Source organism: Mesoplodon densirostris, chromosome 12 (genome assembly GCF_025265405.1).
Source record: "Mesoplodon densirostris isolate mMesDen1 chromosome 12, mMesDen1 primary haplotype, whole genome shotgun sequence".
NCBI lineage: Eukaryota > Metazoa > Chordata > Mammalia > Artiodactyla > Ziphiidae > Mesoplodon > Mesoplodon densirostris.
In genome coordinates, this window is record NC_082672.1 from 45,875,229 (window position 1) to 45,947,317 (window position 72,089).

Sequence of the window (72,089 nt, forward strand, 5' to 3'; positions counted from 1 at the left end):
AGTCACATGACAACAGTTATGATGAGGCAATATCATTTCAAGAAAGAAATACAACAAATGAAACTAAAAATTCAAGAGAAGCGATCGGGGCATATAAAGATCATTTGACCTCCTAGAGAAATGGAAATAAAAACAAAGATAAACACATGGGACCTAATGAAACTTCAAAGCTTTTGCACAGCAAAGGAAACCATAAACAAGACCAAAAGACAACCCTCAGAATGGGAGAAAATATTTGCAAATGAAGCAACTGACAAAGGATTAATCTCCAAAATTTATAAACAGCTCATGCAGCTCAATAGCAAAAAAACAAACAACCCAATCCAAAAATGGGCAGAAGACTTAAATAGGCATTTCTCCAAAGAAGATATACAGACTGCCAACAAACACATGAAAGAATGCTCAACATCATTAATCATTAGAGAAATGCAAATCAAAACTACAATGAGATATCATCTCACACCAGTCAGAATGGCCATCATCAAGAAATCTAGAAACAATAAATGCTGGAGAGGGTGTGGAAAAAAAGGAACACTCTTGCACTACTGGTGGGAATGTGAATTGGTACAGCCACTATGGAGAACAGTATGGAGGTTCCTTAAAAAACTACAAATAGAACTACCATACCATATGGCCCAGCAATCCCACTACTGGGCATATACCCTGAGAAAACCATAATTCAAAAAGAGACATGTACCAAAATGTTCATTGCAGCTCTATTCACAATAGCCCGGAGCTGGAAACAACCTAAGTGTCCATCATCGGATGAATGGATAAAGAAGATGTGGCACATATATACAATGGAATATTACTCAGCCATAAAAAGAAACGAAACTGAGCTATTTGTAATGAGGTGGATAGACCTAGAGTCTGTCATACAGAGTGAAGTAAGTCAGAAAGAGAAAGACAAATACCGTATGCTAACACATATATACGGAATTTAAAAAAAAATGTCATGGAGAACCTAGGGGTAAAACGGGAATAAAGACACAGACCTACTTGAGAATGGACTTGAGGATATGGGGAGGGGGAAGGGTAAGCTGTGACAAAGCGAAAGAGAGGCATGGACATATATACACTACCAAACGTAGGGTAGATAGATAGTGGGAAGCAGCCGCAGAGCACAGGGAGATCAGCTCGGTGCTTTGTGACTGCCTGGAGGGGTGGGATGGGGAGGGTGGGAGGGAGGGAGATGCATGAGGGAAGGGATGTGGGAACAGATGTATATGTATGACTGATTCACTTTGTTATAAAGCAGAAACTAATAAAAAAAAAAATAAATAAAAATAAAATGGATAAAAAAAATTATTAATGTGAATTAAAATTAGCACCCAAAAATATTTTGCTTATGATTATTAAATTATGTCAGCTTTTTTCAAAATTCTCTGGACATTTAGAGGTTTTGTCCTCTCATCAAAAACAAACAAACAAACAAAAACAGCAAAAAATAAGGGGAAAAAACCCTCTACCGTATAACCAGCATGAATGGAACACAAAATTATTCCAAAATTGGCAAAAAATGTTAATATACTTTTTGGTAAATAGTTACTTCTTTAAATTATAGGAAGGGAGAAGTAAAGCCATCTGGGGAGGAAAAATATTGTGTCATCCTTCTGGAATCCCTCTGATGCATTTCGATCAGGTTCTGATTTCAAATCATCTATAAGAACCCGCAGCCTTGAGAAAAGAGCTCTACTTAGAACTCTATTTCTGTGTAGTGTGAGCCTTCATTTTTTTCCTTCCTCATACTCTTTGCACAAAGTCCCTGTAAGGGCTCCCACCTGTCGGTCTACTTAAATCGCTTCCCTTCAACAGAACTGACAATTGCTGATTCCCTAATGCCCTCAATAAGTCATGATCAGGTAATTTTTCTTTTACATTTTCCAGAATAGCAAATAAAATCCTCTCTCCTAGCTGTCTCTTATGATCTATTTACTGACCCCCATAGATTACTCTGGCTTTTCTTATTGACCTGCTGCTGAGGCACAGCTGACTCCTCACGTGTGGTTTCTTCTTCCCGAGGAAGGTAAAATTCCCTCTTAATATGACTGGGTTCTTTACCCTGGTACTGAAGTAAAAATGTCTGTAAGATAGGAAAGGAAGTTTTATGCCATAAAAAATTCAGAACTGATGGAACATTGTGCACCCTGCAGGGTTTTTTCCAGATTTGCCAGAAATTTCAGGATTTTCTGATTTTCTCAGACTATTCCAGTTTCTTTTAGCAGCATCAAGAAGAAGGGTATAGTCAATGAAGGTGTTAAGGGCCCAGAAGATCATGAAAGCCTTAAACACCTCTTTCATGTCGTCATACCATGAAACTGTACAGGACCATCACCATGTCCTATACTCCGATCCTTCTAGCCCCAGGATCTTTATACAGGTAATTCTGGAGCAGTTTTCATGGAAAACAACAGGCAGTATTGTGGTTTCCCTGGATCCACCCCAGTTTTAGTAAAGCCATCTGGGGTGGGAGATGTGGGGCTGCATGTCCCACATTCTAGGAAACCCTTCAGTCCTTGGCACACTAGGGCAGCTGGTCACCCCATATAGAGTCACTAGAAATATGGACCCTGGAGACAAGAAGACCAAGGAGCAATTCCTGTCTCAACTTATTTCTAGTTGTATCACCCTGGACAAGTAATTCAACCCCAATCAGACCTTAATTCCCTCAACTGTACTTAAGAGCAGAAATACCTTTTTAAATAGATTTGTCCCAAAGAGAAAATGGTATAATGAATTTAAATTATTTCACATGGCTTCAGGGACATTAATATTAGCTATTGTGAGTGTTGGTGATGTTACTTGATATTGAGTACCTCTTAGGTTCATTCCTATAGCTTTTGAAGATGTTGGTAGAATAGGAACATTGTAAGTTTACTCTTGAGAATAGTAGGTATGTGGTCCCAGAATCAAGAGCTTCTGGATTCCTAAGCAATTTCTCCACTGAGATATTAAAACCCTGCAACATTTTATGCAGGTGAATTCTGTAACATACTTCATGAGAAATGACACCCGAAATAGGAGTTAGCAAGACCATGGTTAGCGTGTGGCTCTGGAATTAAAAAGATCTGGCCTTAACTTCTGGCTTCATCTTACAGATTGTGCAGCCTAATCTCTTTAAGCCTGAGCTTCTTCATCAGCAAAGTGGAGATAATAATACTGCTCTCACAGGAACTGGGGGGATTCTTAAGTGAGATAATGCTTGAAAATTGTTTAGCACACTACCTGGCCATTTGAAAGTGCTCAATAAATATTATAAAACAATAGCTAACATTTAAGGCTAACTATGTGCCTTGCACAGTTCTAAGGTTTTTCATGAATTGACCAAATTAATATTCAAAATAACTGTGTGAGATAGATATCATTACTTTTTTGCAAGTGATAGATGTGAAAACCAAGGCAGAGAGATTAAGTAGCATGCCCAAGTTACACAACAGAGGATGTGTGATTAAGATTTAATCAAAGCCATCAGGCATCAGAGCCCAAACTTTTAACCATTAAACTATTATTAGAGTGTCTCAATGGTAGAGCATGGAAATGTGAGAAAATGAGAGAGATACTCTTAAATATCGACCTCTGAGAAACAGGAGGTAGGGGAATGGATAGTGGAGTTATCAGCAGATTGGATGTTCAGGGACCTTGAAGGGTGGAACTACACTCATTATCACACTAGACTTCCTAACCAAAGGACAAGTTTCTACTCACCCAAAAAAGTACACTCGGGGAAATCACTTTTAAATATGGACAGGGAGTGATAGCTTCATGTTCATCTCTGAAGGACACAGCTAAACTGGGCTACAGACACACAGCCAGATAGGAAAAAAGCATCTTAGCCTTTCTCTTATTCAGTCCTGGGACATATAAACCAAGGTTTCCCTGACTAAAGTTGAAAGTTCATGTTAGGTTGCCAAAGAATTACTCTTTTCACATTTAGAATGATCTTAATATCACCATTAATCAGTGACAGATAAATCAAAAACAGGACAGCATAAGATCAAAGAAGTTTCTTTCAGCTGTAGGAACAACTTCATGTCACTAAAGAACTCAATGCTTTTCTGTATCTATTATTTGCAACACCAGTGAATTAAAAGCAACATGCCTATTTTGGACTCCTGCTTCCAGTTAAAAAGACTTGCTCCCATACTAATAATGAGAACAAGTCAGATAAGCCTCACTATTATATTTTTATCTTTTTAAACCCACCAGAAAGCCAAGGTCACAAAGAACATGAATGAGTTAAATTCCAGAAACTCATGAACTCTTCTAAGAGAGAAGGCACCTGCCGTTGCTTTCATCAAAACTACCTGAACAGGGCTTTCCTGGTGGCGCAGTGGTTGAGAGTCCGCCTGCTGATGCAGGGGACACGGGTTCGTGCCCCAGTCCGGGAAGATCCCACATGCCGCAGAGCGGCTGGGCCCGTGAGCCATGGCCGCTGATGTGCGTCCAGAGCCTGTGCTCCGCAACGAGAGAGGCCACAACAGTGAGAGGTCTGTGTACCGCAAAAAAAAAAAAAAAAAAAAAAAAAAACTACCTGAACAGCAGTAAGGAGAAGCCAGTTAAAATTTGATGAACTTTTAATGGCCACATGGAGGCTGTAGTGATGGACTGAAATCCTAAGGAGCCCAGCCACCTGGAAGCTACACTCACTCATTAACCTTTCTTCATGAGTCTTCAGTGAGCATATGAGTAATTGTAATGCAAGAAAGTCTGGGAAAGCTGATAGAGTGCCCCATTCCCTAGAAATGGGCCTTTCCCACAAGTAAGACTAGGACTTGCTGGAGACTGGTGACAGGGCAGGATGTTGAGAGAAATTCATCTTATGCACTCCAGGCTGTTACGGAATGCACTGTAGAGGCTCTCAGAAAGCTGTGGAAATGTCAATAGAATGGAAAAACATTTCATTGTTTAGAAAGCCAGAGATGGGATTAGAAAACAAGAACACCTCAGTGACTGAAATCTGACTGCCAGAACTTAAAGCAGAGAGAGAGAGAGAGAGAAAGAGAGAAGAAAGAGATCCTACCATTCAGAAAGTTGTCACCTAAGTTGTAAAGCATAAAGAGATTTTTAAAGACTTGGCATGCTGAGATCTCAGTCCTTGATAAAGGAAAAGTCCTGACTCTAAAAATTTGAAACCTGTTGTAAACTAAAACTAACTAGAGCTGCATCAAAGTCCAAACTCAAATCAAATTTCTATTAGATCAATTCAGCTCCCCACACTAACAGCCTGACCAAAGAAGGAACATAGCTTTTACTAGCTATAAATATTTATTTCAGTCTCTATTTTACACACAATGTCCAGCATATAATGAAAAAGTACATGACTCACAAATAAGTATAAAAATGTGATTTACAGTAAATAGAGGAAACACTCAACTGAAATAGACATTGAGATGGTCCCAGGTGCAACAGTTATCATATAGAGATTTTATTTGTTTTGTCATTTATTTTTCTTTTTCCTCTGATATGAATTATTTGTGGATTATAATATACATTAAGTGAAAAGTAGAATAAAAATCAGAAAATATCAAATATCTAGAAGCAAATATAACCAAAGATGTGTGTTTAAAATTTTTTAATATTGAAAATAATAATTAATGAAAATATAAATATTACATGCTCATAGGTTGTAAGACTCAATAATGTTAACAAGTACATTTTCCCAAAATTGATCTTCAGATTCAATGCAATACCAGCAGAATTCTAGAGATCTTTTGTTTGAAATGGACAAATACACTCTAAAATTTGTATAGAAATTCAAAGTGCCTAGAATTGTCAAAACAATTTTGAAAAAGATGAACAAATTTGGAGGACTTTCATATGTGATTACAAGGCTTACTGTAAACCTATAGTATTTAAGACAATGTGGTAATAGCATATGGAAAAATAGAGATCAGTGGAATACAACAGAGTTTATAATAGTTGCACATCTATACAGACAATTGATTTTTGACCAGTTTACCAAATCATTTTAATGGGGAAAGAAAAGCTTTTTAAAGAAATGGTGCTGAAACAATTGAATGTACTCATGGAGGAAAACAAAAAATGAAGATCAACTTCTACTCTACTCGATACCTATGAATTCATTAGAAATAAATCATAGACTTAAATGTAAAAGCTAGATTCCTAAACTTCTACAAGAAAACATAGGAGAATGCCTTCATGACTTAGAATAGGTATATTAGTCAGGGTTTTTCAGAAAAACAGAACAAATATGTATGTATGTATGTGTGTGTGTATGTGTGTGTGTATATATATATATATATATATCTGGTGTGCGTGAGTGAAAATATTTTTTATAAAGAATTGGCTCACACAACTAGGGAGGCTGGCAAATCCCAAGGACTGCAGGGTGGGTTGACAAGCTATAGATCTAGGAGAGTCAGTGGCTTAGTTCCAGTCCTAAGGCCAGCAGGCTCAAGATCCAGGAAAAGCCCATGATTCATTTTGAATCTAAAAGCAGGAAGAAAGCCAGCGTCCCAGTTTGAAGGCAATCAGGCAAGAAGAATTCTCTTATTGAGGGGAAAGTCAGACTTTAGGTTCTATTCAGGTCTTCATCTGATTGGGTGAGGCCCACCCACATTAGAGAGGACCATCTTCAGTATTCAGTTTACTGATTTAAGTGTTAATCTGATCCAAAAACACCCTCACAGAAACCCTCAGAATAATGCCAGAAAAAAGACCATGTCTCACAACCTCTAAACTATTTTTATAAATCTATAAGGAAAAAATATCTTGCTCTCACTAGGTGTACTAGAGGTACTTAATAGCAGCACATTATACTTTTAATATCTCTTAGTGAGCACAGCCATTGACAATAAATGAGTATCTTCAGAAGAGCAACAGATAAATTCCTTCTCTTTGATCTGAATTCATTTAAAGTGTGTGCTAAAAATAATGGGTATCAAAGTAAGATATTTGCTTTTAGTTATCCATTTGATTTTGGTAATAACTTGGGGTCTCTATGAGCCAAAAAGGAGCGCTTTTAATGGAAGTTCAGGTAATATGTGGCTAAGTGCCCATTAGGGTGGATATCGTATAGTTTACGTAGGGACGAGGAAGCCATAGAGGTAAAAGCTAGGGGGGTACATTGTCTCTTGAACTGAAAATTCTATAATGGTCTGTTGTAGTATGATCTGCTCCAATCGTACAAGAGCTTATGAACTTTTAACATAATGTACAGTAATGTAGATTTCATCTTTGGAAAAAAGATTGATTAAAAGAACTTGGGTTACGAGGATTTTTTAAAAGACCATATCTTTACATGAAAATCCTTGAGAATATATAACTTTATTTTTTTCTTATACCTGATTGGCCATATTCTTTTTTAAAAAATTTTTATTAGAGTATAGTTGATTTACAATGTTGTGTTAGTTTCTACTGCACAGCAAAGTGAATCATATACATATGATTATACATATACATATACATATATCCACTCTTTTTTAGTCTTTTCCCATATAGGTCATTACAGAGTACTGAGTAGAGTTCTCTGTGCTATCCAGTAGGTCCTTATTAGTTATCTATTTTATATATAGTAGTATGTATATGTCAATCCCAGTCTCCCAATTTATCCCTCACCCTCTCCCGGCTTCCCCTCCTGGTAACCACAAGTTTGTTTTCTATATCTGTGACTCTATTTGTTTTGTAAGTAAGTTCATTTGTACCATTTTTTAAGATTCCACATGTAAGCAATATCATATGATATTTGTCTTTCTCTGTCTGACTTACTTCACTCAGTATGACAATCTCTAGGTTCATCCATGTTGCTGCAAATGGCATTATTTTGTTCTTTTTTATGGCTGAGTAATATTCCATTGTATCTATATACCACATCTTCTTTATCCATTCCTCTGTCAATGGACATTTAGGTTGCTTCCATGTCCTGGCTATTGTAAATAGTGCTGCAGTGAACACTGGAGTGTATGTATCTTTTTGAATTATGGTTTTCTCTGGGTATATGCCAAGCAGTGGGATTGCTGGGTCATATGGTAATTCTATTTTTAGTTTTTTAAGGAATCTCCAGAAAGCTCTCCATAAGTGGCTGTACCAATTTACATTCCCACCAAGAGTGTAGGAGGATTCCCTTTTCTCCACACTCTCTCCAGCATTTATCGTTTATAGATCTTTTGATGATGCCCATCCTGACCGGTGTGAGATGATACCTTTAAATCCGCTTTGTTAACTGTTACAACACTTAGTTGGTAAAAAATAAACAGCAAAGTACATATTCCAATTTTATAAAACTACGATTTAAGATGTGCAAAATATTTAATAATAGTATTCTAAATGTGTAGGACTTGGAAATTTTATTCCCTATTATCAGCGTACATAAAATTTTGGAAGCTACTGTCATTAAAGTAATGTGCACTAAAACTGAAGTTACATGATCTTGTCCTGTTTTTAGCTTCATAGTTTATAAAATAATATTAAAAGCCTAAAATCACAATCTCTACAACTACTAATTATGAACTCTATTGAGCATATATTGAATTTTTTAGCATGTTTTATGAACTTTATAATTCTGACTATATTTAATGGATTCTCTGGTCCAGGAATGAAAAAAACTCAAGGGCTGTGAGAGGGCACATAACAAACAAAATTACTATAACCTTTTAGTTTGATTATTTTTAAAATCTGAAATCATTATGGTTATTAGTTCAATTCTAAAAGATGGACCAGAACGTTTTAAGAGGCTTTCTATCTCAAAAATGTAATTCAATAGTTCAATCATTTTAATTTTTTTTTTTTTTTTTTTTTTTTTTTTTTGCGGTACATGGGCCTCTCACTGTTGTGGCCTCTCACTGTTGTGGCCTCTCCCGTTGCAGAGCACAAGCTCTGGACGTGCAGGCTCAGCGGCCATGGCTCACAGGCCCAGCCGCTCCATGGCATGTGGGATCTTCCCAGACCGGGGCATGAACCCACATCCCCTGCATCGGCAGGCGGACTCTCAACCACTGCACCACCAGGGAAGCCCCTAAATTATTTTATTTTATAGGAAAGCAGGAATAGAAATCTCACAGTACAGCTCTTCATCTTACTGTCCTTTTTCTACACAGCAAAATAAGGGAAAGAGGCAATTATCTAGAGACAAGTAGTCCCCAGCCTAGGAACTGGTTGTGTTCCAAAAGGTCCTTCAATGGTCAGTTGAATGTATCAGACTCAGGGAAGTCCAGCAGCAAAACGTTAGGACCTAGCCAGTGACTCAATTAAAAGGGGGAAACTTCAGTTCTGAGGAAGAAGTCAAGTTCCCAAGAGAAAGTTGAATAATGTTAACAGGCAAAACACAGTTAAACAAACAAACATAAAACAGACACGGTATTAAAAGAAGCATAATGGGGCCTCCCTGGTGGCGCAAGTGGTTGAGAGTCCGCCTGCCGATGCAGGGGATACGGGTTCGTGCCCCGGTCTGGGAGGATCCCATATGCCGCGGAGCGGCTGGGCCCGTGAGCCATGGCCGCTGAGCCTGCGCGTCCGGAGCCTGTGCTCCGCAACGGGGGAGGCCACAACAGTGAGAGGCCCGCATACCGCAAAAAAAAAAAAAAAAAAAAAAAAGAAGCATAATGCCAATGTCAACCACCACTGCCCCCCACGTGTTTTTGCAGGAAACACAAAGGTCTGGCTCAGTCTCTTCCAGCAATGTGGCCATCTGTGAGCATGGCAAGAATGCAGGAGCAGCCCTTTCCTCAGTAACGGTGGTAGCTGGGACCTAACCAACCCTTGGAACATCCTGAAATAAACTATCCACCAACAGGATGTCACCACTCACTCCCTCCTAACTAGCTCACTCAAATTTAGGGCTTCTGCTCTGAACTGTCTTCCGCACTCAAGTTCCCAACCCAGATTATGCTTTTTGCTTTTACGTGTCCTATAAGGTGCTGCATTCTGCTAGGCACATGGAAGCAACAATGTAAATACTTGTGGATCTATTTATTAACTAAACAATCTGGCTAATTACATGGATCAATGATGATGATGATTGATAATTCCAGATTAAATACACCACATAGATCACCATCCATGCATAGTGTTAGGACTTTGGAAGGATTCAAAAACAATTCAAATATTTCATAACATTTTAGTTTCGGTAGAACTACATAGAAAAAAGATTATGGTACATCAAACACACTAGAAAAGGAGTATATTTCCCAAATTCAAAGTGATATTGTCACCAGCAAGGCCCATTATCAAGTGCCAGGAAATAAAAATAGAATCTGGGTAATAAAATAAGGTCTAACCTATTTTTCTTCTTTTACTTGGTGCTTTGTCTAGTTTCACTTCTTCACTGGGTGCCCCGTGCAGAGGCTTCACATCTGGCACTTCAGACCCGAGTTCCTAGTGTGAAAGGGCTGTGCTGACGCCTCAGCTGGCAGGCCATGTGTAGAACCACTCAGCACAACACTACAGTTCAAGATGGCAGCAGTGGGACTTGTGCAGAGACACTGCGCTGGGAGCTGTGGATCTGGAGCTGTGAGCAGCACAGCTGCACCTGCCCGGCAAGAGCTCACCGCCTCCAGCTGCTGACAAGACCCCGATAAAGCAGCCCTGCCCATGACGTGTCAGGGAGAGTACGTGCTCTAGACCACGAACTCGCATCTCTCCATTCTCCGACCAAAGCATAAAGCTTTCCTTTGCTTCTGTACCGAACTGAACTTAGTCTCGTTCTATTGGCTCAAACACTAAGCAGGAGGACCCTTGTTGGGACCCGCCTAAAACAAGAAGACAGCTTAGAGGGTTCCTGGGGATGGCTGGGTTTTGCTGCATCTGTATCCTTAACTATGGTCTAGTAGCTAGGCCTCTATATAAAAAGTTGAAAGAGTGATGATCCTTTTGAATGGAATTCAGAATGTACAAGGGCATTTCAAGAATTGGAAAAGCAATTACTTCAGGCCCCTGACCTGGCCTTCCCAGATTTAGCTAAACCCTTTGACCTTTACATTCAAGAGAGAAGGGGAATCACCCTTGGGGCATTAGCTCAAAAACTGGAACCCCTTATTCGGGTGGTTGCCTATTTCTTTAAACAATTAGCTCAAACCACTAAGGGTGGCCTCCTTGCCTACAGGCAGTAGCAGCTACTACAACCCTGCTGAAGAAGGCTGAAAAGTTAACATTTGGTCGGCCAATCACTATATGGACTCCACACCAGGTTCAAGCTTTAGTAAGTTCTAAGGGAACAGAATGGCTATCCCCTAAAGGTTGATTCAAGTTCATGCTATGCTTTTAAGACACCCCAGCGGTTACCATAAAATCCTATCACATGCTAGATCCTGCCACCCTGTTACCCACAGAAATGGGGCCCCTGGAGCATGATTGTATAGAAACCATAGACACTATCTGGAAAGTGATCAGTTGCCCTGACCTAGGAAGTGAGCCTCTTCCTGAAGAAGAAGAAAGGTCCACAGCAGTTTTATGAGAGAAGGGGAAAGGCTGGCAGGATACACAGTAACCTCCCTGACCCAAGTCATAGAAGCACGAAGCTTACCCCCAGGGACTTCATCCCAAAAGTCCAAGCTGATAGCCCTCACCTGAGCCTTAGAGCTCAGGACAGAGAAGATATTAACTGTGTACCTGGATTCCCAGTATGCATATGTCATCCTACACACATGGGGCTATTTGGAAGGAAATGATAGGGACAGAATAAAAAGTAGGTAATTAAATAGTTAATCCCACTAGGGGTATGTAAGTAAAGAAAAAAGTATGGGAGATCTCTTTAAGTTAATGATCACTCAAGAAAGCAGGTTTGCTTGACCACAAAACCAAGCAGGCCTGCTTAGCAACAAAACCATGCAACAGAAGCATGAGACATGCCCCAAAACAATAAAACAATGGTGGCATGAGACCCACATTCTGCCCAGTGAGTCAGTAAGTTAATGACCCCTAGGACATGCTCTCTGCGCACAAAAAAAATGATGAGTTATGGAAAGGTGACGTGTCAAAGTGAAAGACCCTCACTGTACTGAGACCTGAAATAATTTTTCCATAGTGCCGTGACAGTCCTAGTTTGACCACGTAGGGACAAGAAAACTCCCCTGCCCCACATGGAGGAGGAGCTGATGATGGAAGCTTGAGGTCTACTCAAGAATGAGGAAGAAGGGGTCCTTTCCCCCTCCCCACTTTTCCTTTGATTATAAAATTGCTGCCCACTAACTTCTCGGGTCACAGCACCCTCTCGTCCGCCCACTTGTAAGTCTCACAAGAGCCCGATTCTAATAAATCACTTTTGATCTATCACTTTGCCTCTCGCTGAATTCTTTCTGCGCTGAGACATAAAGAACTGGAGCTCCTCGGAGCCCACCGAGATGCCACTTAGCGGTTTCAGAAAGAGGTATGCTTATTGCAGAGAATAAACAGGTGAAACACGGCGTAAGCATGTTGAAGCTTTAAAAACAATAGAGCTACTAAAAAGGTGTCAGGGACTCATTGCACGGGTCACCAAAAGGGGGATGCAGAGGTAATAAAGGGAAACAACAGGCAGACACAACTGCCCAAAGGGTGGCCCTAGAACCAGTAACTTGGCAACTATCCCTCATGCCTCAAAGGCCAGATCCATCCAATTATTCCCCAATCTACACAAAGGAAGAATTAGATAAAGCCCTAAAACAGGGCTTCAGTAGAGATCTAGGAGGCCATGGGTGGTTAGTTAATGAACACGGGCAATACTTCTTTCCCCAAACTGCATCTTGTCAAGCCATCAAGGAGGCTCATCGAGGAACTCACTCACTACAGGAGGGAAGTCCTATATAATAGGTTAGTTGAGGTCATGGTAACTTCTGGCATGAAAAGTATAATCAGTCAGATAGTTGAGACATGTCCCATCTGTACAATGAACAACTCCAACACCAGACCCCCAAAAGGCCCCAGATAAGGCCCATTCAGACCAGAGGGACATATCCTGGGGAAGACTGGCAGATGGATTTCACTGTCATGCCGAGAGTACCAGGCAATTTCAGGTATCTCAGTGCTAGTAGACACATTTTCTAGGTGGATAGAAGCATTCCCTGCTAGAACAGAAACAGCAACTGAAGTGGTTAGGGCATTACTGGAAGAAATAATCCTCAGATTTGGGCTTCCAGGATCCTTACAAATTGATAATGGTCCAGGATTTGTGTCTCATGTGACAAAGGGGATAACGAGGGCCCTGGGCATAAAATGGACCTTGCACTCAACCTGTAGACCCCAGTCGTCAGGGAAAGTAGAGAGATTCAATCAGACCTTGAAAGGGGCCTTAGCCAACCTATGTCAGGAAACTCAAGAAAATTGGATTAAGTTGCTTCTGATTGCCCTGCTCTGCCTGATGTTAGTCCCAAGGGATAAAGTTAAGTGAATTTGAACTCATGTATGGTAGACCCATTCCCTAAACCAGAGAGAAGGGATACCTTAATACCTTTGAGATAGAACAACACAAGTGTGCCCTCCAGGTAGGAGAAATCATGAAAGCTCTCATGGCATGTGGTAACCAGGTGCTGCCCACACCCACTGACCTGGCCCCCCACCCCTTCTGGCCAGGAGACCTGGTGAACCTAAAACCCTGGAAAACCGGCAGCCCACAAAATTAGCTCACTCCTAAGGGGAACAGACCCCACTCGCACTTGGTGATCCTAACCACTCATTCTTCCCAAAGCTTCAGGGGATCACTCTGTGGGTACATCAGACTCAAGTGAAGAGGACCCCAAGCCCCCAACTCCAGAGAGACAACCTGGGGCAAAGAACCCCCTTGACTACTCATGTGAACCTCTCTCTGACCTGAAGCTTCTCTTCCAAAAAACAACAGAAGTGCAACCAGAAATATTCAGGCCAGCACAGTGAGCCTCAGCATCACAGCACACTTTTGCCTGCAGGCAAAAGACCTAGATACCTTCATTTCTAGGAAAATTTGACATGTGACCATTATTCTCTTGCTAATTTTGGGCCATGCATCTTAAATTGTCTGGTGTTCTTTTTCTCCAAAAGGTTAGACAAATGGTGATCACTCAGGGATATGAACAGTTAGGGCCAAGGCCAGGCAACAACCAAACGTATCTAAAAGCAGCTGGAGAGAAGTTCCACTCCTCTCCCTGGGGTTGTGACAACGCCCCATGTCAGCAGAAAGAAGTTACAGAAGCTGGACCATTGCCCCTCAGCGCCCCTCAAGGATGCGGAGCAGAACAAAAGACCAAGGAGGGATTTGCCACCAGCAAAGCCCATTAACAATTCCCAGGAAATAAAAACAGAATCTGGGTATCAAAATAAAGTCTAACCTGTTTTTTTCTTTTCCTTTGCACTTTGTCTAGTTTCACTTGCTCATAGGGTGCCGCGTGTAGAGGCCACACACCGGGCACTTAAGACCAGGGTTCCCAGTGCGAAACAGCTGCGCTGATGCCTCAGCTCGGCGGGCGGCCAGGTGCAGAGACACTGCACCTGGCACTGCGATCTGGAGCGTGAGCAGCGCCCCTTCGAGAACTCCGCCCCCTCCCCGCTGACGCCCAGGAGATCCCTATAAAGCAGCCCCACCCGCGGCCTGTAGGGGAGTGTGTGCTCTAGAGCAAGAGCTTGCACCTCTCCATTCCCTGATCAAAGAATAAAACTTCTCAGGGATGGAGCCCAGGCTCCCTGCCTTGGGAGCGCAGTCTTAAAAAAAATAAAAATAAAAAAAGAATAAAACTTTCCTTTGCTTCTGAACCAAACTCGATCTCCTTCTATTGACTCAAAACGAAACTAGGCAGGAGGATCCTTGCTGGAGCCCCACTCAGGAGGGTTAGTAACAATATCACTGTGTCAAGGTCTGTTTTCCACACTCTCTGGTATCTCTACGGCCGGGGGTGGGGGTGGGGTGGTCCTTGGACGTTTGGTGCTTCATTTGCCCTCCTGTGGCCTCCCTATATGAGCACCACAGTGTCTCTCCTCTGATCACCTCCTACACTTCTTCTGGCTTTGGAGAAGAGATTATACTGTAGGGTGGGTGTCAAGTGTCCATTTATCACATTATCTTAAGCACAAAACAATCTTTTCCTCTAAATTAGGGGATGGCAAAATAGAGTCCTCCAGCCCTGATACCTGTTTTTATAAATAAAGTTTTATTGGAACATAGACACACACATTTGTTTTAGTGTCACCTATGGCTGCTTTCATGCTACAGTAGCAGAGTTGAACAGTTGAATCAGAGAATTTATGGCCCACCAACATTAAAAACTTACCACCTTGCCTTTTATAGAGTTTGTCCACACTTGCCCTAAAGCAGCACAGCCACAGCACGTACTGTAACATTTTAGAGTTCTACATAAAGGTGTAGGGAATACAGCATGATATAGAAGCTACTTACAGCTGCTATTTGATGAGACCATCCTCATGGTACCCAGGTCAGATTTGCTCACAGTTTCCTTCTGAGAAGCTCTGCTTAGTTCCTGTCAATCCCTTTGGAGCTACTTATTCACATTAAAGTAGTATGCCTTGGGGTTCAGATCCAAACGCTGTGCTGCCTGTGTGAAAGAAGTGTTTTCTCCTGCCCTCCAGCATAAGTCCTGCATCCCCAGTCTCACATTTTTTTCTCAAGAGCTACCCCTTTACAGAATGATAAATTGGTAGTGGAAAAGTCCACATCCTAGAGGGGAAATTGTACCTCCTGCCCAGAGGATGAAGTGTTACCCTATAACCCCACAAAATGATGCCATTCATTTTACATTGTATCATTGTTCTCAATTATTTACTGTATTAACTTGCAGTGTCCTCCTATGCAGGTAAATTTTCCCACATGACTGACTTCAGGCTTGACCATACAACTTGCCTTGGCATAGCAAATCTCAAGTATTTGATATCCTAGCAGAAATTTGAGCCATCACATAGTTCAGCATTCACACTTTTCCTTCTGCTTTGAGGAGATCATGTTCCAAATCATGACTGGCAATATGGTATGCATCTTGGCATGAAGAAGACACATGACACACAAATAACTCACAGCTGCCTCGGCTAACACATAACATGAGTGAGAAATAAACTTACGTTGTTATAAGCAACATGACTTTTAAAATTTTTGTGCTGTTACTTAGGATAATGGTAAAAGACAGCCTTCCTAGGCAGCTCAGGCTGACATCATGAAATATCATAGACTGGATGGTTTAACAACAGAGATTTACTTGTTATAGTTCTGGAAGCTGGGAAGTCCACAATCAAGGTGCCAGCTGATTCAGTTCCTAATAAGAGCTCCCTTCTTGGCTTGCAGATGCCTACTTCTTTGCTATGTCCTCAAATTGCCTTTCCTCTGTATTCTTCTTCTTATAAAGGCCACTAATTTCATCCTGAGGTCCCCACCCCCATGACCTAATCTAAATCTAATTACTTCCCAAAGGTCTCATCTCCAAATACCATCATATTGGGGATTAGGGATTCAATGTATGAATTTTGGAGGGACATAAACATTCAATTCATAATAATAACTAATGTAGAAATTGGTAACAGAAATGAAGTACTGACATAATTAAAACTCTAAAACATGTAGCATTAGATTAAATGTCAGAGATGGTAAGACTGCCATCACCTGGGACAATTTAGAAGGCTCTGAAGGAATGGAATGGTGGTTTTAGACCAGTGGTTCTATGCCAGGGACAATTTTGCTCTCTAGGCAACATTTTTCAATGTCTGGGGACATATTCAGCTGTCACAACTGAGTGAGGGGGGTGCTACTGGCAACTGGTCGATAGAGACCATAAATACTGCTTAACATCTACAGCGTGTGGGATAGCCTCCCACAACAAAGAAATACTGATCCTAAAAATGTAAATGTTGTCAAGGTTGAAAAGTCCTGCTTTAGAAACAGAGATTACTAATAAAAACATTAGTGTATTTGGTCACCTTTGACAAGTTATTTCAAAAAAAGAGATAAACTCAAAAGAGTTGAGCAATTTGCAAGCAGGTATGATGCTGAGTATGACTAATCCAAAATCAAAACTTTCTGAGTTTTTTGTTATTAACATCACAACTATGGCATCTACAAAAATATCTAAGCTCAGGTACACAAAGAACAGTTCATTTCCTTTTTTTAAAGCCTCTCTTAATGACCAAGTCAAAAGCCTTCTGCAGTTATTTCACCTTAGCTCACCATCTCCTGTAAGCTACTGCTCAACTACGACGCAGCTCCACAAATACAAACTGTGTACTATTTTATAGGCCAAGAACAATTCAAATCCATCGACAGGGGAAAACAATCCCCCTCACATAAGAAGCAACATACTAGTTTTCAATGTACACAGCAGCTTAAATTATTAATGAGAATTCTTAGCTGCTCTATCTAAAAACAACCGTTCAGATTTCTACAGTTTTCCTCAAGACCAGTGAATGGGTGCTTCTTATATCTGTGAAACAAAAGGGACAATCTAGATGGTTTTTCCAAAATAGGCAAACAAAAACAGTCTGCTTCAAAGATGAATTCAAATATCTATCTTTTTATAAAAACATATATAGAGAAATAATTGGTTTTATTTTTTCCATCTTCTATGTATCAAGATTTCAGAAATCAATGGGCTGATGTTTGAAGCCTTATTCCCTAACTCCAGTCAAAATAGCAGGGCGGTGATATGAGTAGAAAAGATGGGAAGGGGGAGGCTCAAGGAATTTTCTATACCATGACTGATACTAAATAATTATATGCACATCCACTGTTACAGAAGCTACTCCCAAGACTGTGCTCTCTTCTGGGGAAGTAAAAGGACCTCTCATTGTTACAGTTTCCGTACTGAGACACTCAATTAAGTAAGACTTTACTAATGATCCTCTGAACTTCTCATGCATAAACTTCCTTTCCAATGAATTAGTTCAAAAATACAGCCACATTTCAGTGTGAGAAGTTGTTCGGAACTTCAAAACAGGGAAATGCTTCCAGAATGTTCTGCCAGTTTGAAAACTCCAACCTTGCCAAACTTAGAAAAGCAATGCCAGTGAGACTGAGGCACACGAAGCCAATGTGCTTAAGCTCTACCAGGATGGGAAATAGTCCACTCCCAGATAGCATCCCAAAATGAATAAAATGAAACAAAACAAAACTTTTCTTCCTGTTACTGCTACCTCTGAATATTAAAACTCTCCACTGAAGACAAATAACCCCAAGGAAGTCAAAGGATCACAACCGTATGAATGTAAAAGAAAAAACAAAGGACAGACTTAAATATCACTAAGTTCTACCAACTTCATATTTGTGTGAACATTAAAACTAAACAAGAACATAAAGTATTAAATCCAGTCAAAATGTTTCAGCCGAGTTTTAGCTATTCAATTCTACAAATAAAAATAACTCATTACATTTTTCTCTACAATGACAGCAATTACAAATTTTTTAATACAGTACAAGTAAATTTTTCAACAGGACTGACACAGGTAGGGGCTAACTAGCCAAGAACACTCATGCTTACAAAAATTCAAGTTTTCCCTCTTAGTTCTTGATCCCTGCTAGATCACATTTCGCAGCCCCCTTCCAGTTTAAGTGGATAGAAGTGATGTACACCACTTCTACGATTAGTTTCTACAAGCTCTCTGCTGGTCCTCCAGCAGGTTCTGTCTCTTTTCTGGAAAAGACCCTAGAAGATGAGAGAGCCACAAGATGGAAAGAGACTGAAACCTGAATCTCAGTGTGAGTGAACAGACGCCCACTAAACACTCAATTAAAGCAGGAGGTAACCAAGATCAAAGCCAGTGGGGTTTGAGGTCTTCTGCTGCAGCTGTTCACCTCCCTTTACTACTGATTTGATGAACCCAGGGCATGTTTGTGCACCCTGAGAATGGAGGAGACCTGCACTGTCCTTCCCACATATAGCTTGGGAAGATAGCAAGAGCCTGGAGAAGGAAGGGTTGCATGTGGGTCTAAGCAGACAGAGACAGGGACAGCTTCACAGAGATTCCCAGTGCCTGGTGGGGTCTCAGAGCAGACGATTTCAGGGCACAGTGGCAGAGCAAGGACAAATGGCACACACAGTTGACGAATGCAATGTGTTTTTGCCCTCACTCCACACTGCTGCAGCCACATCCCCCTTTGCAGTGCCTCCAGAAACTCACCTATGCTCCCTCTACACAGCCTTCGCTGTGGCCCAGTCCCAGCACAAAAGTATTGGAGACAGCTTCCAGACCAGAAGAGACCCAGAAGGAATCAAAATGTATAGCGACCATAATCTGGTTTGCCTTATATTTGTTCTCTTGGTGTAGTTATTTCCAGCACCCCCTTTTATTCTGGAAAGTATCTGATGTAGATGAAAAATAACATGGTTTCTATAGGAATAGGGATGTCTATATAAAGGTCTGTTCATGAATATACAATATTAAGGATGACATGTCCCTCCCTGGCCATATTCCAAGACAAGCCCCCTAAAACTTAGATTCAGCCTGAAGAAAAAGGTACAAAGTTGACTAAGATTATATTTCTGCCACTGGGTAGAATGTAGGCTCAAAAGAGAAATTGAATTTAATTATAAAAAATAAGTTATATTTCTTACATTCCTGAGTTGTAGTGAAATTTTTATATCTACCCATACATGTCTCACACACACACACACACATATTCATACACACATATACACACTATAGTATAGGATATATCAGGCTTCAAATCCAAGTTCTTTTATTCACTATTAGGATTTGGGTTTGTTTCTCAGCCTCCCTGAGCCTTGAGTTTCCCCAACATCATCTATAAAATTAGGATCATAATTCTTGATTTTTATTGTGAGAATTAACATGTTTAATATGTTTGCTTGAAAATATGATTCTTAAATGAAATTTATACTTAAACTGCCTGTACTTACATATAGCAAAAAAAATTCAGTAGAAAGAAGAGTTTACCCAGGTCTATCCATTTGGCTATGCTAGAAATAATGAGTATGAAGAGTCGTATGACGTCTGGTCCTTCGTTCCCTGACTGCTCACATTTCCCTGCTCACACTGTCACACGTGTTCAATTTTGATGATGTATCTAAAACAGCAACAGCCATGGCCCTGCCAGAGCAGATTTCCAAACATTCTTAGAGAAACAAAAGGCAAAGTAACCTGGAGATCATTGGTGTTGGCCAGGTCGGCCACATGATCACCCTACACTGATGCTGCTTGCACCAGCCTCTGGGCTTTCAAACACAACTGTTCATTCCACCCAGCACGTGTGTCCCTGTGGCAGCACCACAAGCATCATTCACAGACCTGCTCCTGAAAGTGAGGCTTTTTATCATGGCGGCAGACTTTCCCTGCCCGACTGGCCTAACCTAGCCCTCCCCATCTCGCTGCATCCCATCCTTAAAAAAGTAGCACAATCACATAGCAACAGCCTCACTGGTAGGTGTGTATAGACACCAGGGTAATCACGTCCAGGAGGGCAAAGTAGAAAACCAAGAGGATGACAACTGATAATGATAATACAGTCACTAAGCACTGGATTGATGCCAGCCATTGTACGAAGCACTTTCCATTAATTGTCTCCTATACGCCTCACAACAACGCTGTGAGGCAGGGGCTATTTTATCATCATGTCATAGGTGAGGAAGCTGACACTTAAAAGGGTAAGTACTAGGAGAGATATTTATTGAGGGCTTACCAAAAGCCAGACACTATTTGAAATTTTCTGCATATATTTCATTTAGCTGCTGTAGCAAGTCTATGAGGTAGTACTAATATTTTACCTGTTTTACAGATGAGGAAAATGAGTATACAAAGTGAACTGAATTTTCCCAAGGTCAACAGTAGCTAGTGGTGGGGATGGAGTCTGAACCCAAGTAACTTAGCTCCAAAGTGTACATTCTTAACCACTTTAATATAACTAAGAACGGGTTGGTTAAGTCTTCTGGATTCCAAGGCCCAAACCCTTAACCTCTCAATCACATCAGATGTCAAAGTGTTATTAACTGTCATGATGCCAAATGGATTCCTTTTATTTTGCATACAGGGAACTTGCGATCGATCAGAAGGGCTCATCGGTCTGTGAATCTTCAGCAAGCTCTTAGCAAGATTTCCTGTAGTGCTGTGCACTGTGAGGGAAGCTTCCAGTGAAGTGGCAGCCCCTTACACAGCTCTGGGGCTTATGTGAGCCCTCTGAAGCAACCTGACACTTTGGGCAGAGCTGTGACTCCCAGTACAGAATGTGCTAGATTTCTCTCACCGTGGATACATAAGAATGTATCCACATTCAGCCTGTTACTCTCCAAGTCCTTCTGCTTACACACAAAGTAAGAAGAAAATTAAATAGTTGAAGCAAATTCTCCAGTTGTCCAGGCTCACAGGCATATATTATTGGGAAAAAAATTATATAGAAAGGCAGTATGGCAAGTAATTCATATGGAAGACCATAGACCCTGGAACCACACTTCCTAGGTTTAAAGCTCAGCTCTGCCATTTACTAGCTGGGTGGTTTGGGGCAAGTAACTTAACGTCTATTTTGCCTTTCTGCATCTGAAAAAGGGGTGGTAATAAAATCTTCCTCATATATATATAATATATATATCACATAATAAGTTCTATTTAATTTTTTTTGTCCTTATAATTACTAGGTCCTTTATCTGTTAAGGAGCTGAAAATTCTGATAGAATATACCTTCAAAACATTTTCTCCTGTCTCTTCTAATCAATGTGCACTATCAACCTTCTCCAGTCTTTCATTTTTCTCTATCCTCCCACTCTCCCAGACTGTACTTTTGAAGTCAATAAAGGGGCAGGCTCTGAATACAGTGGTATATCAGGCTCATTAACACATTAACAGCTATCTTCTCACATCCAGGTCACTTAATTTTGATAAATTAAGAAGCTAAGTACAGGAGGTTTTAGAGTGAAAAATGTGAGAATTAGGAAGTAAATTTGTAGTTTCTTTCAGACTAGCAAATTGCATAGACTGGAAAGTTATAAAATTTGAAAATTAAACTTAACGTTGTCCATATATGACATTTTAGAAACTTCTTTGATGAGTCATCAGTTTGTTTAAATTTTCATGCTAGAAAATGCTCATATTTTACAGTTTTCTAAATTTCAATTCCTAGGTTCTTGTATTATTAACATAGTTAATACAGTATAATTTTGTTAGTATAGTATAATGCTTGACCAATAGCATTATAATGGTGGAATCCGAAAATTTAGACCAAAATCTTTTACATTTCTTGCTTTTTACTTAACAGTATAGCCTTGTGTTAATTAAGTTGATTTTGGGAATCCTTTCACAATGTATACATTTATCAGATCATTGCATTGTACACTTTAAATATATTATAATTTTGTCAATTATATGTCAATAAAGCTGGCAAAAATATCCAAACTTTTATAAAGAAAATTTACTTCATTTTTGATTCAAACATTTACCATGTATTTCATAAAAATATTATTTGCATATGTAAAGCACATTAAAGAATAACATACAATATCTATTTTTTAAAAATTAAGTTTCAAGTTATTCTATACTATTCTTTACTCACAATAGGTAATTTTTTTCAGATGACCAAGATAACTGTTTCCAACAAAAGTCTATGCTAGAACAAATACTGTCTATATAAAACTCTTTATTAAAACAAATTATTACCAATAATTGTATAATAATTGTATAATAGAGTACAAGCTGCAAGTTACTTTATAATTAACAATGTTATTTTGAAGTTAACTTTTCTACTGGAAAGCACCCTACAAATTCAGGATTTCATTTATCTGTTAATATGCCAACTGTTACGAAATTTTCCACAATTCAAAATCCAGTGATTAAATAGCTCTTCGATAACAGTCTTGCAAAACAAGCCAGTGGAATTATGCTTATTATAGAAATACTAGAGTTGTATCTAAAACCTTTCCATACTACTTCAGCTTTTCAACTCTTAAGGGAATTAGAAATTAGACTCTATTTCTAGCAAAATTCCAATTGGGAATAAGGGATGACCTAAAAGAAGGGAATAAACCTGGTTATTACAAAAGAGACTCAAATAGATTTTGAATAATAAGCTCTCATGTCCTTTTCCAAGTGTAGGAAAATTTTATCATAAAATGTATGACCCACTAGTCACTTAGAAATCCAGTAAAAATATAAACATAAAATATAAGTGTACTTCAGGTAAATTCAACATAGCAGAAATCCAGGGAGAATAAAATCAAACTTGAATCAAATCCAGAAGGTATAGTCATTTTTTTAAAGATCAGGATATAACCGTATTCCTATGACTTGATTTTTTTTTTTTTCTTTCAGGTTGTTGGATTACCATCCTTTCTGCATCAGCCTTTGAGTAAAAAAAGAAGTTCAAACCTACCTGAAAATTCATGAAGATTTGATTCTGGTGTTTTCCCAATTCCTGTTCCACCTGCAGCCAAAAGAACAGACAGCAAATAAGATAATCATTATCTGAAAATTTTGTCTCTGTTGTGCTGTTCCAGGCAGTAGACTAAGAAAAGCATCTCCTGGGCACATAGGTATTCAGAGAAGGCAAAATGAAGATATCAACGGGAGTAGGCTCTGATCTTGAACACCCACCCGAAGCCAGCTACCACAAAGTGGAGCACTGGGCTAACTATCCATGGCTAGCTAGCCACTGGTCACCATTTTAGAATTATGTAGGAACCACAGAATAAGTCACAAGCAACAGAGCAAATCAATGGTTCTCCAAATTACAGAAATTACAGAGTTTTGCCCAGTCCCATGTTCACCCACACCCTCATTTAAAACTCAGTACCTCAGAATTTGCTCAGATACACATGAAATATGAGCAGTATTTTAAAGTATGATATAAAAATGAATAGAAACATATTGATATTCTCAAAGTATCAGGTTTAATTCTGATTTTTTTTTTTTTTTTTTTTTTTTTTTTTTGCGGTACACGGGCTTCTCACTGTTGTGGCCTCTCCCGTTGCGGAGCACAGGCTCCGGACGCGCAGGCTCAGCAGCCATGGCTCATGGGCCCAGCCACTCCGCGGCATGTGGGATCTTCCCGGACCGGGGCACGAACCCGTGTCCCCTGCATTGGCAGGCAGACTCTCAACCACTGTGCCACCAGGGAAGCCCTTTAATTCTGATTTTGAGGGTCTATAATAAATTAATATTACAATCAGTTAAAATTATTTGCATAATGAAGTGGAGAAAAAAATGAAAGTGGGACAGAAAGTGAGGGAAGGAAAGACAGAAGGAAGAAAGGAAATTATAAATTCAAATTTAATTTTATTGGATTACTTGCCTCTCTATATTTTATCTTTTAAAATGCATCTAAATGGCACCAAGGCAACTAATTAATTCAGCTAATCAATATGTGGAATTCAGAGAACAATTCTATCTATACTAAGAAATAGGATATTGTTGGAATTTTGTATTTTTCAATATCTGTCAGTATCAAAATGTCATCAAGTATCAAAATATCAGGACCAAAATGTCTTTGTATGTCTCTCAAGCTCCTTTAGTTGCAGCTTCTTTAGTCAGACTTGCACACTTGTTTATCGCCTCTATTTAAGGTTTTAAGGCTATATGTTCTTAGTGCAAGAACAAACTCTCCAAAAATATAGTATCTCAAATTTAACCAAAACTGCTAGCCTGTTATCTATTATTTGTATAAATCTACTTTATAATTTAATTCTAATACAAATGTGTGCTAATACTTAGATGCAGCTTGAATCCATTAATTAATTTGTATTTTATGGATGTTGATGGAATCTTAGCAATATTATTATACCTCTTAGTATAAACATTGCAGCCAAGGAAGTACATCTTCCAATTATCTTATTACCTGGCATATGCTTAATTATTGTTGTTGTTACTATGAAGACTTTGCTAAGGTAAGGCTCATAAAATTACATTTCAATTTTCAATTATTCCTAAAAAAATTCTTGTGGCAAAATATTGCCATCTCTACTGCAGATGAAGAAAGTGATCAGCAAATTGTTTTTGTGTGATTTAATCATTTATTTCACAACAAACCTCATCCACTATTGTAACAGCCAATTTCTAATTGATAACAGTTTGCAGATGACCACATGTCATTTTTGTTTATGACAATTTTCAGATGGTCATCTCAGTGCTTTTCCTAGTAGATATGTATTCAGCAGCCGGTGCAACATCACAGGTGATCTTAATTGATACCCAAGTGAACTGCCTCAACAAAGAGGTCTATAATTAAAAAGCCGCATGACTGAAAATGATGAATTCCCTCCTTACCATCCATGCTGCTTCTTCTCGATCAAGGTTGAAATACATATTGTGGCAGCAAGGCTGAAACCCTGTGACAGCAGCACATAAGCCATCTATCTCTGTTCCAGCCAACCAAGACTTTTAACCAATATTACATCCACTTACAGTGACAAATTAATAATTACCGAAAATGTTTTAAAGTGCAAAGAGAACACAGTAGGTACTTAATGTGCGGATGAGACATTCCATTTAATATCACATGTTGACTCTCTTATATATCAACTCAGTTTCCAGTAGTAAGTCTGTATTGTAAAATGTGATAATCTGATGTAAAAAGAACTGTAAAACTGAAATGTTTACAAATAAAAAGTTTTCTGAATAACATTATATAAATATCATAAGATGAGAACTGGTCAGAACTTCCCACAAATAACTAAATCACTGATGTCTTTAAAATTTTCAAAGAGAAAAATTAAAATTGCCTAAATGGGATGATAAAGGCAGCAAGGTAAGTATCACTGTTGAGCATGATTCCTCCAGGGTGCACACATGGTCCAGAAGTCTCCTCAATGGAGAAGTATTTGTTATTTTTTATAGAGTCACTGTCATCCAAAACCAGGCTGTATAAAAACTCAACAGTGTGGGTTATTTTTTTTTCAAATTCCAAATTAGATAAATGTGTTATTCTCTGCCCCCTTCATAGACTCCTTGGGAAGGAATGTATGGTCAAAGTTACAGAATTTACAGGAAATGAAGACAAAGTGTTTGAAATAAACATCTACAATAATAGGCACAGCTCATAAAAAGGAAGAGTGAGAGATAAAACTCAGTCTCTCTGGATTGAGTTGTCAGGCTGAAGTCCCTGAAAGGTACAGAATGCTAACTAAAAAAGGTATCCGGGTGGTAGTTCTTTTCAAACGCATATATTTCTCAGTCTATGTAGTAAGTAGAACACTTGAAAATTCACTATAACAATATTTCATATGGCCTGGTCATGGTTTTTCTCTCCAAGATGGTTCATTATCTTTCTTCACATTTTACTTTTCATTTTTCTGACCTGCTGCTCTTCAAGGACATTTTTCCCCTAAATGATGTTAACGTGAAGGACTTATTAAGTACAAAATGGAGTGATATGTTCTGGTCATCATCTTATCCAAGGGGACTGACCATAAATTATAAATTGTGTGGTCTTACGAATGCTATTTCTATCCATACAATTCTTACCATCATCCTAAAAAATAACATTCCTCAAAAAACATTTTATCAAATGAATAATGGGGCCATATGGACACATATAGGAAAACATAAGCAGTTTTCATAATAGATGTCTGAAAACATGATATGTTCACTGATGTTTGGCATTGTTTTAGAAAAATGCTTTGCATCGCTCTGCTAATGCTTTTTGTCTTAAAGCATCTTGTAGTATCCCCATTAATCTGAACAAACTCAACGAACACAGAGCAAGGCTGCTTTGGCAGAAGGACAAAGGACACTTTCCCCTCAGCTCATAACAAATTGCTTTCATTAAGAACAAATGGTCTTGGAGCATTATTCTACTTGAATTGCCGCCTGGTGACAAGCCCAAAAGGTAGACCCAATGTTCACTGTAAACAATAAGAATGGGTCTCAGCTAGTGGAATGTCCTTCTGTAGTTTAAAAACTCCATATTCTGGGAGCATGAGATGGGCCACTTCCAATAATAAAACACCAATTTGTGATAACTTTCAACAGTTGTTACAGCTTCAGACTTTGTCTGTGATTAAGACAACTCCAAATAAAATGGAAATCACAAAGTGGCAGAAAGTTTTCAGATACTTTTAGGTTTATTATTGGAGATAATACTTTTCTGAAGTTGCATTAAGAAATGAATAGTTTATAGATATCTTAAAAGAAACATCTATTTCAAGGTTTTTTCTACACTATCAGGAACTTGATCTTTAGAGAAATATTCATTGCAAATGTCTTTTAAAAAATTCTTGCAGGGCTTCCCTAGTGGCGCAGTGGTTGAGAGTCTGCCTGCCGATGCAGGGGACACGGGTTTGTGCCCCGGTCCGGGAAGATCCCACATGCCGCGGAGCGGCTGGGCCCGTGAGCCATGGCCGCTGAGCCTGCGCGTCCGGAGCCTGTGCTCCGCAACGGGAGAGGCCAGAACAGTGAGAGGCCTGTGTAAAACAGAAACAAACAAACAAACAAATTCTTGCAAAACTTAAAATATATGACACTAAAAATAAAACAAATTTCAGCTTAAGTGCAAAATAATAGAAAAGGGAATTGTAACATAAAATAAAAATAATATTCTGTGTTCATTGTTTTAGCTGATTTTTTTTGAATCACTGGGTATTTTTCTTATAAACTTCTAATCAGTGAAGCTTACAAAAAGACAACAATTTATAGATATTTCATAATGTGACCTTTAGCTCTTTTCTATTATTAAGCATGTTTGATTTTGAAATAACTTAAAGTCAGTATTGAATACATGAAAAATAGGTTTCATGTATGCACATCAACTAACTCTCTTCATAATGCTATTTTATTATTTCAATTACCACATTACATTTTTACTACGCATTTATAAATTATAGGTTTCAGCATACTATAACTCAGCTGTTTAAACTGAATCAGATTTCCAGACGCAGAAGATGTTTTTAAAAGGAAGATTAAAAGCCAGCTAAGCCAGAGCACTTCAAAAGCTCCTTGGCCTTGCCCTGAGCAAGAAGTTGAGGAGAGAGGAGGGGTCATAAGAAGTACATTTTGTGTTTGAATAAGGAATTGATTTGGGGAAGAACTCCAGCTTAGCTGAGACAGAAGATTATAATTTTCTACTCCTCCAACACTATGTCAATAAAAGAATATTAGAGAATCTATCTTCTAAAGAAGCAGTCTGTCTTTTGGTTTCATCATCACCATCAAAAAGCATTTTTGTTATTCGCCCAGTGGCTTCTCCACAGGAAGCAGTATGGATTGGCTTGAGTATGGGAGGGAACCACAGAAGAGTCACCATTATTTAATAAATCCTTACATCATATACGAGGCAGGTTGTAAAGAGTATCTTTACTGTGGCTCTCTTTGCAGCCTCATACATACGTGCCAATAGGAAACAAACAGATACATAAATAAACCCATTTTAGAATAAAAAAAAATCAAAGCAAAGCAAACATAAGTGACTCTATCAAAACACTATAGATAAACTAATATTCTTCATTTATATTGTAGGTGTATGATCACGTTTTTCATTCCATAATTTACTAACTTCAATCCTATAACTATTTTAGGAGTGCCTAGTATGTGCAATTGCAGAGATACAAAAGACAAATTCCCAACTGAAAAAAGAGGCACGATTTCTATTTAATGGCCAATACTTTACAACTTTATACAGTTGAAAGAAAAAAACATTTTATAGAATATTGACTCTATTAATTAATAATGTGTTAATAATTTTTTATAAAAGCCCAAAGTCTTGAATTTGAGAAACTTTCAGCTGGAGTACATCATAAATTAAATGATGGCAATACTGTTGAAACATTATCTGTAGCCTAATTCTCTGTGACATTTTAAATAACTGGGGGGGGGGAGAGAAGCCCAAATTATTGGTAGGGAAGACAGAAAGATCTTTGTTATTTGACAGAACATAAGAGTGGTTTTGATTTGAGAAAGTATGGACTTCATTGTCCAGAAAGTAATGTATATATCCCTCCTGGAGCTCTAATTCCTGCTGTACATTTTGACAGCCCAACCTCCAAGGTGGCTTTGTCCTTGGAAACAGGGACCATAATCTAGAAAAGAAGGCTTTTCCTCAGAAGCTTGTTTAAATGACGTCTTCCACTTCCTCTCAGCTCTGATTCATGATCACTGATTCTGAGCTCTGCCTTACATCTTTTCTGATTCCATTTGATCCTATATTGAACCTTGAAAGTACTCCATTCTCACTCTCTCCCTTGGTTTTTCTTACTGGGTCAAAAGGTGTTCAGCCTAAAGCAGATATTTTCTCTTGCTTCTTTCTCCATCTGTCAGAATATTTATGATAGTTAATGGAATGAACCATTACATCACATTTTATCAGAAGGTACTGACCAGGGACTTCCCTGATGGTCCAGTAGTTAAGACTTCACCTTCCAGTACAGGGGGTGCAGGTTCAATCCCTGGTCAGGGAGCTAAGGTCCCACATGCCTCAAGGCCAAAAAAACATAAAAACATAAAAACTGAAAAAACATTAAAAAAAGAAGCAATATTGTAACAAATTCAATAAAGACTTTAAAAAAAAAAAGAAGGTACCGACCAAGTGTAACCAGTTCACTAACCAATGTCATCATGGACTTCAAAATATTAATTACAAGCAATGTTTCTAGATGTTACATAGAAAAAGTTTCAGAAGTCAAAGGAATTTGTGGAAAAAAATAGGTGAAATAAGCTTAAGTTTTTTATTGACTCATAGCTCAGGGCTCTGTACTATGCTAAGAAGCACATGAATTTCCAAGGGGAGGTGTGTTGAAGCTTATCTGCCATGTGTAAACCTGTTTGATCAAGGCACTCTCCACATTTTATTTGAAGAACCCTTTCAAGGCCTTATACAGAACCCATTTTGGAGACATTCTTTTGCTGAGATAAATTAAATAAGCCAGGCTGAGAAGCCCTCAAGTCTAAATTTTCAAGACATTTGGTTAAATAAGTTATCAAGATTTAATTTTTACATGAATAGTTTTAAAAAAATAAAACTCTTGGAATGTCTAAGATTGATAAATACAACTATTCTCTATTCTCATTTAAAGTTTTTCATAACAAAAAAACCATGTCTCCATGCTCTTGGTCAAATAAGAAATATCACAACACCATCCTATCTAATTACTATCAGATCCAGAATGACAAGAACCTAAAGTAATTATGTGACACAACCTCTTATAAATCAATGTAACTAGGCCATAACAAAGTAAAACAACTAAATCTTTTGGAATATATATATATATATATCCAAAAATACAGAGATATACATTGTATATGTCTATATGTATAGATAATATAATATTTTATATAATACATATTCCTTCCAGGGCCCAAGTTACAATGTCCAATAGTAGTTAATACTAGGATGTAAATTCACTAAACTCAAAAACGATGTCTTTCTTTTTCACTTTTGTTTCCTCTGTAGCATTTACACAGTGGCTTTTACAGAGTAGGTAGTCAGTGTATATATGACATATGAAAATACACGGATGAGTGTCATGGTGATAGAAGAAAAGAAGGGAAGGAGGAGGGAGGAAAAATAAAGGTCATACAATGTGTGCAGTTAGTCATTTCCTAAGTATTTATTGGCTATCTTGAGCTTCCATTTTCTATGCTAAACACTAGCACAAATATAAAAATGGCCTGAATTTAGGAATAGCTAGCCTAGTAAAAGAGACAGGTATTTTAATAAATAATACATTAACAATGTATAGGACTGTAATAGAGGAGTGTACAGATATAATGAGAGTAAGGAGAGAACAATAACTCTTGGGCAGGGAAAGGAGGGTTTCAGAAGCAATTAATACCTGGATTGGGTTGTGACGGATTTTAAGTGGAGAAGAGAAGGAGAGCATTCCAGAGGAGAGGAAATGTCATCAGCAAGTGCACAGAAACCTGAAAAGGTATACTGTATTCAGAAAATAGCATATTCAAGAAAGTACTATCAGGGAGGTGATGGGGCTGAGAGGTAGGTGGGGAATGAGAAACAGCTAGATGCTATTGCTGAGAACTTGGATTCATATTACCCATGTTTATTTAATCAAGAGATTTTTTAAAGTAATGATGAAACTTCAATATGACTCATGACACGGATAAAGAAAAAAAGCCCTCATCAGAGACAAATTAATTGCAGCAGTAAATTATCAATAAAGGCAAAAATAATATCACAAGTATGTATGAATTTGTGAGATAATACATAATACATAAATAATTTATCCAGTTTAATCCAACAGACATTGTACAACTTACAGGAAAGTTGATAAATGATGCCTATTTGCTAAGGGCAATGCATAATGTGATCACATTTGTGACTTCCTGGAATTCTTAGCTGTGGCACAAAATTTAAAAACAACTATAAAACCTCTTTACATATGTAACTGAAAATACATATTGAAGGAAAACTCTTGACATCATGAATTTTCTTTTCTCTCCATGGAACAGAGTTTGGGAATCACCACAGTAGACACTGGGGAAAGAAATGAAAGAAGACGTTCCCCTTGGCAATGAGATACACTCCATATGCTCTATGTAACTCAGTTAAAAAGGAGCAAATTGGTCCATAGAACTCCTTAAAAAGTGAAGTTACTAATAAAAATTTCAAGTACCTTGGGAGGACAAAAAGGGGTCATTTTTATTAGAAAAGTCCTATGATGCCAAGAATGTGACTAACTACCTATTCATGGGAGGGTAGATCCTTACACACAAGTGATTTGGGAAGGAAACCCAATTAAATTTTGAATTACTGTCAATTAAGAAGAAAAAATTTTAAAGATAAAACATAGACTAGACTAAACTATCTTTGAAAGCAGATGGAAAATGGCCAATTTAAATTAATGGCTATGTTTTTAACTTCGAGTTATTATTCTCTAGATATTCTACTGTTATCACTGCTACCTGTCATGTTGATAATGATACCAAGAAGATAGTAACCTTTAGAGCAAGATACACCTAGAATAAAACCTCAGATATGTCAATCAATTGGATTGCCCTTGAGTTATTTTCTTGATCACTCTGCGACTTAGTTTTTTGCTTTTTATTTTAATTTTCAAAATGAAGAAATATTCATTTCATTGTGTTGTTGCAAAGATAAAATAAAATAAAATCATTATTAGCATTATGATATATACTAGCATGGTTTGAGTTCCCACAGAAACAGACCCTTAGACAAGGATTAGAATTTAAGCACTTTGGGAAGTGATCCCAGGAAAAACTTTTAGATACATGCATGAGTGGGAAAAGTATGGGAATAATCAATAAAGTGCACTATCTGGTCTGCTACCCCTGGGGATACTACTGCTCAAACCTGTTGGGTACTCTGTGAGATAGTGTAAAAAACTCCTCGAAGTGGTCCCAGCCAAGGGATAAGAAAAATGAGGAGGTTTATCCACTGAATCCCCATCTATTGTTGGCAGAGGGCTGGGTACCTACAGCCTGGGAGTAGGAGGCAGATGCACAGGCTCAGTCAGAGTATCACAGGCTTAAAAAGCTAAAAGTTAAAACTCAAGTCATTAATTTGAATTGGCCATTTTCTTGCCTTCAGAAAGTGGAGAATATGGCAGAACACTGACAGCATTTTCTACATGTACTAAAATACCAATCCTGGGGGTAGGCACTAGGTGTTATTCAGATTTGTATTCCCAGTACATGTTTGTCATGATAGGTATTGAACAAATGGATAAATGAATACACAAATGAACGAGTGAATGAATGAATAAATGAGTGAATGAATGACCATTAGTTTTGGAACAAATATCACTTTCTTTTCCCAGAACATTGTTTACCCCTCAGAGGTGTTGGATGTAAAAATGTATAAATTAGGGCTTCCCTGGTGGCACAGTGGTTGAGAGTCTGCCTGCTGATGCAGGGGACACGGGTTTGTGCCCCGGTCCAGGAAGATCCCACATGCCACGGAGCGGCTGGGCCTGTGAGCCATGGCCGCTGAGCCTGCACGTCCACAGCCTGTGCTCTGCAACGGGAGAGGCCACAACAGTGAGAGGCCTGTGTACCACAAATTAAAAAAAAAAAAAGAAGATAGAGTTGGGAATTCAGGGAGACCAAGCAGCAAGAGTTTGCCATACAAAGTACAGGAAAGAAGAGAGCTATCCAGAGAAAGAAACCTCAAGATCTTTAGAGGGGATCATTGTGTATTTAGCAGAATACTGATTAGCATGTGTATAAGGAAACTACCTGGGGCCAGGAAAAGAGCTACTCAAGAGGAGTAGATTGAGCAGTGCATAACTGACACAGTGTAAGAATAGTCCCTATCCCCACCAGCCAAACTAGAAAATCTCATAATTCATATGACACTGTGCAGAGTGAAGGGTCTTAGTTGTCAGGAATAATTGGCCTTAGATTAAATGCAGTTCTGGTATCAACTAATCAATCTTAAAAGAAAGACCTGAAAATATCAAATTGTTTCCAAGTAACTTAACCAGCATTACAGAACAAAACAACAATATTTATAGAAGTGAAAACACATCCAACACCAAACAAGGGTAAATTGACAATGTCTGGCATTCAATCAAAAATTACACGATGTTTAAAAAAGAAGGAAAATATAACCCATAATAACAGAAAAATCTACCAATTGAACTGAATCAGAATTCAAAGAGATATTAGAATTTGCTGATAAGAATATTAAAATACTTAATACAACTGTGTCACATATGCTCAAAAACTTTAGTTGAAATATGGAAAATATAAAAAAAGTCAAACTTCTAGAAATAAAACCATAACATCTCAGATGAACTATTTACTGGATGATATTAACAGATTAGATATTGCACAAGTATTTGTGAACCTGGACTCACAGAAATTTCCCAAATGAAATGCAGAGGTGGCAGAGAATGAAAGAATAAGAAAAACAAGGAGAGGGAGACAGAGGCAGGGAGAGAGAAAGGGAGAGGGAAAAGGAGAAGGAGAAGAAGAAGGAGAAAAAAGAGGAGAAAGAAAAGGAAAAGGAAAAAGCTTCACTAAGCTATAGAAAATGTCAAGGGGTCAATTATACATGTAATTAGAGTTCTCAAAACTGAGAAGAAAGTAGATGTGTTAGAGGAAAGGCAGGAAAATATTTTAATAAATGGCGGCTGAAATGTTTCCTTATCTGATGAACACTATAAACCTACATATCTAAGAAACTCAATGAACCTTAAGCACACAAAATATAAAGAAAACTACAAGAAGACAAATCACAATCAAATTACTACAATATAATGATAAAGAAAATCCTAAAAGTAGTCAGCGAAAAGATATATTACCTAGAGAAGAAAAATATAATGGCAGCAGATTTCTTGTTGGAAGGAAAATATTTTGAAGACAGGAAATCAACATTTTTAAATGACTGGAGAGAGCAAGTGACCTAAAATTCTGTACCTACTGAAAATAAGTTTCAAAAATTAAGGCAATGTGAAAGTTTTTTTAGACATATAGTGATGAAAGAATTTATCATTAACAGGTCCACACTACAGAAAACAGTAAAGGAAGTCTTTCTAGAAAGTAGACAATAATATTTGTCTTTCTCTGTCTGACTTACTTCACTCAGTATGATGATCTCTAGATCCACATAATATTGCTTATATGTGGAATCTTAAAAAAAATCATAAAATGAACTTATTTACAAAACAGAAATAGACTCACAGATGTAGAAAACAAACTTATGGTTACCGGGGGGAAAGCTGGGTCAGGGGGAGGGATAAATTGGGAAATTGGGATTGATATATACATGTTACTATATATAAAATAGATAACTAATAAAGACCTACTATATAGCATAGGGAACTCTACTCAATACCCTGTAATGGCCTATATGGGAAAAGAATCTAAAAAAGAGTAGATGTATGTATATGTATAACTGATTCACTTTGCTGTACAGCAGAAACTAACACAACATTGTAAATCAACTACTCCAATAAAAATTTTAAAAAAAGAAAGTGAGGGCTTCCCTGGTGGCGCAGTGGTTGGGAGTCCGCCTGCCGATGTAGGGGATGTGGGTTCATGCCCCGGTCAGGGAGGATCCCACATGCCGCGGAGCGGCTGGGCCCGTAGGCCATGGCCGCTGGGCCTACGTGTCTGGAGCCTATGCTCCGCAAGTGGAGAGGCTGCAGCGGTGGGAGGCCCGCATACCGCAAAAAAAAAAAGAAAAAAAAAGTGATACCAGATGAAAATATGGATCTATACAAAAAATTGAAAAGCAGAAATGGTAATTACATGAGTAAATATATAAATCTTTTACAATTTATATATCCTTAAAATATAAATGTTTATAAAATATAATTGATTATGTAAACAATAATAATAATATAATGTGAGTTTTATAACATATTTAGAAGTAAAGTATATAGCAATAGTACAAAGGCTGGGAAGAAAGAAACAAGTGTAATATGTAATATTCTTACTGTATGTGAAGTGTTATAATACCATTTGAAGGTAGACGGTGATAAGGTTAAAATGTAACAATAAACACAAAACAACAACTAAATAGAAAAAAAGATGGTTATGCTAATGATCCAACAAAGGAGATAAAATAAAACCATAAAAATGTATTCAATCTATGAGAAGGAAGCAATAAAGGAAAAAGGGAAGAAGAATAGATGGTACATTTACACAACTGACAGAAAGCTGATAAGTTTAAACTTAGCTATCTCAACAATTGCATTAAATATAAATGGTTTACACACACTTTTAAAAAGTCACAAATTGTCAGAACAGATAAAAAAGTAAGATCCAACTATATACAGCCTAAAAGAAATACACTGTCAACACAGAGGTACAAATAGGTTAAAATTGAAAGGAAGAAACAAAATGTATTTTAATAATAATCAAAATAAAGCTAGAGTGACTATATTATAGCAAAGTAGATTTCAGAGCAAAAAATATGAACAGCAATAGAGAATCTCATTTCATAATGATAAAAAGGTAATTTATCAGATAATATAACAATTTTTAACATACAGGAAGCAAAAAGTGATAGAACTGCAAGAAGAATTAGATAAGTTCACAATTATAGTCATAGATTTCAATACTTTCTAATCAATAATGATAGAAAACTAAACAGAAAAATCAGTAAGGATATAGAGATTTTAATAATACACTGTTGAGAGAGATTAAATCCTCAAAACATAAAAACCCGGGAGGAAAACATAGGCAGTAATTTCCTTGACATTGATCTGGCAATGATTTTTTGGATCTAACTCCAAAAGCAAAGGCAACAAAAGCAAAAATAGACAAGTGGAAATACAATCAAACTAAAAAGCTTCTGCACAGCAAAGGAAATCATTAATGAAATGAAAAGGCAAACTACTGAATGGGAGATGATATTTTCAAATCATATATCTGATTAAGGATTAACATCTAGAATACAGAAATAATTCATACAACTCAGTAACAAAACACTGAACACTTCAATTAAAATTGGGCAGAAGAGTTGAATAGACATTTTCCGAAAGGTACACAAAAGGATGCTGAACATCACTAATCATAAGGGAAATGCAAATCAAGATTACAATAAGATAACATCTCATACCTGTCAGAATGGCTCTCATAAAAAAGACAAGAAATGACAAGTGTTGGCAAGGATGTGAAAAAAAGGGAACCACTGTGCACTGTTGGTGGAAATATAAATTGGTGCAGCCATCATGAAAAACAGTATGGAGTTTCCTAAAAAAAATAATAAAAAATAGAAGTACTGTGTGATCCAGCAATTCCATTTCTGGGTATTTATCCAAAGAACACAAAACACTAACTTGATAAGATATATGCACCCTCATGTTCATTGCAGCATTATTTACAATAGCCAAGATAGAGAAATGACCTAAGTGTACATCAATAGATGAATGGATAAAGAAGATGTAAGATGTACATATACAGTGGAATATTATTCAGCTAGAAAAAAGAAGGAAACCTTGTCGTTTTCAACAACATGGATGGACTTTGAAGGCATTATGCTAAGTGAAATAAGTCAGAGAAAGACAAATACCATATAATCTCACTTATATGTGGAATCTAAAAACAAAACAAAACAAACAAAAACACCAACCTCATAGATACAGAGAAAAAACTGGTGGTTGCCAGGGATGGTGTAGGGGTGGGAGAAGGGGGTCAAAAGGTACAAACTTTAAATTCTAAAATAAGTCATGAGGATGTAATGTACAATATGGCAACCATAGTTTAAAATACTGTATTGCATATTTGAAAGTTGTGGTGACCTAGAGGGATGGGATATTGAAAGTTGCTAAGAGAGTAGATCTTAAAAGTTCTCATCACAAGAAAAGAAAATTGTAACTATGTATGGTGATGGATGTTAACTAGATTTGCTGTGGTGATCATTTTGCAATGTACATAAATATTGAATCATTATGTTGTATACTTGAAACTAATACACTGTTATAAGTCAACAATACCTCCATAAAAATATTTTAAAAATGTGTTTTTGAAATGTGGCAGTTAAACAACAGATTCAATTTCAAAAAGAAAAAGGCAAAAATATACATCATGTTCTTGGGTTGAAAGACTAAATGTAGTTAGGAATTGATCTAAAGATTCAAACTGACCAATAGATTCAAATGCTTCTCAGGCAAAATCCCAGAAGAGTTTTTTTGTAAAAATTAACATGCTAATTCTAAAATAAGCAGAAATGCAAAGGACCTAGGATAACCCGAACAACTTTAAAAAAAGAACAAAGTTGGAAAATTAATGCTACATTATTTGAAGACTTATTATGAAGCTGCAACAACTAAAGGTGCAATATAGGCATCAAGATAGATAAATAGATGACTAGAACACCATAGTGTCCAGAAATATGCCTGCTTATATATGGACAACTAATTTTTGACCAAGGTGCAAACTTAGTTCATTGGGGAATGATAATCTCTTCAATAAAAGGTACTAAAATAATTGGATATTCCTCTGCAAAAAAAAAAAAAAGAGTGAACTTTGATTCATATCACACCACATATCAAAATTAACTCAAAATTCATGGATCATACTCCTAAATGTAAAGCTTAAAATTATAAAGCTTATAAGGGAAAACAGGGAAAAAAATTTGTGATTTTGGGCTTCCCTGGTGGCGCAGTGGTTGAGAGTCCGCCTGCCGATGCAGGGGACACAGGTTCGTGCCCCGGTCTGGGAGGGTCCCACATGCCACAGAGTGGCTAGGCCCGTGAGCCATGGCCGCTGGGCCTGCGCGTCCGGAGCCTGTGCTCCACAGCGGGAGAGGCACAGCAGTGAGGGGCCCGTGTACTGCAAAAAAAAAAAAAAAAAAAAAATTGTGATCTTGTGTTGGACAAAGAGTTGTTAGTTATGACTCTAAAAGTACACTCTGCATAAGAAAAAAATGAAGTGGACTTTTTAAAATTAAAAACTTCTGCTCTTTGAAAGACATTGTTAAGAGAATGAAAAGACAAGCTAGAGAGTAGGAGAAATATTTGCAGATCATATATCTGATAAAAAAATTTGTTTCAAAATATATATGGAACTCTCAAAACCCAATAATAAAAAAGCAAACAACCTGATTTTAAAACTGGGCAAAATTTTTACCAGACATTTTCCAAAGAAGATATTCAATGGCAAATAAGTTAATAACATCATTAGTCAACAGAAAAATGCAAATAAAATCAAAAGGATATTTTATGACACATCTATATACCAACTATAGTGATGTATAGAAAGACTGACCATATCAAATGTTGGCTACAATGTGGAGGAAGTAGGACTCATACTCTGGAGGTGTGAATGTAAAACAATATAACCACTTTCAAAAGCAGATTGGCTTTAAATGTTAAACACATACATACTGTATGATCCAGCCATACACTCCTGAGTATTTTAAACACATATGTACTGTATGATCCAGCCATACACTCCTGAGTATTTGCCTAAGTGAAAAGAAAGCTTTCCGAGTGAAGGAAGTCAGAAAGAGAAAAACACATAACGTATATTAACGCATATATGTGAAATCTAGAAAAATGGTACAGATAAACCTATTTGCAGGGCAAGAATAGAGACGCAAACGTAGAGAATGGATGTATGGACATGGTGGGGGCAAGGGGGGGTGGGATGAATTGGGAGACTGGGATTGACATATATACACTACCATGTTTAAAATAGATAACTAGTGGGAACCTGCTATATAGCACAGGGAGCTCAGCTTGGTGCTCTGGGGTGACCTAGAGGGATGGGATGGGGCCGGGGGGTGGGAGGAAGGTCCAAGTGGGAGGGGATGTATGTATACATACAGCTGATTCACTTCTTTGTACAGCAGAAACACAACATCATAAAGCAACTACACCCCAATTTAAAATAAAATAAAATAAAATAACAAGAAAGCTTTTATACACACAAAGACTTCTATATGAATGCTCATAGCAATTTATTTGTAACAGCCAGAAAACTGGAAACAATATGATTGTCCATCAACAATGTCCATGAACAATTTTGGATTGTTCATTTCTAGTATATAGAAATAAATTTAATTTTTTTTTTTTTTTCGGTATGCGGGCCCCTCACTGTTGTGGCCTCCCCCGCCGCGGAGCACAGGCTCCGGACGCGCAGGCTCCGGACGCGCAGGCTCAGCGGCCATGGCTCACGGGCCCAGCCGCTCCGCGGCATATGGGATCCTCCCAGACCGGGGCACGAACCCGTATCCCCTGCATCGGCAGGCGGACTCTCAACCACTTGCGCCACCAGGGAGGCCCTAAATTTAATTTTGTACATTAGTTTTATTAGTTTTGTATCCTGCAACCTTACCTAACTCATTTATTAGGTCTAGTAGATTTTTTGTATGGATTTTTAAAAGATTTTTCTGCACACAAGATTAAATTAAAACCATAATGTGATACTACTATACACCACAAGAATGGCAAAAATAAAAGTAACAGAAAATAGCAGAAGTTAGCAAGGATAGAAAATAATAGCAACTCTTACAGAGGGCTCTAGAGGGTATAAATTAATACAACCACTGTGGAAAACTGAAACTAAACCTATGTATACCTTATTACCCAGAAATTCCACTCCTTGGTGTATACCCAACAGAAATAAATATATAGATTTACTAATAGACATGAACATGAGTGTGCATAGCAGCACTACTCAGTAATATTTCCAAACTGGAAATAACACAAATGTTCATCTACAATAGAGCATAAATAAATTGTGTTTTTTTCACACAATAAAATACTATACAGCAATGAATGAATTATAACTATATTCATCGATCTTTATGGATCTCACAAATATTGAGCAAAAAAAGTCTGGTCACAATAGAGTACTATAGGATCCTATTTACATGAAGTAATAGACGACAACAGTCTACAGTGTTCGGTTAGCAATTCCTCTTGGCCGTGCTTGTGATTGGAAAATGCTTAATTACACAGGTATATTCACTTCGTGGAAACACATTGGGCCTCACACTTGAGATTTATCCACTCAAATGCTTCCTACATTCCAAGGCATTGTGTATGTCTGATGTCAGCAGCTGTACATGCCACAAACCTCCCTGGCATTGGCATGCAATCACCTTTCATTTCAAGATCAGAGGCAAAGAGATGTAGAAGAAGCACCCATTTCTTCGGGGCTTAAATGATACTAGTCACAAGAGCAGATGTTTAGGGTTACAGGTCACAAGTGCCAGATCCCAAGTGACCGATGGCCAATGTGTTTTATATTCAATGAATTTCTGAGTTTGTGACATGCAGAGCTCTCTGAAACACAAGGCCCAGAGCAGGGGCTGCCCGTGCCTGGGTCTAAGGTGGTCCTGATCTGGTTAGAATTGAACTGGCATGTTTGGCCATGGACTAAGGTGCTTATTTGCCTCTACTACTTTTTATCCACTGCTTCTAAATATTTCTCCCATTTTTGAGGGGTTTTTTTTCTCATAAAATTCTCTTTTTTGGGACATATTGCCACCAGATTGTATCTAAGCATGCTTAAATTCCATTAAAAGACAAAAAAAAAAAGGAGAGAGAGAAAATAATTTGGTCCCAAATAAACATGAACCTGGTTTGAACCCACTGATCTGTTAGATTTGTTTTGATTAATTGTACCCCATTTTTGTACTCCTTATAATGTGTAAAAAGTTATAAACATCTAACTTGAGGTCTTTTAACAGGCCATGTTGATTTTAAGTGTCATATTCAGGACCCTATGGATGGAATTGGCTATACGTGGCTAATTCACTGCTAATTAGATGTGTCTGCAAAATGGAGTTTCTTATATCATGGGAATAAATTCACTAGAGGCTTGAGTATGGAGAAGTAACCTAAAGAAGGAAGCTATATTCAGAGAGGGGTATCACTAATTATCACTTCTGCAGGCAGGTGTTCACCCAGATCATCAGAGGAAAGCAGTGGAGGGCTTTGCTTTATACTGTATCTGTCAGCCAGCTGATACCACCCTGCTTCAGCTGTCCTCCAAGAGAGGAGACAGGCTTTTTCATAGAAACTAGCAGCAGTTCTGTGTGCTTGACTGCAGCGTGCTCTGAGAAGTCTCCTGGGTAGCCCAGAGAGACCCGGCAGAAAAACTGCTAGCACGAAAAACAAATGACTTAGGGTGAGGTGGATGGAGAAATAAAGAGGAAGCAAAGATGGGAAATGAGAAAATTCATTTATCCTTATATTACAGCAAGATGTTCTGTGAGCACTATACATTATTTCAATGTAAAAGTGGAGAAAAATAAGTTTATAAACTATATAATTGTGCATAGAATATATTAAACATTTTAAAAATCAATTTACAAGCATCCAAAAGTTCATGAGGAATTGAGAAAAAGTCCAAAAATAAGCTTGTCTGCCTAATCTAACTTCCTTCTATAACAGAGTAACAGGGCTGCTGAATCAATAGTTATAATTAGTTTGATGGCCCAAAGGGGACTGAACATAGTAAAGATGCAAAACTTTGTCTTTGTTAAATCTCTAGTCCTAGGCCACTTGGCAAATGTCTCTAAAATGGATAAGACAGGAAAAAGACAGGGTTTAGATTATCTTGGGTGTATAAGAGGATTCTTGCGAGCAATGCTCGTGTCATCCTACAGGGCAAAAAGGGGTGGTATGCATTGATGTATCAAACTGAATTCCTCAAGAATGTCATGCCTGTTCCTCTTTCATATCTTTAGTAATCACTTAGATAAGGCTCAAACATCAGACTCTTGAGTGCGAATTGGAGAGCTTTCCCTCAAGTCTGTTACTCCTGTTGTTGGAAAATACATGTTCTCTCCTCCTCAAACCCTTTACTCCCCAACATCACATATTTATTTGGTCATACTTTCAATGGAGTATGATATTTTAACAAGACTCCTTGATTGAAATGAGGCCAGGAAAACTCAAAAGAGACTGAAGGAAATAGAATGAAATAATCAAAGCTACATTTTAAATCAATCCCTTCCTTTCTATTTTCTCTCCCTATAGGTCTGGCCCTTCATTATGTCTTGCTTGAATCACAGTAAAAGGCTCATATTCCCAAGACAGCATGCTTACATTCAACCAGACTTGCTTTCAGAGATGTCCCCTAAGCCTATATTGCATTGCCAGTTTGCTGCTCAAAACCATTCATTGCTCCCAAACTTCTTATCAAAGCACACAGGTCCTTCACAATCTAGACCCAATCTTTCTTTCCAACCTTACTCCCTACCACCATAGAATACCCTTGCTTTCACAGTTACATCCACTTTCTTTTGGTTTCCCTGACTTTGTTCCAATATTATGCTGCTGATTTCTGTGTAATCTTGTACAAAGGGGATTACAGACTGCAGATGATTAAAAGTATTTGTTTCACCGAATATCACCTAAATTTTAGAAAAGTTTTGGAAAAGGCTAAACACAAGTACCTCCTAAAGAATATATTTTACTAATTATGAATTTAACTGTAGCATCATGATTGCTAAGTGAATACAGAAATTAGTAGTGCAATCTTTTCTAGAACGCTAGCACCATACCAATAATCAGTGATTTTAAAATTTATATTACCAAGCAAAGCTAATATGTTCAGGAAGTTATGAAAGAAATTGCTGCTATAATAATTTTTTCATATGGACAAATGCTCACATAACAAATATAGAGATATTTGTTATTGCAAATATACAGTTTATTGCAAATTTTAGACAAAAATTCCAATAAAACCACCTACATTTTCATCCCTTAGTAACAAACTAATGGACAAATGGGGAAATAGAAACTGAATAATCAGATAATATCCAATTTGGATAACTGTACATACTGATTCTCCTAATATTAAGTTAGCAGTTAACCTGCACACAATGTGTGGCCACAGTATACATGTGCAGACATTACTTATTGTTCTGTAAAGAAAATACTTCATGGTTTCTTTGCTGAAAAAGAAAAGTCTTTTTTTTTGGAATTCTTTTACAACACCAGAAAACGTATAATTGAAAAAAATATAAACAACATTATTACTGATTTTATGCCTTTCCCCTCACTTCCAAGCAAACTGCCCCAATTCCAGCTTTAGATATTGTCCTTGACAATAAGCATCTCTGTAATGAGAAAATGCCCATTCATTTATCTCAACACTAGTTATATTCGCCAAGTTAATATAAAAGCAACAAACAGTCCTGAGCTGTGGTACAACTGGAAGCAAACTGGAATTTACAGTCTTTAATGATAACTGAAACTGCTTAATAAAAGCAACCATAGGGCCTCCCTGGTGGCGCAAGTGGTTGAGAGTCCGCCTGCTGATGCAGGGGATACGGGTTCGTGCCCCAGTCTGGGAGGATCCCATATGCCGCGGAGCGGCTGGGCCCGTGAGCCATGGCCGCTGAGCCTGTGCGTCCGGAGCCTGCGCGTCCGGAGCCTGTGCTCCGCAACGGGGGAGGCCACAACAGTGAGAGGCCCGCATACCGCAAAAAAAAAAAAAAAAAAAAAAGCAACCATAAATTTAGGGATAAAGTTCATATTGTCAATCCCTGTGAAGAGTAGGATTTTAAGGAGGAAAGTGATTGTATATTTTTATATTTCAGATCCAGAGAGAGATGATTACAAAAAAACAAAAAGGACAAGTTTCTCTTAGAACTCTCAAATTGCTGTGCTCAATGAGGATCCATTGTTGTAATCATAGAAACAGCGAAAAATTTGGCAACACCAGCAGAAATATATCAAGGAGTATGTTTGACTTTGGCTTTTTTCCAGTTTAATATTTGTAGTTTTGATTATTCTCCAGTGACCAGTGTCTGTGACACATTAGAGTTGAGCAAGGCGAGGGCATGCAGGGGCAGTGCATCACTGCCCCAGCCAGCCCCAGGGCCGCCTCTGTCAGGCTGTATGCCTCCCTCCCTAGTTATGGTAGAGTCCACATTTAAAAGGACAAGGTGTTCCCCACTACTTGAAAATTGGGGATTGGGGTTGTGAATACTGAATATACTATGCAAAGCAGACACTAATGTAGGTTGCACTATAAACTCCTCAACTGTAACTCTTCTTGCAGATATTTTCTATTTGTGAGTTGTTTTAATCATATCTGAAAAGCCAATTTAATCACATAACATATTTCATCACATATCCTGTGTTTTTTTTTTTACCTGACATTGTATGGTATGTAATTTTTTAACATTTTGCATAAACTTTAAGATTTTTATTTCAAAAAATAATAGCTAACACTTTGATCATATGTAGGCTACCCTTCCAAACATTTCAAATGTATCAATTCAGTTGATGCTCACAACAGTTCTATGGCTGCGAGGTATATACCATTACATCTCAATTTTTCAGATTAAAAAAACAAACTGAGGCACAGAAAAGTTAAGTAACTTGATCATTTTTACACAGCAAGTAAGGGGCAGAGCAGGGATACAAATCCAGGCAACTAATGAGAATTTACTGTATAGCACAGGGAACTCTACTCAGTGCTCTGTGGTGACCTAAATGGGAAGGAAATCCTAAAAAGAGGGGATATATGTATACGTCTAGCTAATTCACTTTGCTGTACAGTAGAAACTAATATAACATTGTAAAGCAACTATACTGCAATAAAAATTTTAAGAAAAGAAAATCCCAGGCAGTCTGTTTCTAGTATGTACTTTCACCCCTGAGCTATTCTGTCCCAGATAACTACACTGGATGGCATGAAATATGTTTACTAGAAATTTTCGAAGTAGTACTCAATAATTAGACATTTAAGTTCAAAACAGTTGTTTTCTTTGTTTTCTATCTATGATAAAAGTATTTAGGGACTTATTAAAAATCACCTCACCATAAACTATTTTTTAATTGGTAAAATATAATGTAATCTGTATTTTTATTTGCACATTTAAAAAATCATTTTCCATTAATTAACTTAATCTATTTTTTAATAATTAGAGATTTGTAGAACATAGTAAAATATTTAAACTTCAGAATGTCATATTTCTCTGCAAGTCTTTTTGTTACTTTTTACATGATGTGTCAAAAGCATATTATAGAAAATATGGTTACCCTAAGGATAAGATTTCTTTCATGTTTCTTTAGCATTTTCATCCCAGTTTAAATAAAATCTATTTATTAAATTCTACATGACTTAAAACTTAATCTAAGATAATTCTATGATTATAGGTGTCTACTACAAAATATTTTGTGGAGCTTCTTTTTCAGATGTCTCCACAGGCATCTAAACACCCAAGGAAAAAAAATTACTCAGAAGGACCTTTAGAAATACTGTAGGGGATTGACTGCCTCCTGCCTAGGATCTGCGTATGACATTTTGCCCTTCTAAGTATTACTCAGTCTCCAATATGAAGGTACACACACAGTCACAAAAGTAAACATCTAGTTTCCATGTAAAGAAAACACAGATGATTTTTAAAGGTCGATTACAGAAAAATAATTTTTCTATTTCCCATCTAGAATTTTTATACAAAGTTTATAAGCAAAGTCACATTTAAGCTACATATTTTTCATCCTAATTTTTAAAATATAATGCAATCAATCTATTTGGAAACACTAGACCAAATTTTTCTAGCTGTGGGCATAAATGGATTTTTATTCCTTATGAAGGGAACAGAACTGCTCCTTTCTTCACCTTTTCTATGTTTTTCTAAGCCCCTGCATATGCTCTGTTCTTCATGGGATCATATATGGACTAAATATTTGATTCACTGTCTTCTGTATTTGACGGACCAGTTAAATCTTAAAATTAAATAAAAGGTCATAGAGTATCGGCTTCTTTCAAAAATTAAGCATGATATAAAATAAAAAGAAGTACTACCCATTATTGCCATAAAAATTAAACAGGATGTAACCTCAGAATCACAGTTTCTCAAATACAGATGAAAATCTTACAATGTTCCTGTTTCTCTCATTTTACCATAGATTATTGTAAATATCTGTATCGTCTATATTAATATCATCACAGACAGCCAATTATGCTCATGGACTGGCATTAAGGAGCCACCAGACTAAGCTGTGTTAGACAGAAACTTATTCAAGTCGTTATACTTTAATAACGCCTTTAAGCTTTTGCTGTTGAGGAGATATTTGATGATTGTACAAAAACTATCATAGCATTACCAAAAAAAAAAAAGAAAAGAAATGCATTTTTAACTGAGAGTCCAAGAAAGAAGTCATTTTTTTTCTAACAAAATAAATTTCAAAAAGCCCTTTCTTCACTAAAGTTATCAGGTAAAACTGTTCTTCAGGGAAATCTCATCACACCAGCAAAAATGTACCTGGCAGGGATCATAGCCACAAAGCAGAGTACTCAGCTTGGTTTGAGAATCAGGGAGCTACAGTGTTACACAGCCACTCTCATACCTAGAAAGGCTGGGTGTCAGTATTTTTCAGAACTTGAGCTGCTGGAGCAAAGCAAGATACTCAGTAGAAATTAATGGATTAAGAACTAAAGATTGTACCTCACCAAGTATATAACGTGTTTGGATAGAACTAAAATGCATTTTAGTAATTACCATTGAGATAATCGTATTTACTAAATTGCAATTTAGTCAATTGTAATTACCATTGAGATTCTAAGTAACATTCTAAGTAAGAAATCCAGAGCCTGTCTCAGAGAGCCACTTAAAAAAAACATGAAAGACAGAATATAATTTCTTCTCAAGTGCTCATTGAACATTCTCCAGGATAGATCATCTCTTGGGTCACAAATCAAGGCTTGGTAAATTTAAGAAAATTGAAATTGTATCAAGTAACTTTTCTGACTACAACATTATGAGACTAGATATCAATTACACAGAAAAATCTGTAAAAAATATAAACACATGGAGGCTAAACAATACACTACTAAATAACCAGGAGATCACTGAAGAAATCAAAGAGGAAATCAAACAACACCTAGAAACAAATGACAATGAAAACACAACAACCCAAACCTATGGGATGCAGCAAAAGTAGTTCTAAGAGGGAAGTTTATAGCAATACAATCCTACCTCAAGAAACAAGAACATCTCAAATAAACAACCTAACCTTGCACCTAAAGCAATTAGAGAAACAAACCCAAAGTCAGCAGAAGGAAAGAAATCATAAAGATCAGATCAGAAATAAATGAAAAAGAAATGAAGGAAACAATAGCAAAGATCAATAAAACTAAAAGCTGGTTCTTTGAGAAGATTAACAAAATTGATAAACCATTAGCCAGACTAATGAAGAAAAAAAGGGAGAAGACTCAAATCAATAGAATTAGAAATGAAAAAGGAGGAAAAATAACTGACACAGCAGAAATACAAAGGATCATGAAAGATTACTACAAGCAACTATATGCTAATAAAATGGACAACCTGGAAGGAATGGACAAATTCTTAGAAAAGCACAACCTTCCGAAACTGAACCAGGAAGAAACAGAAAATATAAACAGACCAGTCACAAGCCCTGAAATTGAGACTGTGGTTAAAAATCTTGCAACAAACAAAAGTCCAGGACCAGACGGCTTCACAGGCGAATTATCTCAAACATTTAGAGAAGAGCTAACACCCATCCTTCTCAAACTCTTCCAAACAAATTCAGAGGAAGGAACACTCCCAAACTCATTCTATGAGGCCACCATCACCTTGATACCAAAACCAGGCAAGGATGTCACAAAGAAAGAAAACTACAGGCTAATATCACTGATGAACACAGATGCAAAAATCCTCAACAAAACACTAGCAAACAGAATCCAACAGCACATTAAAAGGATCATACACCATGATAAAGTAGAGTTTGTCCCAGGAATGCAAGGATTCTTCAGTATATGCAAATCAATCAATGTGATAAACTATATTAACAAATTGAAGGAGAAAAACCATATGATCATCTCAAAAGATGCAGAAAAAGCTTTCAACAAAATTCAACACCCATTTATGATAAAAACCCTCCAGAAAGTAGGCATAGAGTGAACTTACCTCAACATAATAAAGGCCATATATGACAAACCCACAGCCAACATCATTCTCAATGGTGAAAAACTGAAACCATTTCCACTAAGATCAGGAACAAGACAAGGTTGTCCATTCTCACCACTATTATTCAACATAGTTTTGGAAGTTTTAGCCACAGCAATCAAAGAAAAAGAAATAAAAGGAATCCAAATCGGAAAACAAGTAAAGCTGTCACTGTTTGCAGATGACATGATACTACTATACATAGAGAATCCTAAAGATGCTACCAGAAAACTACTAGAGCTAATCAATGAATTTGGTAAAGTAGCAGGATACAAAATTAATGCACAGAAATCTCTTGCATTCCTAAACACTAATGATGAAAAATCTGAAAGGGAAATTAAGGAAACACTCCCATTTACCACTGCAACAAAAAGAATAAAATACCTAGGAATAAAACTACCTAAGGAGACAAAAGACCTGTATGCAGAAAACTATAAGACACTGGTGAAAGAAATTAAAGATGATACAAAAAGATGGAGAGTTATACCATGTTCTTGGATTGGAAGAATCAATATTGTGAAAATGACTATACTATCCAAAGCAATCTACAGAATCAATGCAATCCCTATCAAACTACCAATGGCATTTTTCATTGAACTAGAACAAAAAATTTCACAATTTGTATGGAAACACAAAAGACCCTGAACAGCCAAAGCAATTTGAGAATGAAAAACGGAGCTGGAGGAATGAAGTTCCCTGACTTCAGACTATACTACAAAGCTACAGTAATCAAGACAGTATGGTACTGGCACAAAAACAGAAATATACATCAATGGAACAGGATAAAAAGCCCAGAGATAAACCCATGCACATATGGTCACCTTAACTTTGATAAAGGAGGCAAGAATATAAAATGGAGAAAAGACAGTCTCTTCAATAAGTGGTGCTGGGAAAACTGGACAGCTATATGTAAAAGAATGAAATTAGAACACTCTCTAACACCGTATACAAAAATAAACTCAAAATGGATTAAAGACCTAAATGTAAGGCCAGACACTATAAAACTCTTAGAGGAAAACACAGGCAGAACACTCTATGACATAAATCACAACAAGATCCTTTTTTAGCCACTTCCTAGAGAAATGGAAATAAAAACAAAAATAAACAAATGGGACGTAATGAAACTTCAAAGCTTTTGCATAGCTAAGGAAACCACAAACAAGACCAAAAGACAACCCTCAGAATGGGAGAAAATATCTGCAAATGAGCAACTGACAAAGGATTAATCTCTAAAATATACAAGAAGTTCATGCAGCTCAATATCAAAAGAACAAACAACCCAATCCAAAAATGGGCAGAAGACCTAAATAGACATTTCTCCAGAGAAGATACACAGATTACCAACAAACACATACAAGGATGCTCAACATCACTAATCATTAGAGAAATGCAAATCAAAACTACAATGAGGTATTACCTCACACCAGTCAGAATGGCCATCATCAAAAAATCTACAAACAACAAATGCTGGAGAGGGTGTGGAGAAAAGGGTACCCTCTTGCACTGTTTGTAGGAATGTAAATTGATACAGCCACTATGGAAAACAGTATGGTGGTTCCTTAAAAAACTAAAAATAAAACTACCATATGACCCAGCAATCCCACTACTGGGCATATACCCTGAGAAAACCATAACTCAAAAAGAGTCATGTTCCACAATGTTCATTGCAGCACTATTTACAATAGCCAGGACATGGAAGCAACCTAAGTGTCCATCAACAGATGAATGGATAAAGAAGATGTGGCACGTATATAAAATGGAATATTACTCAGCCATAAAAAGAAACGAAATTGAGTTATTTGTAGTGAGGTGGATGGACCTAGAGTCTGTCATACAGAGTGAAGTAAGTCATAAAGAGAAAAACAAATACCATATGCTAACACATATATATTGAATCTAAAAGAAAGAAAAAAAAAGGTTCTGAAGAACCTAGGAGCAGGACAGGAATAAAGATGCAGATGTAGAGAATGGACTTGAGGACATGGGGAGGGGAAAGGGTAAGCTGGGACGAAGTAAGAGAGTGGCATGGACGTATATACACTACCAAATGTAAATTAGATAGCTAGTAGGAAGCAGCCGCATAGCACAGGGAGATCAGCTTGGTGCTTTGTGACCAGCTAGAGGGGTGGGATAGGGAGGGTGGGAGGGAGACACAAGAGGGAGGAGATATGGGGATATATGTATGCATATGGCTGATTCACTTTTTTATGCAGCAGAAACTAACACAACATTGTAAAGCAATTATACCCCAATAAAGATGTTAAAAAAAAAAAAAAAAAACATGGAAGAGAAGGTAAACTTCAATAGAAAGTGAATTCTTAATACTGGTTTAGAATTCCTACCAATTTCTGTGAGGACCTGAAAACTAAGCTCAGGATCCCCTTAATAATTTCTTACATAGTAAAGTATACAAAGCTCTCCTTTATTTTAGGTTTAGTCTCTCTCAACAGATCTTTTATAGTTTTACTCATCACCATGCAAAGGAACTTCTCTCGGTTTTATTATAAATTGGTGCTGGCAAGTGGAGGACTGTCTATTATATTTAAGATTTTTTCACCTAAATTGGGTAATATCTGGTAAGTAACACTCACTTTTTAAAATCCTAACTTTAATTTTCATCATAAAGTTTTCAATGCCCTACTTTGGTGTGGATGTGCTACAAATAACACAAAACCATATTAATTAGTTTCAATTTAAATTCATGCCCACAAATTAAGAGGGTTTTTATGCTCCCCAATCATGCTATATTTGACCTGTCCAGTTACTCTCCTCACCTAGACGTGTCTCATGTCTTCTTCTTTCTCTTCAAATTCCAAATATTTCTTTACCTATCCTGAATTACAACTATGATCTTGCCTCCTACTTCACTGAGAAAACTGAGGCAATCAAAGAGAGCTTCCACAGACTCTCACCACCTCCTCTGCTTACCCACCAGCATTTGTCACTGCATTTTCTGCCCTCCTATCTGCTACTCTTGCTGCCAAGCTTCATTCCTATACATGACTAGTTGCATCCATGACATCCTATCTAGTCAAGGACATTGCTTCAGCAATTACTCTTTTTCTCTAATACATCAATATTTTCCTCTATATTGGATTATTCCTATCAGCACATATCATAATGGATTGCCCCCTCCTGTTTGAAATCTTTCCTCATTTAACTACTAGCACACCACATTCTATTGGTTTTCCTGCTATTATTATTTCTCTTTCTTGGACTTTTTAGCAACTCCCTCTTCTTCCCAAGCTTTATAAAAGTTGAGATGCTTCGGGCTTCCCTGGTGGCGCAGTGGTTTAGAGTCCGCCTGCCGATGCAGGGGATACGGGTTCGTGCCCCGGTCTGGGAAGATCCCACATGCCACGGAGAGGCTGGGCCCGTGAGCCATGGCCGCTGGGCCTGTGCGTCCGGAGCCTGTGCTCCGCAATGGGGGAGGCCACAACAGTGAGAGGCCCGCGTACAGCAAAAAAAAAAAAAAAAAAAAAAGTTGAGATGCTTCAAGCCTCACTATAGGAAGGCCACAGAACCTCTGTCCTTCTTTATCTATACTCATGTCTTTTGCTGTATCATTCAGTCTCATGGTTTTAAATTTCATCTACATGCTAACAAAAATTACAATTTCAGCTCACAGCTGTGCCCCAAATACTTTTGCAATATCTTCATTTAGATGTCAACATGTTAAGACTACCAGATTAAATACACACTTAAATACAAATTTGACCAAGAGAACTTCCACGAACTTGCCTTGTATTTTTATTTGCTTAATCTGGCAACCTTCCAACAGGTTCAAAGCTGAACTCTTACTATTACCCACAACTCTTCCCGATGAGCTGTGGATATCAATTCATCTTTTCCAGCCACTTAGGTTGAAACCTTGGAGCCACCCTTGACTTCTCTCTTTCATTCATATTCCCCACTCCACAATCCAAATCTTCTTGGTTCTACTTTCAAAATATATCCAGAATCAGACTACTTTTCATTACTTTTCATGTCCTGTGATCCCCTTCCCATAACCAAATCACCATAATCTCTCTCCAGGATCACTGCAATTGACACCTAACCAGGCTTCCTTTAATAGACCCTGACCCTCTTACAGTCTAATCTTCCTAAAGCAGTCTGAGTGATCCTCTTAAAACATATGGGAGATCATGCTCAGAGTAAAGGCCACATATCTTGCAATGAACTATAAGACTCCTTGTTTTTTCCTTCTGACCTCATTTCCCACAGATCTCTTACCTAGCCTTGTTTACTCTGATCCTTGAACACATCAGGCAAGCACATGCCTTAGAGCATTTACACTAGCTGTTCCCTCTGCCTGGAGCGTTCTTTCCTTCCAATATCTGAAAAACAAACTCCCTTACCTTTTTAAAATATTTACTTTAGTGTCACTCTTACTGAGGGAAGCTGGATGACTCTATTCAAGATGCCACTTGTTCCCTCTCCCTCACCGTTTCCAGTCTCTTTATTCTGTTCTTTCTTTTATAGCACTTATCATCCTTCAATATCCTTCTTACTCAGGTTTATTGTCTGTTGTCTGTCTTCCTCTACTAGAATGTAAGATTCACAAGCACAGGGATTTTTTTCTTTGGGGCTCAATGTGTAACCTTAGTGCTTAGAAAAGTATCTGGCATGTGGTGGTGATCAGTAAACATTCATGGAGTGAATTAATGAAAATTCAGGCTCAAACTGGGGCAATGGGGCCACATGCCTAGTGCAATACTCAGAGTCTGTTCGAAATGTTATTTCCTCCATTTCTTCCTGTAAGGCACAAGCTAAGGAAAATGCATACATAGAAAAATTCCTATTTCTTTCTGAAACACTATCAGAAACAACTTCAAAAGCATAGGCATTTAAATCATAATAAAACAGGCCAATGGAAAGAGCTTCTCCTCAGACCTCTATATGACACTGCTAAGTCTGCTTTCCTAGATATAAAACCAATAACGAGAAACTAAATGTAGTAGTAAAAAATCAACATGAGGATGTTGAACATTTAAACTTTAAACTTCCATCTGATTCTCCTTTACCTTAATGTATATTAAATGGAGTACATTTGAAAGTAGCTTCATTTTAAGAAAGTTTCACCCACATCTGTTTGCAATATGCATTTTTCTTATTCATAATAATATCTGATTGAAAAAATCCAACACAATATGAAATTTTGGATGGGTCTACATATATATGGCTCAAAGTCTACAAATTAGCTAAAACATATCAATAATTAGAAGTTCAGTAGACCATAGATCTGCTGATTCTTTTGTTCTTAGCCCAACAGAATATTTATTCAACAGATGACTACTGGCATTGTTAGAAGTCAGTAATGCATGTAAACCATGTTTGCTTAGCCTAGCAAAATAATAAATTGTGCTATGTTTATCCTTTGTTTCTAAGGCCAACTTAACATGCTAATAGCTCCTAATGGTCACATCAGTTAAACAAACCACTAGGTTGAGAAAAGAAATTTCAATAAAGGCAATTCACTAATTTGTTGATTGTTAATGGACATTAGCCCATTCAGGACCTTAGCCTAGACAATAGTTGAACTCAGAATCTATTATTGCGTTCCTCTATACATAGTAAAGAGGCGAATTCAGCATTTTAAGTATTTCTATTTCCAGAAGACATGCTACTTAGACTTTTATATGCAAATTAGATATTTTCAATCTGTGACATATGCATAACAAAAAGAACCTGCCAAAAATAAATTGACTTTCAAATTATATAATTTTCACACAGTTTATGATTAAGGATAAATTTACAAGGGTCTTCTTAATCTCTTTCTCAATTATTAAAGCACTGTTACTGCTATTTTAGGTTTAGAGCTCAGTCATTTCTGTTTTAAATTCAAAGTATCTTTTATACAATCAAAATAGCACATTATTATACCAGAAAAATGAAAATCAAAGACATTTTTATAAATAAGATTTTGCTGTGCACTTCTTGCTTGCCTTCACTGACAAGAGTTTAAATAGATGAAAACATTTTTGTGTGTTGCACTTTCACCTAATTTGTTTATTTAATTTTTAAATAGAAATGGGATTCGATGACTCTTTTCAGAACATTTACTCAAAATCTGATATTTGAAGTGGCAAAGAAAAATAAATGCATAGTCCCTCAATCTTAAGAGGTAAGTTAAGATACATCTATGTTTCTTTCTGTAGTTGAATTATTTTTCTTGTGATAATTCCAGGACTTGTATAAAGCTACCCAGCACCCCTTTGCTTCACTGTAAACTCAATTTTATACATTGACAGACACCAAAGCACACACAGGACTGTGGAAAATCATTTAATTGTACTCATAGTTTACACAGATGCCATTCACATTATCCAGTAATAGGGTAACTAGAGCACAATTAGATTTGGCATGTAGTATGAAAGCCAAGCAATGAGTGAACTCAGGATTTCGCTTTTTTCCCCCTCTGTCTTCAAAAGTAAGCTTCTTGAATAACTACTGAGGTGAGCCTGAAAATTCCTGGCACTTTGAAGGTATTATCACCATACCCTAACATAATTTATTCTTTTACACAATTCATGGTGAAGAGGTTTCAGGTGATTAAAGCAACCAAAGATTTAGGAATCAAGTTTCTCAGCTTTGAAATGTGAAGAAATATCTTATGGACATGCAGAGTTCTCACAACAAATTAACAAGAGTTCCAAAATCATTCTCCCTCATGCCACTGAATCATTTAATTACCTCAACCTGTAGAAACTAAATGTCCTGGTGATACAACCACCTATTTATCATGATTGGATCCCATAATAACTTATGTATACATATTTTTTAAACCACAACACAGTAGAGTGGAAAATACTTCAATGCATTTCATAGACATCTCCAAATTTATTATATATAAACTAAATGAAGTGTCCATACTTTAATTATTTTTTGTTTCAGTCAAAAAAATTACTAGAAGTATATACCACTGGGTAGCAGCTCCTATTTTTAGGTATTAAACTTGCAAAGCTTTTCCTGAAAATTTCTTAGAAGATTAATTTGTCTATTTTAATCTATACACTATATCTTAATTGTATATTACTGTTTTTCATGTGCCATGTTGTACTTTTAACATATATTGAAACTTTATATAATATAAATGTTTTTAACATAATTATATAAAAGTTCAACATATTAACATATTGAAAAAATTATTAATATTTCCAAATCTCAAAATGTGATTATAACCACCACTTTTAATAACCTTAAGTAATCAAAACAATCATTTTATTTACTTAGAATTAAATATATAGACATTGATTAAAAATGCAGGCCTTGCAGTGTTGCTGTTAGAATTAAATATGATACATTATATGGTATAATATTGAGACGCACTAAATTTTAGATAGCTATCTTGGTGTAAAGATAGAACTTAGATGGTGGAGAGCCTGGAGTGGGAGAGGATGATTCTGCCATGCTTGTGGAGGAGAATGAATAATTTTCCAGTAATTAATAAAACAAAGCAGGACCCTTAATTTACTCTTATCTAATGCTGTTTCTGACTCTACCTAAGAAACATAGTCATGTTTAACTTGTTCTGCTCACAAGGAAACCAGCTGGGAACACAGTCTATTTTTCATTCCACCATTGATATTGAAATGATAAGTTGGCAACTGTAAATGTTTCTTGCCCATAGCTCATTACAAAATCACCATGTTGATCTATCTATCAAGTCAGGGAGTAATTCAGTTGATTGATTTGAAACTATTATTGGATTCAATGGTCTTAAATTGCCTCTCTTTCCACACAGCAAATATTTTCAGCTAAGAGATATTTTACTTGACCAGTATATGAGCTTAATCTGATTAATCAATTAAGATGCTGAGTTCTGTTGTACTATGAAATACATACCAACAATTATTGTACGGTAAATACAACCACTGGAAAAAAAAAATGATGACTTAGAAAATCTTATAGACCAGCAGTTGTTACCTACCCAGCAGTTGTACTTACCACAATTCTAATCATGGCATCTTTGTCCCAGACTGTGAGAGACAATCAAAATCCAATCCTTTCAAAGGAAGAATTGAAAAACATTTACAAAGCATGTATCCTTTGTTCAACTTTGTCCCACTGTTTCTCTTTATGTACTTTGGAGCTCACTTATATGACAGCCTCCCAGTCAGGTTGAAACTGGCTGTTCCTTTGCACATCTTTCCACACCTGTCCCTAGGTGCACAAGGGGTCCTCTTTACTATGACCTAGACGTATTGTGACCATGTTTTCTGTCTTCCTCAGTGGGGTTTTGTTTTATGACCATTATCATTATTTGCTGACTCTAAATTTCCTCTCCTTTTATTTCATTCATTTATTCATCAAGAAATGTAATCGAGCACCTTATTTTTTTTTTTTTTTTCTTTTTGCGGTATGCGGGCCTCTCACTGTTGTGGCCTCTCCCGTTGAGGAGCACAGGCTCCGGACGCGCAGGCCCAGCGGCCATGGCTCACGGGCCCAGCCGCTCCGCGGCATATGGGATCCTCCCAGATCGGGGCACGAACCCGTATCCCCTGCATCGGCAGGCGGACTCTCAACCACTGCGCCACCAGGGAGGCCCTCGAGCACCTTATTATATGCCAGCATTGCTCAAGATCATAGGAAATCAGCAGTGAATTCAAAGATTGGAGAAAGCAGAGATTATAGTTTTGAATAATTTCTGGTATAAAGGAGAACTGGATCCAAACCTTTTAAGTTCTCTTACTTTTCATGCATTAAGTTCCTTCACTGGTGATTTGATTACCTAGCTTATAAGGAGTTTGGGGGGCACATTTCACCCAGAATACTTCTTCCTAATTTGGTTTCAGAACTCCAGTAAACTTATTAAAATCTTGAAAGTTGATTCTCCCAGAAACTGTGTAATGATTGATGGAATGAAAATGGCATTGTCTTATTAGTTCTTCCTTTAACTTGTATGAGAAATAGCAAGAAATTACTAAAGTATAATCAGTCTTTTTTTATTTTTAGACTTGATTATAAAGGTGGTTTTGTCTATAACTGCAAACTGAAAAAAATATTTCACATTGTACATGACAACTACAGATAGACATTACAGTTTAAAACAGCCAAGCCCAGTAAGATAGAGAGTGAATCCTTTTTTTTTTTTTTTTTTTTTTTTCAGCTTTAGGAGTATAGAAGAGGTCATGAAATGGAAATTCTGGAACACGAATATTTCTCTCTAGTCAGGTGATTTTTTTTAATTCTATTATATTTTCAATTGGAAATTTTATATAACATTTCAGAATCTGTCTTTGCTTACAAATTACATGAGCTGGTCTAGCAATAAAAGACAAGATTTCCCATATGGGACATTCAGTGGCAGCTGAGTGATGGCTGTCCCATTAGGTCGTGTATGCACTTTCCAGATGACCACATTCTTACCACTCCTCATTGCCAGGGGCACTGCTTGTTTTATTCATGTTTATTCAAATTTATTATTTGTCAAATCCCACAGGCATTTGAGTTTGTGGACCATACCCAAATTAGACAGTCTGATATAGGGAGAAGTCACTGAGTACTGGAATTCCAAGTAATTCATTGAGGTGAGAAATGGGAAGCTCTCCTAAGTAGCATCCCGTCTGAAAGTTATTCTATTCCTACCCTAATCTAAAGAATGGTTTTCATATTTCCCAGCATATCTTAGCTAGGACAACATGTATACATTTTTATAATAGAAGTGCTCATTGCAAAAGCAGGAAAACGTGTCACAAAGTCCCACTAGACTAGACTTTACTAGATAGTCTTTAAGCGAATGAGTAGAATTCATTCACTCTCAGAAGGAATTCTCTGAGAATCCATTGTCAGCTCAGATACAAGTGAAGAGCTAAAGTGGTTTGGAATGATTTAACATGCAACCAGCAAGGGATAACATGTATCCCACAAGGATACAGAAGATTGTCAGCTCAAAGATGGCTTGTATCAGCTTTATAAGGGTGTGGAACATAAGCCAAGCACAATACATTTCCTAGAGTAGGCTCTCAATAAATATTTTTTGAATAAACAGATAAATGGAAAGAAAAGTTTAATCAAAAAATGACCCCACCACCTAGAGGGGTGGGATGGGGAGGGTGAGAGGGAGGGAGACACAAGAGGGAAGAGGTATGGGAACATATGTAAATGTATAGCTGATTCACTTTGTTATAAAGCAGAAACTAACACACCATTGTAAAGCAATTATACTCCAATAAAGATGTTAAAAAAAAAGGTAAAAAAAAATGACCCCAAAATTAAGAATTCCTTTCAAGAATTACATTTATCCCCAAGCCCCTACTAATTTTCAATTACCATGAGAATCACATTGAAGTCTTAGCTGAATATTATTTCTATTTTGTTGAAATTTATGCTTCACTTATTTATCAACCTCTCTGTAGTTTAGTCTTACTAACAGTTAAGTTCTTTTCAGCTAATGTCTCTGTTTTCTTTAGATGTCCTGAACTACAAAAAGCTATCTGGAAAATTAAATAAGCAAGAAAACCTACCTTTTTGTTTACAGATATTATCTTGAAGTACTGGTAATAAACAGTATTCCTTATTATATGGTACCTAATCTGGCCCTATTTCCATGTGGGTGCAATAAGTACTTCAAGCACACTACAGCTAATGACCTTGTGATATTAACTATAATAGAAGCAGTAGAAGAGGCAGGAAAATTCAATACACTATTCTATAGATTGTAGAATATCAGAGTTAGAAGGACCTGATGTTAAAGTTTGTCTTTCTCAATACTTCTCAGCCAGAGGTACCAGAACCTCCCACTACGAACCCACTCACATGGGTTTCTTGGCTGGCTTGAGAAGGAAGGGTGAATATTCTGAGAAGATGAAGTTTCTCACCCAACCCTGCCACCACAGTACAATGTCACTTTATTTACCTTACCTGACACTACACTTTCCTGCTGTGTTGGAAGTGAGTTTACAGGCCACACAAGTGAGATCCTGAAATTTCCTCTCCAATCCTGAATCCATTATCACTTGAAGTTTGAATTGATTGTCCAAACCACATTATGCCTCCAGTCTAATGCTGAATACAGTTTGCAGCTCAGATCCCTACTGCTGTGACCCAGCCGTGGATACTGAACTCCCTTTATTACTGGTGTCTCCTTGAATAATCCTGAGTTTTCACAGCCCCCTTGGACAGCACACTCCCCTTCACCCCTTTCCATTTTTCCCTGACTTAATGGTACCTCACAACCTTATTCCAGGACTTCTAATCAATAAAGATCTGTGCGGTCACACTTTGAAGCATCCCTGCTGTTCTAAACACATAGCATTGAGAGATAGGTAAAAAGAGAAAAAACAAATATCATCAGGAACTAAACACACACAAAAAATGAAGCAAAACAAAAGTGCACACAGGAAGTGGTAAGAGGGGCTAAAGCCACTATCTGCTGGGTTTTGAGCCATAGCAGAATCGGCCTGATATTTGGCTTCTTTAGGGAAGCAGAAACTAAAATTGATCCCCATGGAATCAGATCTTGTTTCTTAAAACCAGGCATTGGAGTGCAATTCTTCATGCATGAAAGGAAGCAGGAGATGCAGCTGACTGCCACTGCAGAGGCTGTGGCTAATGTAACACTGCAATCTAGGAGGCAGGAGGATGCAGACAAAGCTAGACCAGGAAGTGACTCAAGTCACCTGCTGATGTAGTCACTAATTTGGAGATATATCCAACACCACCGAGATGCTGCAGCCTAGAAATGCCACACCAGACCTGGTTCTAGATTAGAGGCTCACAATTTCCCTCTGTCTGGAATCCTCGTCTTACCATCTCATGTACTTGTGCTCTTCCCACCCTCCAAGGGATCATATTCCCTCTATAAATACTCTTGGAAAATTTTTACTGGACAAAAACAGGATATCTTCCCAGTAGTTTTTGATATACGCATCTTGTGGAGGCAAAATTCTAAGTATATGTCCTACTGCTAACTCTGGCCTGAGTGTATGAAGACCTCACGTTGAATCCCGGTCCATCCACTCACAGCTGGATAATATTGAATAGTAAACAAAGTTCTCTGAACCTCAGGCTGTTTATGTGTAAAAACAGGGTTGCTGTGAGAGTTAGCCATAATGTTTGTAAAGCCATTAACAGAGTAAGCCTTCAACAGATATGAACTATATCCTTACTGGAGTTTTGGTAGACACCCATCATTCTACAATATAAGATTTTGTGGGTAGATTTTGTCTCAAGAGACTTGTGTGATGGAGTCAGACATACTTAGCTTTGCGTTCTGGCTCTATCCCTTAGTGCCAAATGACCATGAGGGAGTTATCTAACCTGCCTAAACCGGATTAGCTACAGGTCTGCTGGGCACTAATACTGAAAAGTAACCTATCCTGAAAGAATAAAACATTCTGTTAGTAAAATCAAGATTTGTAAATACATTCAATCTGTATCAGAAATCAGTCAGTAATCTATCTGATTTTTTTTAAAAAGATACCACTTCATACCCATTAAAAGTGCTGTTATTTGAAAAAAGACTAAGTGTTGGCGAGAATGTGGAGAAATTGGAATCGTTGTGCACTGCTGGTGGGAATGTAAAATGGTGCAGCCGCTCTGGAGAAGAACAAAACAAAAAGTTTAAAAAAGGACTACCATATGATGCAGCAATCCCACTACTGGGCATATACCTAAAGGGATTGAAAGCAGGGACTCAAACAGATATTTTTACGCACGTTTATAGCAACATTATTCACAACGGCCAGAAGTTGGAAGCAACCATAGTGCCCTTAACAATCGAAAGGATAAACAAAATGTGATATATACATATGATGGAATATTATTCAACCTTAAAAAGGAAGAAAATTCTGACACACACTAACATGGAAAAACCTTAACAACATTATTCTAAGCGAAATAAGCCAGTCAAAAAGGGACAGATACTATTACATGATTCCACTTGTATGAGGTACCTAGAGCAGTCAAATTCATAGAAACAGAGAGTAGGATGGTGGCTGCCAGGCACTCAGGGAGGGGAGAATGGGTGTGGAGTTCCAGTTTGGGAAGATGAGAAACATCCTGGAGATGGATGGTGGTTAGGGTTACACAACATTATAAATGTACTCACTGCCATTGAATTATATCTTTAAAATGGTTGAAATGGTAAATTTCATGTTTTGTGTTTAAAAAAATAAAATAAAAAACAATAGCAAAACGTAGTGAACTCAGAGTTATTCAACAGCATCACAAAACTCCTCCATTCTTTTCCCTCCCAGCGATTTTACTTATCATTACTGCTTAACTTTTGTTTCAATAAGTTTATATTTCTCTCTTATTCAAATTGAAAATTGCATTTTAGATATAATTAAGACTATTGATCAAGGACACGCCAAGTATATTTTGCAAATATCTCAAATTTCTGGATTAGCGTCTTATACCAATACTCAGGGCCTCCTGGTGATTTAGGGAAGAGTGAAAATAAAAGTTCACATTAACATCTGATTTCTGTAGTGAAAATCAGCCATGGGTTAAAGAAACACTATTCTGAATATTTTCCTACGAATTTTCACACACACACACACACACACATGGGTTTAGCTGCAAATGAGAGCGTAAACAGTTCCCTTTCGGTATAAAGCTCAGCAGAATAACTGTTCCAAAGGCAACACACATACGCAGAGTAATGGAAAGTGTTTTTTCAAAAACCCTCCCTTCAGTGAATTACCAGGCCCTGTGAGCAATTTAGGTGGTGCCAGTGGGGAGTGCACAGCTATTTAAGGCTTCTCTGTTGGGGAAATATTTTCTGGTGTCTGTGCTGTACACATTTATCCCATCTGAGAGTTTGTCCCTCACATCTTTTATCTTTTTTAAAGCAAGTCTAATAATCTTTTTCCCCGAGGCAGAGAGACAGGAGATTTGTGTTTTCCCCATGGCACGTATGCTCCAAGGACCACTCAATAATCAAGTCGTCAAAATACATAAAAATCGTTATTGCTCTTTCTTATCCTCCTTGCTAAGTCTGCTACTTCAGAGACTCATTTCCCTAGATTTCTGATTTCTTCTTTTATTCCCAACATTCCCTTTTATGACCTCTCAGAATTTGTCTGACCCTCGAATTTTCCTGCAACATTCCTCCACGACATCTTCTCAGTTTGGGGGACACATGTTAGCCTAGACCTGCATGGAGGCCAAAGGCATTTGGTTTATGCAGCAGAATAGGGAGGTGTCCTGCCCCACACTAGTCATCCTAACTGATACAGAGGCTGACACTGTGTTTTCTGGTGGTAAATGATGTCAGTAACAAAGAATTTCTATACAAAAATCATATTCACTGATCTTCATCTGGCAGTTAAGAACTGCTCGGCTTTTAGTTTTTAAGTATAGGATACTTTTTCACATCGCAAGTATAATTAGAACACCTCTTGGTAGCACTCCCATTTCCAGAATGTGTTAGTAATACACAAGAAATATCAGCAAAGGACAGCGGTGAAAGGCAGGGAGTGAAGGAAAAGCATTAGATGGTGGTGGAAGAGCAGGGAAAGAAGGAAGATGAGAAACATATGAGGAACCCATCCTGGGAAGACTACAGGAAGGGCCGGACGGAGCATCCTAGGTCCTAGCTACCAAGGTACCTTCTGCCTTCACAATAGTCATATGACTCTCATGAAGAAGGGAAGGTAAACCACTCTGCCTCCAGGCTAACGTAAAGTTCTCCACCTGGGTGTCTCAGCAAACTGAATATTACACATTGTTTGCCCCTAAAAATAGTTAATGAGGTTTGTGAATTATATTCTTTACAACTTAAAGATGACTTGAGTAATCACTGCAGTAACATCCCTCTCACTTGCTTTCAGTGTGTTCTTGTGGAAGCAAAAAGGGTAGAGCTACTTTGCAGGGAACTGTGCTTATACTGCTAAATATATCTCCACATGCACTCAAGACTGATGAGAGTGAACATTTAAATGGCTTACTTTATGATCTATGTGCTTAAAACATGATTTTAGGAGGACCAAGACCCTCCCCCTCACCACACAGTCAAAGGTCTACAGCTCTACAGCTCTTATTTTCTGGAATAGACAATAAATGGGAGTGTGTGATGTACCTGTGAAAATCATCCTCTGCATCTGCAGAGACTAAAAAGAGGTCAGGACAAGCTTCTTCCTGTCTTCCAGCACTGCCCCCACCTTGCCCTTGTTCCTGTGTATTACTTGTATGACACTTTATGGTTATAAAGCACCACTATGTACTCTGATGCTCGTAACTCTGAGATGGACAGTTTTTATCCCATTATATAGACAAAGAAAGATGTCCTCTTAGACTGCACTCTAAATGTGATTTGATTTATGAACTACTTTTCACGTGGAAGATCGCTTCTAAAACACACTGTTTCTTATCCTCAAAAATGTGTTCTCCTCCTGTTTCTTGCCATATTAAATCCAAGCATCTTTGCCTGGTTTTTAATCCCCCACCTCCCCCAAAGGTGCCTTACACCCTGCTTATCCAATCTTAGATGATACCAGTCTTTTCTAATGAAGAGCCAGGCATGTCTTTGGAAGAGAAAGATCTTAATGTAAAATTAAACTCATAAGAGCACGTAAGTATGCCTGGCTTACCTCAACAAGGCAGGTCCTATGGCATCCTCAGTTTACTGACAGGCCACACATCTAATGAGAGAGAGAAATGGCGTTTGAATTGAAGTCTGTTTCTTTCACATCCACTCTAATACCTTCCTGTGAGCCTCAAACATGCCTTGTTGATGTGTCCTCCAAAAGTGACCATCTAATATCCCCTAGAGTTCACCAGCAAGTCCATTGCTAACATACCCCCTTGAAAAGAGCACTGGAAACAACATGTTTACAGTTATGACTGAGAAGATGGGTTCAGATATGCCCTGCGACAGCCAAGTGTCAGCAACCCCTGTAAGGGAAAAAATATTTTCAATTGTATTTTTAAAGAAATATAATTAAGGTCTGTGAGGTGGCCTCACCTTTCAAAGACTAAATTTAGCTTTCGATTGGGCTTATAAAGTTGAAAGTATTTTCTATACTGCTTTAAGACAAAAGGCCTGCAGAGAAAAAGAGATGGGGATTTATTACACTATTACTTTGCAGGTTTTTATTATTACATTTCCTCTTACTTCTATTGAAAAATCCATACCCTGTTTGAAAACAGATTTTTTATTAGATTTTCAACTTATATTAATGCCCTCCACCACATTTAAAATATCATACCATATGACCCAGCAATCCCACTACGGGGCATATACCCTGAGAAAACCGTAACTCAAAAAGAGTCATGTACCCCAATGTTCATTGCAGCTCTATTTACAATAGCCAGGTCATGGAAGCAACCTAAGTGTCCATCAACAGACGAATGGATAAAGAAGATGTGGCACATATATACAATGGAATATCACTCAGCCATAAAAAGAAACGAAACTGAGTTATTTGTAGTGAGGTGGATGGACCTAGATCCTGTCATACACAGTGAAGTAAGTCAGAAAGAGGAAAACAAATACTGTATGCTAACACATATATATGGAATCTAAAAAAAAAAAAAAGGTTCTGACGAACCTAGGGGCAGGAGAGGACAGGAATCAAGATGCAGATGTAGAGAATGGACTTGAGGACACGGGGAGGGGGGAAGGGTAAGCTGGGATGAAGTGAGAGAGTGGCATGGACATATATACACTACCGAATGTAAAACAGATAGCTAGTGGGAAGCAGCCACATAGCACAGGGAGATCAGCTTGGCGCTTTGTGACCACCTAGAGGGGTGACGAAAGAGGGAGGGGATATGGGGATATATGTATACATATACCTGATTCACTTTGTGATACAGCAGAAACTAACACAACATTGTAAAGCAATTATACTCCAATAAAGATGTTTAAAAAATTTAAAAAAAACCACTGCCTTAGAGATATCATTTAAGAACCTTCTCTTGTGACTGGAAAATGACTGGAAAAATAAATTATTTAAAATAAAATGGTTCTCAAATTCAAAAAGAAAAAGTACAGCATTATATTTCACTCTTGGCTGAGGATAAGGGAGGAGAATATATTCTTTTGTAGCCTCAAGCATCTAGTTCATGGAAACTGGAAAACACAGGAAGTATGCAAACATAAAATGTATGTGTTGTTCCCACTTAATAAAACATCTAGTTTTCCTAATACTAAATAAAGTGTTATATAAATAAAATTGTAAATTGGTTAAACATGGATTTTAATAATCCAACCCCCCATCCTCTGTGAACACCAATATTTTAAAATATAGTCCCATTGTGAAGTTGATGAGTACCAGAAAGACAGCCCCAAGGATATAAAGCTGATCAAGTAAGTAGAGAATAAAACAGGCTACAGATCCTTTGATGTAGTTTAGAGAGGTTACGTAGAAATACGAGCAACAGAGAAAAATTTAATTCTGAATCAAAGAGGCAGAACATTAAATTACATCAATATGGATACAGGGAAAATGATGAAAGAGAAAACATCATATTGAAACAAGATCACTTAACATCCATCTGTAAAATGAGTCTTGACATTAGGATTATAATAAGCAGAAAAAGAGACAATTTCAGGTCAACCTGGCCAAAACTTATATTGCATCAAATGTGGAAAAGTTATGTAGGACTCAAATTTGAATTCAAACATGTTCTTCTCCTTAAAGATCTCCATCTAACACAGGAATAACAGAAATTCATAAGTATTTAAAATTCAAAGAGGAATATTGTTAGTTCCTAAGAACAGAATGAATAAATGGGACGTGGAGAGAGTAAATCCCTATTGAAGTTCATTATAAGATGAGAAAGTCATGTAATGGAGTTTTAGCAGAAAAGGACAATAAGAATTGGTCAGGTCCAACTCCTTCATTCTATAAATGTGCAAACTAAAGACCAGAGATGTTAGGGACCAAAATTTCTCAAAGGACACAAAGTATTTGGTAGCAATACTGGCTGGCCAGGAACCCAAGTCTGGGAGCTCCAAGTATGTCATGTTGTCACTCAATCCAATGTTAAACTGACACTTAAATAATGAAACATGCTCAACTACTTTCTGGTGAATATGCATGCTGTTATTTTGTATTATTAGCACTTCAATTAAGTTCAGGATTGCCCCTCCAGTACCACAGAAAACATTTATGAATTGTGTTGACTTTTATAAATATGTCATAAATTCAGACATAGTGACAAATCAGTTAGGTATTTGCCAAGAGTATTGTTTCCTCACTTACTTAAAACTGTTGCACTAAGTTGGTAGCTAGAAATCCAAATTATCGTGAAGCAAAAAAGTATTGAACATGGGAAAACAAGCCTAAAGGAAGTGAAGAGTTTGATGATGAAGAGCTGAACATGATTTAATAAACAGGGAAAATAAACTAGGAGAAAATGATTCATCCCTGAAAATCAATGAGATAAAAATTGTTTTTCCCTCATTGAATTATGTTTGCTTGGTTATTACCTCATTTCCTTCCTTGGAGATGATTCTCATGAGTAGGCATGAAGTAAGGCCTGGAGTACTTGGGGACCACCTCCTCCTCTGAGGTAAGCTCCCCTGCCTTTTGAAAACACAGCAGAGGCTCTTGTTACCACAACCAGGGATATCTACTTTTAAGAGCCAAAGCCACAGCCAGGAAAATCATGGCACAGGTGTGTTTGCCTCTGGCACTCCCCACTCTATTCATCCTTACCTCTCCTTGTTTGGTCCAGCTCCCTTACTCTCAGTACCCAAGGCCATCCCAAAGTCCACTGGGATCTCTTTGAGGAGTCAATGTATTTACTAGAATGTGCTCAGTTTGGGGAAGGATGAGTAGATAAAAGAGGACTCCGTGAAAAGAAACCCCCCAAAACACAATTTTTATAATAGATGATTCTGAGAGTAAAACATTTGCTCAAGTCTTTTGTGAAGAATATAATCTCCAGCATATTGCAAATATTGACATTTAAAATATGATATACTTTCACATGTTTATAATAGCAGTTTCATACCATCATTCATTGAAAAATGAGAAGCTCTTTTTAATGGTCAGAAATTTAACATTTTATTTTCTCCTTAAACTTGCATTATCATTCCACCTCTCCCACAGAATTTTTTCTTAGAGGAACATATTATTTTGTTTGAATGTTTATTGTTATTCAAGTTATCATGCTTTCCTACAACTGTATATATTTCATATATATTATATATTATAATATGTAATTTTAAATGTTATGTACAATATATTATATATTATATATAAACATATATTTTTTTGTGATTTTATTTTCAGAGATTCAAAAGCTCTAAATGTTTAAAAAATTTTTTCAGTATTGTAATTATTGTTAATATACTATTGGTCAAAACAATATAAATGTACTTGATTGATAATAATTAAACATAAAAAGTCAAGTTTTATTGGAAATGCATTTAATGAGATGTATGGAGCTTTCATTCCTCTATCAGTAGGTGTAACCCTGGGTGAATACTATTTTTTGATAAAATGACAGAATTTTAGCATTAATTCAATTCTTATTTCTCATTTTTATACATGTAAGCATGGGTTACATGAACAATTAGATGGGAATGGAAGGAGTTTTGTTATAATAATTTATCTCAATTTATTACACTACTTCTGAATTACCTGAGAAAAGCCATCACAGCCAACAATTGGGTCCTCCTTCAACTGCATTGAAAGCAAAGAATTGGAATCAAATTCACTTGCAAATTGGTTTTTACTAAGCAAATTTAACTCACTTTCTTAGCACCTACAGCAATATTTCCCATGATACCTTTACACAATGCCCCAAGGGGTTTTACATGGCAGAGCAATGAACCATAGCAATGCACCATGGTATGATTCTGGACAGGTAAGAGAGTTTCTTTTCTTTTGTAGAGTGGGAGAAGGGTGTGAAAGATGGGAAAGGACACTCAGCATGACCTCAGGCTTATTCGAAGGCAATCAGTTTTAGGAAAAAGTGCATAGAATTTGAATATCTAGAAATTAATTTTTTTGAAACTCTTGGTGTCCCTGTACCCCTTGGAAAATGTTTGTGTTTCCTCAGGGTTATCTACATCCAGTGGGAAGACTACTGCTTTATAGTATCACTTAACAAACAGAGACAGAGGTAAAATTTGACTTTGATTTCCCTAACTTTCCTATTTTTCTCTCATGGTAGTCCTATTACTTCCCTTAGATTCTCTGGGACCATAACATCCTTCCTCCTGCCCTTTCTTTCTGTTGAGAAAAGACCTAAAACTCACTTATAATTTTAAAGCATGATGGTTGATAATAGCCCAAAGTTGTACATTTTACACTAAAATGTACGGACTTGTGTACTCAATGGAATCAACACTTTAATTTTAGAGCAATGAACTTTGATCATGTATTTCCAGGCATTAGTCAAAAGGGACAGAGTTTGAGCAATAGATCTTACTCTGAAGGCACTTCACACAGGAGTTTATCTGCTCAGAATCCTACTTTGACTCATCGGTTGCCTGCTGAAAGCAACAGTGATAAATGTCTGCTTCAAAATATTAAAGACAATGTTACCTGTCATTTGATATTCAATGCCCAAGGGTCACTGAAAAGTAAAGACTTTGCAAAGGGGAGGATGCTTAATCTGAGTCCAAACAGTGGTTCCTAACATTTTAAGAGTCACAGAATCCTCAGAAAAATCCATCTACCTAACATTTGAACCCATGAAGCTTATATATAGATTCTTCTACATGGCTGTAGCTTTCAAGGCTAGACTCTCCATATTCTCCAAAGAGCAAATGTAGACTTGCAAGGAAGATGAGGACAAGAGTATTTCATGCAGAGAAAGCAGCACACAAAAAGACATGGCACATTTAGACTAACTGCCAGTGCACTGTGTAGAAGAAGAATAGGATGTATTACCAGGAGAGGAAAGTTGAAGATAATATAAAAATAATAAACCAGGTTATGAAGGACCTTAACTGGTTGTGAATATCTTTGGCTTCATTTAATGGCAGAGTTGTTGTAATATTTGATAAAGACCAGTACAGTGTTCATACAGCTCACTGAAAGATGACTTTGATTATACTATGGAAGCTGGATCAAAGGGGAAAATATTTGGAAGGGGATAGTTAAATACTGAAATACATCGTGAGAGTTATGATAATGGCACAGATTACACAATAGCCATAGAGACTGTAAAAGAGAAGTACTTCCAGAAATATTAAGAAGGTAGAACTGGCATAACTGCATGGGAGATATGAGATAGCAAGAGAAGTAGAAATAAATGCAGTTTTTTTTTTTTTTTTGCTTCAATGACTGGATGATAACAATAGTTAGTATTTACTAAATGCCTACTGTTTGGGAAACAGCATGCTAAACACTTTGCATTCATTACCTCTAATCATCACCACTAACCTGCAAGGTCAATTATATTGTCCCATTTTGCAGGAGAAATTGTGGCTCAAAGATGTTAAGAGATTTGCTTAAGGCCACACAATTACAGAGTGCCAAATCTATAATCCAAAACAGATTTTCCTAATTCCACAATCCAGTATTTAAGGAAGAGGTAAATACTTGAGGAATGAGAAATTACCGTATATTTATATGTGGCTTACAATTTTTAAAGAATTTATACACCCATTTTCTCTTTGGGTCCCCCAAATTCCCTCTTCATAGGATGATAAAAATGATTTATTACTATCAATCTCCATTCCACAGCAGAAATAAACTTGCTCAAAGTCGTACAGTTCTTAAATGCCAAAGATAATGGTGGGTCTTCTTTCTAGTCCCTATACTGTTTCTCTGCTATATCATTGCTATATCCTGCCTGATAGCTACAAACCACTCCTAATCCTACGCTGCAGCTGGCTAGTTTGTGAATGTGAATTAAGTATCAAGGGAGACTTGTTGAGAATGTAGAATTAGTTCAGCACAGACCCTCACCAACTAATCTGATCCATGAATGAATGTCATATGAATAATGGGCATCTGAAAATATCTACAGCCTCTGTTTCTATCTCTGTCTCTCTCTTACACACACACACACACACACACACACACACACACACCCTTACACCAACTTTTGCCATAGGAAAAGTAAAACTGAGGAACAGTAGAACCTAATTTTCTTAAGTCCTTTCAAAACCTCAGGTTTTTTTTTTTTTTTTTTTTCACATTTCCTCAGGGACAAGTTCAGGAGCTTAAACATTTGCGTGAGACATTTAAGTTAAATGTAAGGAAGAATTTCTGACAGAGAGAATTATAAAACGTTAAAAAAAAATGGCTTGCCACTAGAGATTGTAGCATCTCTGTCTTTAAAAGGCTATAAAATAGTGGAGGTTGCCCTTTGCCTGCAGTGGTTTAGATATGGTTCTAAATGGAAGTGGCCTCTTTGGGAAAGTGGTGGACCAGGTGACCTTTCATACTCTCCCTTAGTCTCTAAATTTCATTACTCTGTAATCCTATTAAAGGGATCAAATACATGCAGTAATGCCCACTCATTCAGAGGTCAAGCTTCTGGAAACCTCAGGAGTTGATGTATAGCTTTAAACTTAAAAGGCAAAAAAAGAAAGAAAAAGGAAGCTCTCAAGCATGAAGAAATATTAACTGTTATACTGAGACCATTATACTTATTCTACTGGAAAGGTAGAGCCATTCACAGAACTCTTCTAGACAACTAGGTGTAAAATAAGACATTGGATAAGGAAAATAGTGCAAGAAAGAAACAAATCAAAAAGATCAGAAGAATTAAGCTCGTTTTTAAGGAATCTGATTCTTCTACATCCCAAGAGTCCCTGAAAGCATGACGACGGTACACTACAACTAAATTATTGCTTCATAATAGTTACTTTAAATTTGTACAAAGAAGTTTGAATTATTTTTCACTATTGACTGCTTAAAATTTTTGTATTTCTCTATAAAAGTTCACAAAAATTATTAAAATTAAAAAATTAAGGACTTTAAAGGAATAAGCCTAAACTACATGAAAAATTTGCTTGTATGAAAGACTTCATTGTTCAGTTATGCTCGGTAAATGTGTATATTTTATGGTCTATTATTTTTAATAACATATTTTGAGATTCCATTAGTAAGAGAAAAAAATCAGTGTGATAACAAAAAGGAAATATCTAAGATAACGGGTGGTGTTTTGGAGAGTGGTATGGCAACTGTTTGGGTTACTCTTACCATCCACTTTAGATCTCAGCCATAGTGCATGTGTATTAGGTTATTTTTAGATACACATTTCTCACAAACTCATTCTTCTCTACTTACCTTTCAAATAAGTTATTTATTTATATACCACTTTCCAAAAGAGTTGAGATAGCTTATAAAATAGATAATTATAATACAACACAATATAAATAAATAAATAAGAAAATTAGGATTAAAAAAATAGATAAAGCAAGTTGAATCCAGGTATAAAATTAGAATATAAACTATGTATTTTTAGATCCTGTCCTATTGCAAGAAGTGGGCAAAATTTGCTATGCTTAAAATTTTTTTTTGCTTAATTACCTATTATCCATTCAGCCTTACCACCAGCTTTTCTAAACTCTTTTCTGTATTGCACAAGAGAATTTGACAATATATTTCTCAAAATCTCTTTCCCATATTGTCCAGGTTAGAATATGCCAAGGAGAAGCACTCATGTGGGTTTGGAAGGCAAAGGTAAAAAGAGGCCATATTCTATGGAAGCAGAGGTAGATGTGAGAGCATAACAGCTTCCACGGAGATTTGAGAATCACTCCCTTTGCTGCTTCAAATTGTAACCCGCAGTAGTGACAACTTTCATAACCCACAGATTTTCCAGCAGTTATGCAAAACTCTAATCTTTCAAATTATAATTCTTCATACTTGGAAAGCATAGAGTGACTTCTGTTTTCCTGTCCAAATCCTGGCTGATATAGCTCCACAGAGGCCAAAGCAGACAGAAAGCCTACTAGTCATTCAATTCACCATATTTATAAGACATATACAAACCATTTGCTCAAAAGAAACCCAGTTTTCCCTGTTATAGAATATGGAAAGAAATTTTTCCTGGAGTTCTCATAAGGAACAAGTGCTTGATGAGGTTT